Source organism: Felis catus, chromosome B2, assembly GCF_018350175.1.
Source record: "Felis catus isolate Fca126 chromosome B2, F.catus_Fca126_mat1.0, whole genome shotgun sequence".
Classification (NCBI taxonomy): Eukaryota; Metazoa; Chordata; class Mammalia; order Carnivora; family Felidae; genus Felis; species Felis catus.
The window spans coordinates 3,077,554-3,138,501 of record NC_058372.1 but is presented as its reverse complement, the minus strand read 5'-3'; the positions used below and the strand labels follow the sequence as shown (position 1 = coordinate 3,138,501).

Here is a 60,948-nt window from a genome sequence, read left to right as displayed (position 1 = left end):
GGGCGACCAGAGCCCCCGGACCCACCCTGTCTGACGCCAGGCGCTCCTCAATCCAGGACACCTCTAAAAAGTCGTCGCAACTAACATCTCTCCTAAAATCAGGATGATTGAACAGCCTCACATTGTACTTGAAGCAAAGCCAAGTTCCTCAGATCTCCTCCAAGGTCCTGCGCATTCTAACCCTGCATTTCTCTCCATCTCATCGCCGTTCTTCTCCTTCTTGCTTGTGCTCTGGCCGCATCGTGCTCTCCACCTGACCCCCCCTCTTCCCGTCGGGTGTCCCTGCAGTCTCACTAAGCCCCCACGGACCCCTGAGTTTAGAGCTGCACCCTACTCCCCACGCCACAGTCCCCCACCCAGCCCCGATCTCTCCATCGCATTTAACAGCTCCTTGTACATTATGTAATTGTCACCACCCTCTTCAGCAACAAAAGGACTCTGATATAGACACGTAAACTACATGGGCTCTGCCCACCTGCTGTCTCCTCTTTTGTCTCGTCTCCCACTCTCCCCACCAGTCTTCATCCCCAGACACACTGGCGTGTCTCAGGCTTTCTCTCCTCGGGTGGTTTTGCCCACGAGGTTCTTTCCGGTGTGTGAAAAAAGGAAGCCACCGCCGGCCCCTTCTCCTGCCTCTCACTCAGCCCCTTCCTGTCTGCCTCTCCCACATTCTCTTTGTCAAACCACTGACTGCACCCCCAAAGTCTCGTCTACCTGAGATGAGATGACATTTCTGAATTAAACACGCCCCCACTGTGAATTCTTCCACCTCTTCACTGATGGTCTGGTTTTGCCCCAGTTGTGTAGCATGCAGCCGGAGACTCAGAAAGACAGAGCAGCATCGGGGCACCTGGGTGGCTCAGTGGGTTGAGTGTCCGACTCAGGTCATGATCTCATGGGTTCCTGAGTTTGAGCCCTGCCCCTTCCCCCCACCCCCACTCGCTCTCTCTCAAAATAAATAAATTTTTATTTTTTTTAAAAAGGAGTAAGAAATGTGGCCAGGATTCTATTTATGTGTCCTCAGTTCAGTTAAAGGAAACAAACACATTCTGGGGCAGCCCTCTGAAGCATAATGGGACAATGTCTATCAAAATTATCAGAGCACACACTCTTTGACATAGTTCCATATGTGCGCAGGACATCATGACGTGAGATATGGTGTATGTTCGTAGATAGGAGCAGTGTTTGCCACAGCAGTTTGTGGGGAAATTTTAATTGTCGGTTAAACTGTGGTACATCCCATATAACTGAAGACTGCGGCGGTTTAAAAGAGGAAGATAACCACTTTCCTGTTTTGACATGGAAAGATCACAAAATACCTTCTAAATAAAAAATAAAGCAACACACACATACACACACGCACACACAACCTGGATAAACTGCCATATCTATCAAGAGAAAAGAGAAAATATTTGTCCAGGCAGAGAGAGAGGGAGACAGAGAGAATCCCAAGCAGGCTCCGCACCGTCAGCACAAAACCCAACTCGGGGCCCAATCCCAGGAACGGTGAGATCATGACCTGAGCGGAAATCAAGTCAGACACTCAACCGACTAAGGCACCCTGGCGCCCCATTAGCCAATGATCTTTAAATGACCTTCCTTGTAAAGTCACCTTGAACTTGTACAGACACTGTTATTAGAAGGAGTCATTTGCGCACTATTTGGTTTTGGAAGTCTCGAGAGAATAAGGGCGTCCTAGGTGACTATTTGGTATAAATATTTAGCCACTAATTAAATTAGACCTTATTATATTTATTATACAAATTGATTATCTTGGTTGTCCTAAAATATCCAGATAAGAAACCGTATGTTCACTGTTTCAAGTAGTCGATTTTCTAATTTATTTAGAGAAAATCTGATTTACCATTTTTACGACCTGCTCGGAGAACTTCCTTCTCCTAAACGAGAATCACTTCACATACCTGATTTTGTAAATCAATTTCCTCGACCCATCTGTACAGGGCAAACATCTACTTAGGAACATCTGCCCTGCCCCTGACCACCCTGCAAATTGCTTTTCTTTCCTCTGAAGTCCCAGACCCCTGCCCCCTTGTTAGTTCCGGATGCCGGAGGCGACTCGGGCAGACTGTCTTCGAGATTTCTAGGTCTGTGTGGATTCCTCCTACTAAATTTGATTTTCGCCCGTTAATGTGTCACATGTCAGTCTGATTCTTAGTTCAGCAAGGACCTTGATGGGCCAGGAATTCACGCCCACCCGGACAACATCTGACTCGCATCCATTTTCCAGAGCCCGGAAGGGGCGTGTTGGAAGCCTGGAGTCCAGCTGGGTCCCTGTCAACTGCACGGTCCCGCGGGCGGCTCTCCCTCACTCCTCCACCTCACCTCCTACCTCTGTCAACTGAAGTTTTCACCCGCCTGTCCCCTGCCCGCCTGGAACACAATGGGGGAGCCTCCTCCTGACCCACCCCGGCCATTACATCCTGCTGAGAACTCTTCAGAGGACCCGGCTGGGTAGGCAGGGGGATGGAGGTGGGGGCCGTGGTGGAGACAAGGGGGGGGCAGGACCCCGGGAGAGGTGGAGCCGGAGGACCAGAGGGGCGAGTCCCCCCCTGCGCCAAGCAGGCGGGGGGACAGAGCGGGGACAGCACCTGCTTGAGACTCTGGGCAGGGACCCGTCAGGGGTCAAGTGCCACAGAGGGAAGGGACCCCCTGTCACAAACTGTCCGAGGTCGAGTTTACAGAATTAACTTTCCACGCGTCTCGTCAGTGACTGTCCGCGAGTGAATTTCTTGTCACGGCCCACGACCCGCGCGGTGCCCAAGAGGGACCGGGGCTGGGGCGGAGGCGCTCATTCCGTTCCGCAGGGCAAAGGCCAGACTTGATTTAGAAGGCAGAGAGCATGATTGCTTTGGGCCCGAGACGGAACCTCCCGGCCTGTCTTGCGTCTCCGCTCGCTCAGGCGTTGGGCGGGAGCCGCTCCCATCCCTCGGCGGCCGGTCCCACCGCCCGGCGGGGCCACAGCCTCTCCAGACTTCGGGACGCGGCCGCACGCAGTTCCCACCGCCCGGGGCTCAGGCCTTCCCAGCCTCCCACAGAGGAAACGCGGATGGGACCGGGGGTCGAAGGTTCCATGTGGAGGAAAACCCAGCAGCGGACGGTCAGTGTCAGAGATCCCGGGCGCGGGGCGGGGCGGGGAAGCGGCAGGTGCGCGCGTCGGGCCGGTCCTGGCCTAACCCGGAATCCGCCCGGTGGGCTCTCTGGGAAGGGAGTGGGGCCAGGAGAACCCCAGGAATAGCAGCCCTGTCTGTACTCTGACTCCACTAAGGAAACTGCCCCAAAGTCCTTCACAGAACGTGTGCTGGGAATCCCCGCGCTCGGAGCCGGCGAAAGGCCCCCAGGGGCGGCTCAGGTGCCGGGACGCGCCGTCCTCGCGTGTGGACCCGCACGGCGGGGGCTCGGGCCGCCCGGGGTCGTCCTCCAGGCCGTTTGCGGGTCCCTCCTGCTCACTTGTCCCGAGCGGAGCGCCCAGGAGGCCGGGGGCCGGGGGGGGGGGGGTGCGATGCGCCGGTCCTCCCTCCCCACCACAGGTGCCCCAGGGCCGCAGGGACCCTCCTCCCTCCCCGTCCCCAGTCCCTTCCCCCCCCACACACACAGGTGCCCCAGGGTCGCAGGGACCCTCCTCCCTCCCCGTCCCCAGTCCACCCCCAAAGAGGTGCCGCAGAGACCCTCCTCCCGTTCCGTCCCCGGTCCCCCGGCGCAAGTGCAGGGCCCGCAGAAGGAAATCAGCCTTGATAAGCAAGCGGAGTGAAGGACCGCAGGCCTCGGCCTCAGGCGTCCCCACCTCCCAGGGCGCGTGTGAGCCTCATGTGAGGTAACAATACAAACACCTGTCACAAAACCTGAACCTCGGTGACGGCTCGGCCCGGTCACGACCTCACCTGTGCTATTTAGGGGCCCGGGGCACCCCGTTCCGGAACCGCTTGGGGGGAATACGCAGGTAAAAGGGGGAGAGGGTTGGTGACGTTTGGAAGCCGGTGTTTTCCAGTAAGACCCTGGGGTAGGAGGTGTGCGACAGGTGACCGTCCACGACTCCATTCCGGAGGAGGAAAAGCAAGGTGTTCCCTCCTTCCCATCAGCTGGATTTAAGGAAGGAGAAGTAGGTCATCCAAGTCTTTAGGGAAGTGACTCAGGAGGTGGGTCCCATGGTGTAATGGTCAGCACTCTGGACTCTGAATCCAGCGATCCGAGTTCAAATCTCGGTGGGACCTTGCATGGCTCTTTTTCCAACTTCTGGCTCCTCCTTTCCCCAAGCCAAACCCTTTTGCAAAGGAACCCCTGTGCCCAAACTTACTCCTGGCATTCCTTCCTGTACTGAGCCCCTGTCTGCAGTCACCAGTATTGGGAACAAAAAGAATGCCCTCTGCCCTTCAAGGTTGTTTCGCTGAATTAAGGATTAAAGTCACATGAGACATATTACAAGGAGAAACTCAAACTTAATTTCAAACTTCAGGGAACCCAAACAGACATGAGATTCCAAAGACAGCGAAACAAGCTGTCTGTGTATGTTATTCAGAACTAAGGAGAGAGGGGTCCCTGGAAGGGACGGGCGATAAAAAAGAATGTTTGGTGGACAGTGTTTGTAGGGCCACTCAGAAGCAAGGGGACAAAGAGAGAACTTTGGTCAAACGGGCCTTCCCGGGGTCCTCCTCTCTGTCTACTGCCCCTGGTTCAAAGTATGATGTAATTCTATGCTGATAGCTTTCTTCCTGCTGCAGGATCTTTTAGGCAGTTGGGGGGGGGGGTGTCAGTTTCTTCCTGAGTTTTCTGGGCCTTGATTGTCTTCAGCTCAAAATAATCTGCAAGCCCAAGTGACACATTTTGGAGTGGCCTGCCCTTGGCCCCTGCACTTGCCAAAGGCTAGCTTAATGCCTGGGGTGCACAGCTGGTTGTGGGGAGGAGGGCAGGGGAAGGAGACATCTCTCCAGGAAATGCGCAAAGAAACCTCCCAAACCTTGCTGGAACTGGAAGTTTCCAGAGAAGATCTGCAAACGGAGACACGAGGAAAGATGGCCTGTGAGAGGAGCAAGAGAAAACCTGGTGATAGTCGTGGACCCAGAAAGTCAGGATGGAAATTGACAAAAGGATGTACCCCCAAGCTATGGGCACAGGTGGTCGAGCAAACTGTCCTCAGACAAGACCACGAGAATCGCAGCTCTAATTCAGAGGTCTGGGTCGGTAGATCCGATCCGATCCGCGATAGTCAACTCGGTAGACGTGATGCTTCGAGTCTGCACGAGCAAGCTTTACCCGTTCGGGGAAGGGGAGATGAGCTGATCCAGAGACTTCTTCCCCAGGATAGCGTGTTTACTCCGCGGGCCTCGACTGTTCTGGATGCGGGTTCCCTGAGGACTTGGCCTGGAGCCGCCCCCAGCCCTCTCTGCTGTTGCCGGTCCGGCCCTCAGATCTGGGAGCCCCTTGTGCACCAAGAGCAGGTGACCAAAGTCAGTCTTCTGTGACCATCCCCAGTGACCTCAAGGAGATCTCCAATGCAGAAAAAAGAGAACCAGTCAAGTGCAGGCACGCAAGCAATATTTTTGAACAACCAGATAGGACAGAAACATATGTATTAAGATTAACTATGGGCTTTTTAAGTAGTGATGTGGAAATCCGCACATCTTAATTGTTACAACCGAACAGACCATATCTTGCGAGTGCAAGGGATTGGAGCTCGGCGGCGATCAATCAAGTTTCCCTCCCCTTCCTGCCTACGACCCCCTGTGAGCTGACCAGCTTCGCAGCAGCTCTCAGAGCGGTCTGAACCAGTCTCCCTGGCTGTAGTCCTCGGGAAGATGACGAATAAAACACTGACTAACCTACTTTGAAGTTGGCTTTTCCCCCCAGGGGACAGATTGTTGTGCAGGTTGGAAAAGTGCGGCTGCTCTGGGAACTGCTGGGGCCCTTTCCGTTTGGAAGGAGGCTCTGACGGAAGAGGAGAGCAGGGCGAGAAGCCGGATGTGATCAGAAAAAAGCAGCTCCAGTGTCAGTGAAGATCGGAGAATTCATGCCACCGAGGCCAGAGGGCTGGAGATCGGGACACAGAAACACTTTCCTAAAATGTCCCTTCCCGACCACGCACCTGCTCCTGATGGATGTGAGCCGTCCCTGCTTCCACATCCCCTTGCAAATCAGGCCAGTCTATTTCCTTTTATGCGACAGACTTCTGCGACCTGTGACCTCGGGGGTAAAAATATCCCCACTGACAAGAAAGGACAATCGGAAATACTGGCGTCTCCGACATTCTGGAAGTATCGTCTGTAGGCAGGACAGGGGGCGGCGTCTCAGTTGCATATTTTATACGATTTCTTGGAGAAGGAGGTGACAAATTTCGCATCTACTTCAGAGTAACATCATACTAAACGAAAGGGAACAGACATGTATCACGGAAAGTTGGCGCTTTAATTCTTTTTACTTATTCAGACTCATAAGAAAATCCTCCTTGACTTTTGTCAAAGAAAAGAGAACCACATTTTGTAAAAGTTATTTGTACACGGTTGCAAGTCCCTTCTTTGCTAGCACTTTCATTCACTGCTACCATGTATTTATTAAATTCAGTGACAGGAAATGTATTAAAGAGTCTACTTTAAATAATGCACCTTAAGTAATCATAAAAGCACACTTTCATAAAAGCACACTTATTCAAAAGCACAAACTAGGGGTCTTTTTGCTGTTAACCTCCACCAAAGTCTTATTCCAGTCGTCAGTTTTCCTCTGTGGACACATGACCTGATGGGGAAAAATATTCCTGGCCCTTTCACTAAAGAATGCATTTCCAATGCAATGCTGTTTCACATATGTAATAAACTACCTGTCAAACTTATCTTTGTAGATCTTGTTGTGTGAAATGAAATGCAAAGCTAATTCAAGTCGGCAGAAGATAGATTAATTGTCCCTGGAAATAAGTAAAAATTAGACTTCAATTTATGCTCCCTGTTGCATAGCGGCAGGATAGGGTCTTCGAGCGCAAAATACATATCGGGATAAAATTCTGGAAGGCAAGTGTGAGTACTGAGGAAGGAAGACAATTGAGGCTGGAGGCCCCGGCGGGCTAAAATGGGATTAACAAAACGGGGAAGGCTACCTGGAGGAAGGTGGAAAGGACTAGAGGTAGGAAATCCCTGCCACGACTGTGATTTGAAAAACAATGCCACAGCTCGGGGTCACAGAGCAAAGCTTGGCCGAAAGTAAGACTTTAAAGAGGTACCTAAAAGGCTTATCGCTCGTGGGACGAGGTGGCCGAGTGGTTAAGGCGATGGACTGCTAATCCATTGTGCTCTGCACGCGTGGGTTCGAATCCCACCCTCGTCGGCCCTGGCTGTCGGGAGCGCGGGCGTGAGTTTTGCACTCTTCACCTTGGTGTGCGACGTTCCGCCTTCAGTGCGACGTTCCGCCTTCACACCCTCCATCCCCTTCCGACGGCGGTTTCCTTGCCATCTTGCACGGCGGGAGGAGGGCGAGTGCTCCCTTTTAGAGCGCCGCCTGCTGCTTCCGCCCCCTTCCGCGGTCGCGGAGCTGGGGACTCAGGCACAGCATCCCTGTGGCGCACAGTCCTTGGCCCCAGTCACGTCGGGGCTCAAATCGCAGAACCAAAGCAGCCGAGGCTTCGGTCCGACGCCGGCTTCCCCTCCTGGGAACAGTTTACAACTCTGTTCGCCGCCTCCTTCCTTCCTCAAGCCGCAGGAATCCTTACCTTTCCTTGTTTCCCGTCACAGCCCAGCGCTTGGGAACCTCCCGTCTCGAATTCGCTTCAAAATGCTGATGGGCGGTGGGCGGGTCAGAGCAGAAACGACCTCCACAAAACACTGCTAATGGTTTAAGGTGTTTGGTGGGAATTTGCGTGGATATTACACAGTTCCTGTTACTTTTTCAAACGGCCAGAACAAGGGTCTTAAACTTTTCACTTGGAAATAACTTCGATCTTAAAGAAAATTGGTAAGAATAAGAATAGAACAAAACCCACCTCTATACCTTTTATTGGGATTCACCTATTAACATTTTGTCCCATTTCCTCCCTCTCTCTCCCTCCCTGCCTCTCTGATTCAGTCTCCATGTTCGGTCTATCTCCATTTCTCCCTATTTTTTTTTTTTTTTCAGAACCACGGAAGAGTAAATTGTATGTTTCATGGCCTTTTGCTTTTAAATACTTAAGTAGATATTTCCTAAAACTAAGGATATTCTTTATGTATAACGACAGTATATGTATCCGTTCAGTGTATTTAACAATGATACTGTTTTTAAAATCTCTCACCTGTATTTCAATTTTGTCTACTGGCCCAGTAATGCCTCTTAGAGCATCCCCTCCCCCAGTACAGATTAGGTATTGTATCATTTGTCCAAAAACATGTTTTTTACTTCAATTCCAGTTAGTTAAGTTCAGTTGTCCATCTTTAATCTAAAACATCATCGCAGCCTCTCTTTGTATGTCATGATATTGACATTTTTAAAGAATACAGTAGCTGCTCACTTTGTTGTTTGTTTTGTTGTTCTTTAAGAAAATTTCTTACATTTTTTAAATTTTTAATTTTTAAAAATTTTTAAATTAAATTTTTTTCTTTTAATAAGTTTCTTAAATTTATTTTTATATAAATTCTCGGTGGCGGGTCAGGTCATGATCTCAGGGTTCGTGAAAGTGCGGAGACTGTTTAGGATTCTCTATCTCCCTCTCTCTCTGATCCTCCCCCACTCGCTCCATCTCTCAAATAAATAGGCTTCAAAAACAATTTTTTTTTAAAAGAGCTTTTCCTGAACCTACTGGGTTTTGATAGCTTTTTTTTGCATACATACATATAAATTTTTATTGATATGAAATTCACATTACAATTCACCATATAACCATTTCAAAATCTATAATTCAGTGACTTCTAGTTCATTCACAAGGTTGTGTAACCACCACCACTATCAGGTTCTAGAACATTCCTTTTTTATTTTTTTTTTTGATCTTCTGTGATTGTTTATTTAGTTTTGCCTTTTTTTTTTTTTTTTTTTAATTTACATCCAAGTAAGTTAGCATATAGTACAACAATGATTTCAGGGGTAGTTGATTGCTTTATAAGTCAAAATAATCTTCATGCCAAAGTGGCCCACCTTGGGGGAGCCTGCCTGCCCTTGGCCCACCAAAGTTACCCCTCAGATTTAGCATGCATTAATAATTCTTACCTGAACCCATCTTTACTAAGGCGGTTGCAAAATGATGCAACTTCAGCTCCAACACTGTCTGCACGTTCTGTGACAAGTCAGGGCGCACACCTTTAAATGCAAAGGATCAAAGCTGTGCCTCCTCCTCCCCCCTGCCCTGGTCCCGGCCCCCCTCACCTTGCTTCTATTTTTCCATAGGATTTCCTCTTCATTTTCATTATTTAAGGTCCTTGTTGTTACAGGAATTTCTATTTTCTTGTTATAATGTAGAGACTCACTAAAGAGTGCTTTACTTACAAAATTTTCCTCATAAACACATTTTTGCAAATACCTTAATGACTTCCATTTTTCCCCCTGAATTTGTCCATGGGATCCTGATGCACACACTTTTTTACTTTAATGCATTCCTTCCATTTTCTTCTACCATTTCACATGTAACTTCTTTGCATCTGTTCCATAAAATCTGATCCATAAAATCCTACAAATGGCGTCTTTGTGATTATTACAACATGCATTGCTTTAGCGAAGGACTCCCAAAACATTCCCATTAACTTGACCTAAATGTGATAAACCGTGCACAGGGCTGCATAAAGAAGTGAGGAGCAGGACACTGATGCCCAAGTAAAATGCAATATAGTCATTGGGCAGAAGTCAATGAAAATGTTTTTCCGTCAAGTGTAAAAAAAATAGAAAACTATAACCGGAGACAAGCATGTATTCTGAAAGATATAATGCTGATCCACCGGAAATGAAAGGTAAATTTGTCACCTCTTCCCAAGTAAGAAGGGTGAGGTTTGCATCTCTTTTGAAATGAGAAGGGCAGCTTTTGCAAAAAGAAAAAATAAAGAAAAATACCCAGTTGTAGAAATTAGGTAAAGGGTGAAAAAACATTGCAGGAGTTGTAAAGAACAAACAACAACAACAAAAAAAAGATGCCTTTAATTCTACCTTTCCCCCCTGAAGGTGGGAAAGGAGGAACCCTAGCAGAGGATGGTTTCGATCCATCGACCTCTGGGTTATGGGCCCAGCACGCTCCCGCTGCGCCACTCTGCTAGTCGTGACATTTGCTCACCTATTTCCTCCCTATGAACATGATCAGGTATCACATTTCCTTGTATAGGTAAATTGTGATTTGTTTGTAAGATACAATCCTACTCGGGAATAAAAACAATATTTTTTTGTGAATTTTATCATACATGTAACGACACAATTCAATCTCAGAAACATCACGCTGGGCAAAAAATGCCACACAAGATGATGTACTATAGGATTCTACTTATGTGAAGTTCAAGAGCAAACGAAACTATCTGGTGACAGAAATCAGAAGAGGGATTAGCTTGTAGGATGCAGCACCGACGGGCAAGGTGGCAAGAGACAACCGTCTGGAGTAAGGGGAATGTTCTCAGCCTTGATGCGAATGGTGGTCACACGGGATGCACTCAAGATCTATGCATTTTACTGCATGTAAAATATACTTCAATAAACTGCTGAAAACACGGAGGGGACCACAGAGATGTAATAACCAAAAAGGAAGAGAGGGAGGGAGAGCAAGAGAAGAGAAAGGAAAAGAAAGAAGGAAAGAAGGAAGCAGGGAGGAAGGGAAAGTGGGAGAGAGAGACCAAAGAAAAAGTACTTTCTATGTATACTTCAGGGAGCTAAGGCAACAGTGGCCCCCAAAGCTTCCCAAAATAAGGTGTGGAGCCACGAAGAGCTCCCTGGGAGCAGGAGAAGATCCCCAACACTCTTTGGGGAAGCGCCTGAGCCAGGCCTCCAGCAGCCAGTGCGCGGTCAGCGCAGAAGGTCGCTTTGGCGAACCCTGGCGGCCGCCTCACGCCCTCAAGCGCGCGGGCAAGATGGCGGCCGTCGCACACACTCGCGCGCGGGCAAGATGGCGGCCGCCGCACACCCTCCCCTGCCCCCCAAGCGCGGGCAAGAACGGCCGCTTGAGGAAAAGCTGCTCCTATAGATTTGAGCGCATTCTCCTCAAGGACGGAAAGAAAATTGACTTCTGAAGTGTTCCTTCCAGGGCTGCATTTCCTTCATATCAGTTCTAAGAGTGTATCAAGAAAGATCAAAACTAAAACGTGGATATTAGTTTTCTGGAAGCACATTCTCAGACAGGTAGAAATCACGTCCTTTCACCCAGTTACAGAATTTTTCAAGACTTCTGTGTACACACAACAGGCTTAGGTTTTCTCCACGTTGTCCGCAAGGTCACAGTTCCACCGGCACTAGGCAATCTAGAAGATTCTCGGTGGTTGCTCGCTGGGGAGGTGGTCTTGTGTCCCTGTGAGGAAGAACGGTGTCCACAAACACGCGCTCAGAGGCTCTGGAAAGCTGCTCCTGAAGGCGGGGGCCTCTCTAAGACCTGGCCGACTGGTTCTGTGAGGAAGGCCAAACAAACACAATCTGTGTGGCGCTTTATGCTGGAGGCCGGAGAAAGTACTGAGGAGAGAAGGGGCCCCTCACACGGCCACCCTCCTCCTCATGCTCTCCTCTGTGACCCAGCCCAGTGTGATGTGACTAGAAAGCGTCCATCTGCCACAGGAGAATGCTCAGCAAAACTGAGCGGTCTGCCCCGTCTCCGGCCACACCCGGAACGACAACATTAACGTGGGTCAAATGCCCTTCTCTCTCCTTAATAGGAAACGTATTTGTATTTTTTTTTTGGAACAGTCTAGAAGGCTTTAAAATGAGAACCCGAAAATACAATATATATATATATATATATATATATATATACACATATATCTTGTCTTCTACACTCGGTGGACACACGTCTCACCCCAACCAGGGTAGTCTGCTTGAGCAGAAATCTCATTTAGATGGCAAAAGAAAAACAAAAAAGGAGAAACTACAACCACAGTGAAAATGTAGATTTCTCGAGAATAGGGCACAGGCTTGCGCATAGTGTGAGGAAAACATGGAGCCTCTGAAATGCCAGAGGCTACCCTCCTGCATTTGCTGTAGCATGAAACATGCAGAAATATATTAAAAAGATGTTAAAACGTGTATATACAATAAATATGTAAAATAAACTAATCTTTACTTCAACACATCCTTTTCGAGTGCCTTCTGTTGAACGGACCATGCCCACCCACCCCCGGCCTCGTGGGGCTTTGTTTTGTCTTTCATTTTCCATGACCTTGACCTGTAGGATACGACACACTGGTGTCGTGGGTGGAAAGGAAGTGGCCAGCGAAACCGGTGTGGCGAAACAGCTCTTCACGTGATGCCCACGATCCCTCCCTCCTGATGCCCACGCCCTTGTGCGATCTCTTCTATGGCAAAGGCGACAGGAGGTACGTGGTTACATGTATGCGAGACGGGATAAGTCACAGGACATAGTATCACCCATTCACTTGCTGGGACCTAATCCTGCCGCCGCCTCCTCTCCTCACACACCCTACCTCCTGGTTGGCGCTCACAGCCAGCTACCGAGTTCGAACTCACATCCTTAACGGTGGTAGCAGGTGCCTTCGCAACCTCCCACATCTGGGGAGGGGGGCCCAGTCCGTCCCCCGTTTGATTCCTCCCTCACGTGACAGCCACAGCAGTCAAACCCAAACTTGTCTCTTTCTTGCTTAAAATCTCTCCCCTGTTCTCTGCCGTGTTTAGGACCCGGTCCACACCGCGTGCCCATCTACCTGCCTGCTTCTCCCCGGCCACGCCCGGAGGCCTCCCAGGTGATCCTCCCTGCAGGTGATCCCAACACACATCCACTGTGTCTCCCAGACCGGCCTGTGCCCGTGCTCGGTCTTTGGCCCCGCGACGCCCTTTTCTACTTGGTGCTCGGAACACCCGAAGGCAGAATGCGAGTCGAAGTGTTCAGCTACCGTGTCAAGGGCAGCAGACAAAATCCTATACGTTCCTCTTGCGCCCACCCCCCACCCCCCACGTATGATGGCAATCTTGGGTCAGGCGATGCCTTTAAAAGTCGCGACAGCATGGATATTTAGAGTCAGACATCCCTGCAGCGGGGTTCTGGCTCTGATGATCTGCTGAGAGAGAGGAGTGAGCACGGACTTTGAAGCCGTGAGGCTTTAAATCCCAAATCTAGCCCTTTACTAACTGGGTGCGCTCGGGCCCCATCTCTACTGCCGGGGGTTTAACAGTCATTCCTGTGTCAGAAGCTTATTTCAAAATTTTATTTGCGTGTCATCAACCGGTTTAAGATTCTTTTTCCCCCTGGGCCTCTTCCAAGGGATCCATAAGGCAGGAGATAGACGGAGCGCGGGCGTCATTGTCGCCTCCTTTCGTGGGTTCACTAGTGCTGAGGACTGTGTACCTTCTTACTCCCCTTGGTTAGGGAACAGAGGTCTGCCGGGTATCTGCTGTTCTCCCTTGCTTCTCAGGTGCTAGAGGCTTCCTGCCCCTGTCTGTCCCCTCCGGGAGAGATGTGTGTGTGGAGCGGTGATTTCGCCAGGTAGAAATTAAAAGAAAAAAAAAAAATGAAGTGTAGACTTCGGTTCCCTAACTTGGGCAGTTCTGGCTCCCGCCGCAAGGATCGTGACCTTTAATGGGGAGAGAGAAGTCATCCCTTCACGTCAAAACACTGCGGTGAATTCAGGAACCAACACGCGCAGCCCTTAAGTGGGGCTGCGTGCCCCCCACCGTCGGCCAGGTTCTGGAGACCTTTTCACGCGTGCTCTGGCTCTACCCACGTGGCACCGTCCCTACAGGCCATCCCACCTCCAAACCCAGCTCAAAGCTGGAAATGTGCTGAGCGATGAGCGCGCGTCTCCGCACGGACGCGCCAGAGAGCGCCCGGCCTGGAAGGAGGCTGGCCCGGGGCTTTCCTTTTGTGGAATGAGGAGTGGCCGCTGGGATCCGAGGGACTGAGACTTGACTTGCCAAGCTCTTAGGGGCTAAATGGGCAGAGAAAGGGACGGGGAAGAGCCTGGGACACCGCTCCTGGGAAGAGACCGGAACAGCTTGGGGTGGGGGGGAAAGGGGTACAGGGAAGAGAAGCCCATCTCGGTGCCCTTGAGGGTTGGTCAGTCAAGGAAAATTACGGCAGATTTCATCAAGTTCGATTCAAGGTCACATTATATCAAAAGCTCCTCCGGGACTCATCGAAGCACAAAGCGATGCCAAGTCAGGGTAGGCATTCCTAGGGCACCAGAGAAAGGGCACTGCTTCTTAGGGCCAAGTAGAAGCTGGCTAAGACTTAGACAGCATCTGCCCCTCCCCCTAAGGATGCCGGGAGTGTGGGCTGTGCTCCCAGCCTTCCCCACCCCCACCCCCACCCCCACCCCCTGGCCTGTCTGTTCCCAAGGAGAGAGCCCGAGGCAGGGTCCTGACTGCGCTCCCACCTGACGCGGAGAGGAGTGGGCAAGAAGGGGAGTTTCTTCAACTCCAGAGGTTTGGTTCCACCCGGTTTCATCCCGCTGTTACCACGAGGTACTTGGTCCTCTGATTTCTTCTAGATGATGGATCAGGGTGAGTATGTGGAAGCTCCAGCCTTAGATCTGGGGTATGTTTGCGTTAGAGAATTGGAGGGCACCGAGCTCGTCACAATACGGAGGCCCAGACCAGGGGATGGGGGGCACCGGCTACTTCTTGTGGGCGTGATGCCTTCGGGAATGCGCCTGTTCCCGACTCTTTGGGGTTTTTGATTTTGCTCCGATGGAAAATGAAGAGGCCGATGGTCTGAAAGGTCCTCTCCCAACGGAACTGCGGGCAGGTGGAGAGGCCATCCCAAAGCCAAGGCCGCTGCTCCTGGTAAGGGGCCCGGGGACAGGGGTGCTCTGAGCAAAGGGGGCCATGCCGGGGCCCCCAAACATAGTCTTTCTTGCCGAGGTGTTGGTCCTCCCCAAGACCAAAGGCTTGCTCTGGCTGGCCAGGCCCCGGGTGTTCTGGCTCCGGCCTTTCCCAAAGGGCGTGAGGGCGGCACCCGTGGTCCCACTTCGCAGTGCTGCGGTGCTGAACGCTCCAGAGTCCGAGCTCCTGTCCGGGGCGGTCACACTGACCCCGGACTCCCCGCAGTCCATAGGGGTCACCAATCCCCCGAAGGCAAAAGGCCGGGGGGCCGTGCTGCCGAACACGGAGCCGGCCGCCCCTCCCCGGCGGGTCTGGGCCGCAGCTCCAAAGCCGGCTGCGCCGGTTTGGCCAAAGGGAGACCCCGCCGGAGCGCTGCCCAAGTTTGGCGGGACGCCGCTGGAGGGGGCGGAGGGGACGCGACAGGTGGAGGCGGAGGGCGTCAGACCCCCAGAGGCCGACCGCGCGGTCTTACCGAAGGCTGGCCCAGCCGGGGTCGGGGCAGGGGCTGCCGTTGCCCACGTCCCCGGACCGAAAGGACTAGTGACACTCGGGCCCGGCGGGGCCGCGGGTGCCCCCTGCTCCTGCCCATCTGGAGCCCCAAGTGCCGGCTGGAGAGGGGCTCCTTGGGAGGGTGGGAAGGGGGGCCTTGAGCCCGCCCCCGAGGGCGCGGCGAGTGCGGAGCCGACGCCGGAGGCTCGGGCCGTTAATGCCGACCGGCTCCCGGCCGCGGGCGCGGAGACTGGCAGAGGCGGGCCCCGCAGATCGGCAGAGCTCTTACGAGGGGGCATCTGCACAGCGCCGGAAAGAACCTGGCTGAAGATGGTGACCGTGTGCACGGCAGGGACGGGGGCACGCGGGTGTGGGGGGAAGATGAAGCTTGTGGCTTGGGAGAAGCAGGCCCTGAAGGCACAGGAGGCACCGAGAAGGAACGCGCGGCAGGCAGGGGCGCGGTCAGCCTGGTCCACGGCGCCGCTGAGACTCACCGCGCCGATGTCCACGGGGGGCGGGAAAGGAGAGTCTTGGCAAGCGCGGGCCGGGGTGGCGGACACGACCACGGCGGTAGCCTTGAGCAGGCTGCGGAGGAGATGGGGGGGAGCAGGGGGAGCGGGGGGCGAGGTGTGCTCGGAAGAGGAAGGAGCTACCCCGGGCCCGGTTTGACGGGGTCCTCCGCGGCCAAAGACGGGCCTGAAGGTAGGGGCCAAGAGACCCGGGGCTGAAGGTGCCGAGGCGGTGGCCGAAATGCTGGGACGTAAGGAGTCTCCGATCTCGCCGTTGGGCGGGAGCCCCAAAGTGGGGTGTGGCGTGGGGTGGGCCGAAGCTGCCGCAGGAGGCGCAGATGCAGGGGGGAGGGGAGCCCGGCCGCCCAGAAAGGCCACCCTTTGCCCGGCGGGCGGTGCGGGGGTGAGGGCCGGCCGCTCCGGGGGCGCGGCGGTCCCGCCGGCCTGAGCCGCGGGGGGTGGCCTGGTGGCGTCCGAGGCTGGCGGCGGGGCGGAAGCAGGGGTCAGACGGAGCCAGGTGGCTGCGGACTCGGAGTCAGAAGAGGGGCGCGGAAGGGGCTCTGGCTGCGAGCAGCCGCGTGAGGGCAGCGGGCTGACTTCCTTCAGGGGCGAGAGCGCCGCGGGGACCGCCCGGCCGGGGGACGGTGGCGAGGCCGCCGGAGGCTCCCGCGTCTCTGCGAAGCTTCCCGACCGCGGATCCGCGTCCTGGGTTCGAGCTGTGCCTGCACCGGGCGGACCGGGAGACGCGGCAGGCCGAGCGGCGGAGCCCGGCTCGGGGACACAGCGTGTGGGGACCTCGGTCCCGTCCTCTCGGGCTGTACTGCTCCACCGGAGCCCGACTTCGTGCCGCGAGGCCTGGTCCTCGTCAGGGTCCGCATCGCGGAGCCCGGGAGGTGGACCCGGGGTCCCAGGGCTGCGCCTCGGCCGCGGAGGCCCCTGACCCTGCGGCTCAGAGCCGCCGGAACACGCCGGGGACCTGGCCGGTGGCGGTGGCCCTGGAGACGGAGACCGGCGACCCTTTCCTTTCTTTCTCACCGGCCATTCTGGGGGCTGCAGGGCCGCACCGGGCGCCCTTCGCTTCCCGGGCGCGCCGAGCGGTCTGGACGAGCTGTAAGAGCTGCTGATGGCGTTTCTCGGGGAGCGCGGGGGGCCCCCCGAGTGCGCGCGGGCCTCGGGGCTCCGGGAGGGGCAGCCGGGCCCCCCGCTCGCGCTGCGGTCCGGGCCCAGGGAGTCCGGGCTTCTCCTCAGCGGCCCCGGCCGGGGCTCGAAAGACGCGAGGACCCCGTTTCTCAGCAGGGGCCGAAATGCGGACGGCCTGAGGTCCGGGCTCCGCCTGGCGGCCTGCAGGCCCCCGGGACGGGGCGGGTCTTTCCAGCCCGCCCTCCCCTTCGTGCACCCCCGGAGCGCCCGCAGCACCGTCTCCTTTGCGCAGGGGTCCGGGGGCTTCTCGGAGGCCGGGGGCCCAGCGGAACGGATCGCGCGCGCGGGCCAGGGCTTGGGGGGTGCGATCCTCACGATGACCGGGCTCCACCGCGCTCGCGGGTGCCGGAGGGACCAGACGCTGCGCCTGAAGTAGCTGTCCCACCAGTCCGACGGCAGCGGCCCCACGATGGCGTTGCGGGGCCTCTTCATGGGGAAGCGCCTCCAGGCCTCGTCGACGCGGCCCGTGGGGTCCCGGCCGGGCGGCCTCCGGGGGGGCCGGTGCCGCGGCGCGGGGTGGGCGCGGTGGACGCGCTGCACCTGCTCGGTGGCGTGCGCGCGCGCCCGGGCCGGGGACGACGGCGGGGACCCCGGCCTGCCCAGGTAGCCGCCCATGCGGAGCGACGCGGCAGCCGGGCCACCGGGCGGGTTTCGGTTCCCGAGGTCGGAGTCGGCGTTCGCCGCGTTCCCCCGACGGTTGGGACCCTGGCGCGAGGAATGGGCGAGGCTCTCGGGGCGCTCGCCCGCCCCCCACCCCCCCGCCCGCAGGCCCGGCGCCCGGAGGGAAGGGAGGAGGGGACCCCGGGCCGCGCGCCCCGCCGGGGACGGTGCGGCCCGAGCGCACCGAGGCTCGAGCAGCCTGAGTCCAGGGGCGCGGGATCGGGGTGCACGGTGACCGCCCTGGAGGCCGCGCTGGCGATCCGCGAGCCGGTTCCCACCTTCCCCTTTCCCGCCGCCCTCACCTTCTCGCCGCCAGTGACCAGCCACCTCCCGGGCCCGTCCGACGTCTCCCCGCCGCCGAATCCGAATCCCGGTCGCCCTCTAGGCGTCGGGGGAAGGCAGAAGGGGATGGAGAGGGACCCAGAGCCTGGAGGGCGCCCAGAGTCCTGGAGGGTTCCAGATCAGCACTTTCATAAGGGTTTATGTGCTGCCGAGCTCTCTAGGCTCCATCCGGAACCAGATGCCAGAGGTGCCTTTTCACAGACGGAGGGACCAGAGTCAGCCCCAGGCTCCCGACCCCAGAGTTCAAGTGAGCTGAGGTTACTTCTCGAAGTTCCCGGCTGAAGGCCCCAGGAGGCAGAGGGGACCGTGGGGAGAGCCCCCAGCAGGAGGTCAGCCTCGGAGGAGTGGAGCCGGGGAGGGACCGGACTGAGAGGACCTTGAGACTGGGCTCTGGGTCTGGGTTCAGGGGGCAGGCCGGGCAAGTGATGGGACTCTGCAGGGCTGACAACAGAGCGCAGATCCCTGGGCCTAGGACAGGGTGGGTCCGTGCGAGGACTCTTTACGAGAAAGTAAACATAGGAATAACCTGAATGTCCAAAAACGGGACTTAGTTAAATAAATTATGGTACAGCTATAAAATAGAACAACAACGTTAAGTCAGACCTTTATGTATCCACGTGTAACTATGTCCATGATACATAAGGTTCTTTTAATCTCATATAACTTTAAATACTAGGCTTTCTGGGTGTGAAAGTGTGGCTATAGATTTTTAATGTTTATTTATTTTGAGAGACAGAGACAGAGACAGAGAGCTTGAGTGGAGGAGGGACAGAGAGAGGGAGACCCGGAACCCGAAGCAGGCTCCAGGCTCTGAGCTGTCAGCAGAGAGCCCCACCAGGGCTCAAACCCACCAACTGGTGAGATCACGACCTGAGCCGAACGCTAAGGGACTGAGCCACCCGGTAGATTTTTAGATAAAGATGTGCTCAGAGAGGAAGGGAGGATATTGACCAAACTATTAACATAATGGTTATCTCTGGGGTGGTGATAGAGTGGCTTTGGAAGGAATCCTTTTTGGCTTTCCTGCCCTGTTTCAAACTTTCAACAAGATTACATCTCCTAAAAAAATCAAACGATTTCCATTTTCAAAGAGAAAGACTAAAAAGGAAAAAAAACCGGTTGCAAAGAAGATGTATTTGAACTCAGTGTCTGGGGCCAGGAGAAGAGCAGGGGGGCACTGAAGAGTCAGGAATCCAGTCAAAGGGAGGTGGACTATGATCCTTGACAGCAGCCTGGCTGAGGCGCAGGGAGAGTGAGAGGGGAGAATAGAAGACTGCTTGGAACATTGCTGTGTGCACGATGGCGTGACAGTATAACTGAGTTAGAGGTCCCTGCCAGGTAAGGAGACAGAAAGCGTCACAACTCTTGGTGCTGAAAGAAAAAATGGATCAGCTGGATTTCATTAAAATTAAAAAACAAAAACAAAAACAAAAACAAACAGGGGCGCCTGGGTGGCGCAGTCAGTTAAGCGCCCGACTTCAGCCAGGTCACGATCTCGCGGTCCGTGAGTTCGAGCCCCGCGTCGGGCTCTGGGCTGATGGCTCAGAGCCTGGAGCCTGTTTCCGATTCTGTGTCTCCCTCTCTCTCTGCCCCTCCCCCGTTCATGCTCTGTCTCTCTGTGTCCCAAAAATAAATAAACGTTGAAAAAAAATTAAAAAAAAAACACCTTCTGCTCTGCACAATACTGTTAAGGGAATGAAAAGACAAGCCACAGACTGAGAGAAAATATTTGCAAAACATATCTGCCGGAAGACTCGTCTCTAAAATATACCTAGAACTGTTAGAACTCACAATGAGTGTTTCAAAACCCAGTTTCAAAAGGGACAAAGGACCTGAACAGAGAACTCCCCGTGGAAGGTATACAGATGGCCGACAGACGTAGCAAGAAGTGCTTGGCATTGGACGTCATTAGGGAATCACAAATTCAAGCATCAGTGAGATACCAAGGCGCACGTATCGGAATGGCTAAAATCCAGGGCACTGGCAACACCAAAAGTTGGTGGGGATGTGGGTCGACGGGAACTCTCACTTATTGCTGGTGGAAATGCAAACCGGGCAATAGCCACTTTGCAAGACACGTGGGAAGTTTCTTACAAGAGAAAACATAGTCTTACCGTGCCATCCAGCAACCACACTGCTAGGTATTTACCCAAAGGAGCTGAAAAGTTTTGCCCATGCAAAAACCTGCACATGAATGTTGGTGGAAGTTTTATCTCTAGTTGTCAGGAATTGGAAGCAGCCAAGGAGTACTTCGCTAGAGGAATAAACCGTGGCACATTCCTACAGTGGAATAGTATTCAGCACCAGATGGAAATGAACTATCAAGTCACGAAAAAGACACGGAGGAACCTTAAGACTGTATTGCTACGCAAACAAAACCAGTCTGAGAAGGCCACGTGCCGTTTGATTCCCGCTCTATTACATTCTGGAAAACACAAACCTATAGAGAGTAAAAACATCGGTGGTTTCGGGAAGTGGGGAAATCGGTGGGGCACAGGGGACTTAATTCTGCGTGAAACCACACCGGTGGTCACAAGATGTTGTGTATTTGGCAAAACCCGTAGAATGTAGGACAAAAGAGTGAACCCGAATGTAAACTCTGTACTTTAGTTAATAATAATGTACCAATATTGATTCACCAGTAGTAACCAATGTACCACACCAAGAAGATGTGGATGGGAGGGGAATCAGGAGTGGAAGTAGGGGGAGGAGACAGTGTAAGGAAACTTTCTCTTCTATTTTTCTGCAAACCTAAAACTGTTCTTAAAGATATAAAGTCTGCTAATTTTAAAAATTAAAATGGGGGCGCCTGGGGGGCTCAGTCGGTTTAGCCTCCGACACTTGACTTCAGCTCAGGTCTGATCTCGCGGTTCATGGGTTCGTGAGTTTGAGCCCTGTGTGGGGCTCTTCGCTGGCTGACGGTGTGGAGCCTGCTTGGGTCTCTCTCTCTCTCTCTCTCTCTCTCTCTCTCTCTCTCTCTCTCTCTCTCTCTCCCCCCTCCCTGCTTGTGCTCTCTTTCTGTCAAAAATAAATAAATCATTTATTAAAAAAATGAAATTTGCAATGTCTTGGCGCTTGGACTCCATGCCTCAGTCCTCTTAAAACGGCCCTATGATTTACTTAACACAATAGGTAAATCACAGGTGCGTCGCTGTTTTGTTGTTTAAGCAAGTAACGCAGGCATTCAGCACATCGTCAGTTACGCGGGAAATTAAGGCAATTGTTGACAGTTCGCGTCGGCGAAATTGACAAGCCAAGGTTTAGCGCGGCTCGCTTTACCTGTCTGCCCTTGTGCCGGATCCCCTTCCCCGGGATCTGGGGCCAGGGCCTTGGGGTGAACTGAAATTCGTTCCGGGAGAGAGAGACGGGAGGGGTGCGGCCTAGGAGGATGGGGGTGGTGGGTCAGGGCCGCTTCCAGAGTTTGGGTGATAGAGACCAAGGCAGACCTGGGGAGAGGGAGGGTGCAGGGGGCCGGGACGGGTGTGGGGGTGGGGAGGGGCAGGCCCTGCGGGCAAGAGTTGCTGGAGAGTAAGGCAGGTTGGGGCAGAAAGCGCCGGAGCGGCGGCGGCTCAGGCTCTGACCTCTGACGGAAAGATTCTTCTAAAAGGAGTGCCAGTTTCTGTATAGAGAATGATGCTACTTATATTTAAAAAAAAAAAAAAAAGTTTATATGTGTTTCTGGGGGGCGGGGGGGTGCCCATTCGTGGACGCAGGCCGTGAGAACGTGGTAGCTTCAGTTCCTGTCTCCCGGGACGGTATTGCCAGGAAGCCAGGGTGCCGGACCGAAAAGGAAGCCTCGTGACGCAGGCTGCAGCCAGAGGGGGACGCGCGTGCGACAGGTGTGGGAGATGGGGGGAGGACAGGCCGGAGGAGGGGGCCCAGGTCCCTCAGGAGAGGTTGGGGGCCCGCGGGGCCGTGCTCCCTGAGGCTCTAGGATGGGGCTGGTTTTGGGGGTGCGGGAAACACCCCCAGGGGCTGGAAGAGGCAGGTGCTCCCGGAACCTACTGCGGGAGCGAGTGTGCGCTGCACGGCAGCGGGGAACCCTTGGACCGAGAAGTCCCCGTTCCCGCCCCCAGGCTTCCAGCCCCTCGGGGTCCCACTGGCGCCGCCGAAGGAGTCGAGGACGGTTTGCTGCCCCGGCTCCGCCTGACGAGCAGGCGAGGACGCGCTGACACCACTTGCGTAAAGGTCGGAAGCGGGCACACCACGTGTCTGGCCACGCCTAGATTTGTGGCGCGTCTATAAACAACCGCACAAGAATGGTGAACACACACTAGCAACGCCTCTGGGTGGAAAGGTGGCATCGAGGAGGAGCGATCTGAGGCTTTAAAGCTCCAGGCAGGCTCTGATTTCTCAAGCTGTGTTGTGCAAATCGGCGAATTCGTTTTGCTTTACATATTGCATCTGGGGGCTTTGTTTTGTAAGTTTAAATCCAGGTTAGTTAACACATCATGTAATAATGATTTCAGAAATAGAATTTAGTGATTCGTCACTTACATACAACAGCCAGTGCCCACCCCAGCAAGTGCCCCCCTCGATGCCCATCACCCATCTAGCGCCTCCCCCCCCCCCACACCTCCCAGCAACCCTCAGTTTGTTCTCTGTATTTATGAGTCTCTTACGGTCTGCCTCCCTCTCTGCTTTTATCGTATTTTTCCTTCCCTTCCCCCATGTTCATCCGTTGTGTTGCTCAAATTCCACACATGAGTGAAATCGTATGCTAATTGTCTTTCTCTGGCTGACTTATTTCTATATATTGCATTTTTGTTTTTTTTTTAATTTTTTTTAACATTCATTTATTTTTGAGACAGAGAGCATGAACAGGGGATGGTCAGAGAAAGAGGGAGACACAGAATCTGAAACAGGCTCCAGGCTCTGAGCTGTCAGCACAGAGCCCGACGCGGGGCTTGAACCCCACGGACCGCGAGATCATGACCTGAGTCGAAGTCGGACGCTTAACCGACTGAGCCACCCAGGCGCCCCTATATATTGCATTTTTGAATGGGTATGTGGTTTTATGCAGTCTACTTTCCACACTGGAATATAATGTATCCGGGTCAATCTTATGCGGTTGAAAGCAATTAAGTTACAGTAAAAAAAAATTTTTTTTTTTAATCTTAAGTATCTTGTATGTACCCACTAACAGAGGGACAAGGGATTCTATTAAAGTTTGGGGGTTTGGCTCCTTGGACAGAACACGGCGTTTCAGATCGCTTTCTAAGAAAACTTCAGAGATATGAACCCTCGCTGAACGTTTTGCTCTCACGGCAGCGTCCGAAGGGGGAAAAACTGCTCTGGGACGCTGCAAGAAGGCCCGCGTGAAAGCCGCGGGGCGGTTCCCTCTGTCAGCCGGCTGAAGTTCAGGAGTGACTCCCCTCCCCGGCGGAGCCCCGCAGCCCCGGGGAACCCAACAGAAGGTTCCACGCACCGTGGGCGTTGACGACAGCACGTGGGCCCAGGTGTTGGCGGTGCCACTGTAAGTAACGAGTCCCCGCGACGTGCCAGGGGGGCGCGGCCTCCGGGACAGCGAGCCGAGCAGGGCACGCCCGGCAGAGGGCGCTCGCGGAGGGCGGCGGGGGCAGAGGGGCGGGGCCTTCGCTTGCAGCGGCGCCGCGGTCCCGGCCTCCCGGCGCAGCGTGGGGAGCCTCGGCCTGCGATCGCGGGCCCCGGAAGCTTCCTTCGGCGAGGATTCCGCGAAGCCTCCCGCTCTGAGAACGTGAGGGAGGTTTGCAGAGTCCTGCAGGCGTTTCTTGTTCTCACTTAGCGCCCGCTTCGCGGGGACAGAAGGGCCCTGCGTTGCTTCAGCGCCTTTCCGGTCGTCTTCTCGAAACCCCGCCTGTTTTCCCACCGGAAGGCCCAGCGCTGTCTCTTTGGTCACCAAACACGACTCTTTGTCTTTTTGTTTTCTCTTCACCCCCCGCTCCCTTCCCTTATGCCTCTTTTCCTCGTCTGCTCCTTCTGTCCCCGAGCAGCGTTCGGCAGGACGGATCCGGGAGGCGGACTGCCTGGCATCGGTTCAGTCCCCGCGGCATCTTCGCCGGGTGGCCCTGGCCGAGACTCTCTGCCTGTCCTCGTCTGTAAAGTAGGAGCGGTCCCCGTTCGGCCCTCGGAGGAGTTTGTGAGAATAAACTAAAGTGAGTCTCTGTGAAGCATTAGAACGCGGCTCTATACGTCGTAAGCGCTGGACAAGTGTTTATCGAATACGTAAGTCGTCTTCTCTTACCTTTATGGTAAACTTCCTGCATTCAAGGCCATCTCAGCGTCTTTTTCCACGTTCACGTTGCTTTTAACATTCCTCTCACATTTTAAATACATTTTGGCATTGATTATTTTGCTTCTGCTTTAGTTAATTCCGTTCGTGACTTCCCTCTACTGTTTTTTGTTTTTTTTATTCCTCCCCTCTTCCTTCTCTGTATTTCATACATGAAGCGACTTTCTTAAAAGGTCCAATTCCCAGGAGGCGGTTAAGCATCTGACTCTGGATCTCAGCTCTTGGTCTCGCTGTGTGGGTTGGGGCTCCGCGCTGCGCTGGGCGTGGAGACTGCTTAAAATAAAAACAAAAGACAAAATATCCGAGTCTCAATCCCCTTTGCTGGGTAACCTCTTGTCTTCTGTTATAACTTCTCTTGCTTTTTTTTTTTCCTGCCTTATGTTTTATTCATCGTTATTACCGTCCCTTTCTTTCGCATTTAAGATGCTTTGCAGACGTTCCAGACGTTCTACACATTTTCTTTATGCTTTTTGCAGCCACTTATGTACCAAGCTCTTCTCCTTTTTCCTGGGACTCACTCTCTATCGTTCTGCAAGTGGCTTTTGATTTTCTCTGATTTCACCAGTGGACGTGTATAGCTTTTATTCCTGTTTCTCCCGGGAGCCGTTCAAAATTTCTTTGCATACAGCTCTTCAAAGTCTAGCATTCTCCTTTCATCTCATGTTGTAGCCCCGTGGAGCATCAGTACTCTTGTTACCATAGCAACTGTCTCTTGTCTTCCACTTTGCTGCCACTGGTTTACACATTTCATTTTTATTTTCTTTCTTCATTCTTAGTCCTCTTTCCATGGATCCCCTTAATTTCCTCTTTCCCTTCTTTATTTTTGCTCATCCTCTTATTAAATGTGTTCTCTTGGGGTTTTTTTTTGTTTTGTTTTCCATTATTTTTTAATCCTTGTATGTCAATCAAGATTTCCAGTATTGTTTTAATAATGCCTTTAATTATTCTTTTAGCTTTTAATATCTGTACGTATATAGTTGTCTAGAAACCCAGGCAACCCAGGCATTCTTTTTTTTTTATCCATTATCTTTGCGCCTTGCCTGTTTGCTTAATCTTTTCTTTGTTTCTGGGGCTTCTCTTTAATATTTTAGGCCTTCTTGATGCAAACCTCGTGCTGGTTTACACACCTCCACTTTCGCGTTGTTGTGATCACTGTATTTTCTCCTTCCTCAGCTTGTCTTTGTAGGATTGGTCAGGGTTCACCAGAGAAACGGAACAAAGGGCATCTGGAGAGGGTGAGACAGAGAGAGAAATTTTAGGGAACTGGCTCACCCCGCGGTGGGGACTGACAAGTCCCAGTTCTGCAGGGGGAGCCGCTGGACTGGAGCCGCAGGGAAGAGTTGTCACAGTTCCAGCCCAAAGGCAGTCTGGGGCAGAATTTTGTTACTGATTGGATGACACCCACCACATTCTGTAGGGAGGGTATCCCGATTTGCCCCAAGTCTGATTTAAATATTAGTCTCATCTAAAAAATACCTTCAAGTAATATCCAGACTGGTGCTTGACCAAATTAATACCTGGACACAGGTCGCTTAGACAAGTGAACACCTCAAATTAACCGCCCCCCCCCTTCCAAGCTCTCTCCCTGTGAACGTTCCTCTTCAGTCTCCTCCTTCTCGGGGCTCAGGACCCGTCCTCTGCTTGTCCCCTCTGCCCTCGCTTTCTCCAGAGCAGCTTTGCATAGTGTGCCTTTCTAAAGGCTTTCAACAGACGCCACCCAGAATGGCACCCCAACCGGAGGGGGGGCGCTTGCAAAACCAAGGTGGCTGAGCCATTCCCTCCCAGAGCCACCAAGCAGGTCGCGACACAAAACGACAAACTCTCAAAGCACGCTGTCTGCATTGCACACACCCCCTCCCCTTCCCTCCGACAAGCCACACCACGACCACAGCCTGCCGTCTCCACAGTCATGGAACTGGACGGTGGGCGGACAGACGCCCGTTCCTGTGAGTTTTCTCGTTCGTCTCAGAGTTCCAGAACAGTTGCTTCTGTTCCTTGTGGCCGGCTTATTGGTTGCTCCGGTGGAGGGAGGGATTCTGGGAGCCCCTACTCTGGCACTTTCTTGACGTCCTGTGTGTTCACCGGTCAAGGACGTTTCTTGCAGGCACGTTATAATTGGCTCTTGCTTTTTTTTTTTTTTTATCCTGCCTGACAACATGCAGCTTTTAATTGTTATACTTAGTCTATTTACGATCGGCTTCTGTAATTTGTGAGTTCCGTCTATTTAAGTCTACCATCTTGCAATGTTCCTATTTGTCCCCATTGTTATTTGTTTCTCTCCCCCGACACGCCCCTTTTTGACCATATCCCGATTGAGTTTTTTAATGTTTATTTATGTTGAGAGAGAGAGAGAGGCAGCACGAGTGGGGGAGGGGCAGAGAGACAGGAGATTCCAGGCAGGCTCCCCGCTGTGAGCCCAGTGCCCAGCGTGGGGCTCAAACTCACTAAACCATGAGATCATGACCTGAGTGGAGATCAAGATCGGATGCTTAACCGACTGAGCCACCCAAGCGGCCCAATAGCCTGATTAATTTTAAGCAAGAATGTGATGCCATCAGACAGAATGTAATTATTTTCCACATAATAAATATGTTGAGGGGCGCCTGGGTGGCTCAGTCGGTTAAGCGTCCGACTTCGGCTCAGGTCATGATCTCACGGTTTGTGAGTTCAAGTCCCGCGTCGGGCTCTGTGCTGACAGCTCAGAGCCTGGAGCCTGTTTCAGATTCTGTGTCTCCCTCTCTCTCTGACCCTCCCCCGTTCATGCTCTGTCTCTCCCTGTCTCAAAAATAAATAAAAACGTTAAAAAAATTTAAGATAAATATGTTGAATGGCAAAGTCAAGCAAGAAAATTGAACTAATTGTAAATGCACCACAGAACACCAGAAAAGAGATTTTCAAGTCATGAGTTAAAAAGTAAGTTTGGGGGGTGCCTGGGTGGCTCAGTCCGTTAAGCCTTCGGCTCGGGTCATGATCTCGAGATTTACCGGTTCGAGCCCCGAGTCAGGCTGTGTGCTGACAGCTCGGAGCCTGGAGCCTGCTTCGGATTCTGTGTCTCCCTCTCTCTCTGCCCCTACCCCCTCACGCTCTGTCTCTCTCTCCTTCAAAAATAAATAAACATAAAAAAACTTAAAAAAAAGTTTGGAAGAACGAGCCAGGAAAGGAGGGATAGAGTGCTTATTTGTAGGAAATAGAATTAGTATGACATTTCTTCCCCCTATGAAGGGGGAGTTGTAAAAAAAAATATTTAAATGATGCCACTTTCAGCTCTAAACTCAATTAATGCTCCTGCCTGAGAGAGGAGAAACAAATATGGAGTGTAAAATCGTGAGTAGCGTTTGGCAAATGTATATGCGGTCAGTAGTTCTGGAATTCGGGAGGAAGGTCTTGGCCAGAAACCATCACTCGGATAACAATGAGTCGTTGCAAGTTCCTACATGTTACAGGATCGTCCAAACTCCTTAAGACTCTCCGCGTGTAGTTTCTTTTGCTTTAGATGTTGAAGATGCATATTTTTGAAGATTTCATTTTTGAGGAATCTCTACATCCTGCGTGGGGCTTGAACCCACAACCCCAAGATCGAGTCGTCCGCTCCACCGACTGAGCCCACGTGCTGGGCATCGAGGATGGTTAAGTGGAGGTTGAAATCGTGGGAGTGAATGGGATTGCTAGGAAAGAGCATGGAGTGAGGGCAGAACCCACGAGAAACGCGGAGGTGCAGGGATCGGAAAACAGGGCTGCGGGGGGGAAAGGTCAGAAGAGGAAGCTGAATGAGAAATGGGACAGCAGAAGACGAGGAGTAGCAAGGATGTGGGAGCGGTCGGTGGTGACCAGCCGTCCAGTCTTCTGCCAAGAGTTTTATATATACCTCGTGAAGAAAAGGAGAGGTCTACAATTTCTAGGTCAGTGTCAGGAGAAGGGCTGCTTGTTAATTAAACGACTGAGACTTTGTCGTTTCTGTTGGCTGGCTGGAAAGTGAATTTGTCTGGTACCTTAATGAATACAGCCGATCCCTTTACCCACCTCCGTGGGACCCTCACGGCATCTGTAAACGGGAGAGAGAGAGAGAGAGAGAGAGCGGGGGAGGGGCAGAGAGAGAGGGAGACACAGAATCCGAAGCAGGCTCCAGGCTCCGAGCCGTCAGCCCAGAGCCCGACGTGGGCCTCGAACCCACCAACCGTGAGATCACGACCTGAGCTGAGATCCAGAGTCAGACGTCCAACCGACTGAGCCACCCAGATGCCCCACCTGTACTACTGTTGTCCATAAAAGGGACAAAATATTTAAAATTAAAGCTTAGAATTAAAAAAAAAACAATATTGGAATTTGAAGAAAAATTGCCTTTTGTTATATTCTACATTGTCCTTATTTTTTCTTTCTTTCTTTCTTTTTTGCTTTTTGCAGAATTGTCTTTAAAGTAGAACAGACCCCTCCTGGAAAATGGCCTAGAACGAGGATCAAAGTGTGCACGCGAAGCTGAACTGGTCCATACAGGGAAACGCTCCTCCAGGAGTGTGAACGGGGCATGACACCGAGCCTCTGGAGACGGCACAGATGTGCTATGGATCCCTGAACATTCGTTCTAGGGCCCCCGCGACTGCTGTCATAGTGGAAATAGATTTATGTGACCCTTTAAGTGACGCTGCCTCCGTCAAACAATCATGCAAGTTTTCTTTTCAACTGACGTAATTTGGGGGGTTTTAATTACCTTTCAAACTGGCATTGGGCGCCTGGGGGACTTCCTGGTCTTCGTTGTATATCTGCACGTCGCATTCATTCGACCTCATCAGAAAAAGCCCTTAGATGCGATTCTCGTTCATCTGACTTGGGCTGATGTGACGACAGCCACCTTCAGGGGCGTCCCGTATATAACGTCCCCCTTCGGAGTCAGGGATGTTTTGGAGGCTGTCCAAAACATTTGTAAAGCTGTGCTGTGCATTCACAGAGTGACGCGGGGTGTTTGTATATGTGCTGTTTCTCTCCTGAGCACGGGAATGTGGGAATGTGGGAAAAGATATTTCCAGCACATCTGACTGACACAAGTCTTTTATCCACAATACGTAAACAACACCCACAAATCAATAATAAGCGTACAGACAACCCGGTAGAAAAAGCAAAAAATTTGAAAAGGCTTTTTAGCAAAATAAAAGTACGCAGAAAGCCCCTAAGCGTATTAAAATATGCTTGGCTTCATTATTAATCAAGGCAATGCAAATTAAGATGTTTGAGTTGCAGCCATACGCCTAGCAGAATGGCAAAATCAAAGAGTGTAAATTGTTACAACTTCGGAAGTCTGTGGGGCCACATTTTATAGTGTTGGACCTGTCAACGAATCTCATTGATCCAACATTCCGCCTCTGTATGTAGACTCAGACCCCGACATGTCCAAAAATGTTCCTTCTTTTGGGTTTTTACTTGCAGTCGTCCCAAATAGATAAGTTGTGTAACATACGTACGATGGAATACTTTCCTGCCATGAAATGAAGACGCTATTGCTACTTTCAATAGCATAGATTACTTCACAGGCGTAATTGAATTAAAAAAGCCAGACACAAAGGAGCATAGACAAGAGGACTCGACTGACATATATTTTAAGGACAGTGGAAACTAAACTTGGGTGTTAGAAGTGAGAGCGGTGGTTACTTTTTGGAGGAAAGTGCCTGACAGGTGGCCTCGCGGTCGTCTCTGAGGTGCTGGTAATATTGTATTTCTCGATCCAGAGGTACCTGGCTGACTCCGCTGGTGGAGTGTGTGACGCTTGACCTCAGGGTCGTGGGTTTGAGCCCCACGTTGGACGTGGAACCTGCTTTAAAAGAAATGTTGTTTCTTGATCTAGATGGCAGTTCCTCGCGGGTTTTCCGCGTGAAAATTTATTCACCGCCATCCATATGCATTGTGTGATTTAAAATATTATAAGCCAATTCTTTAAAAGCTTAAGGGCGCCTGGGTGGCGCAGTCGGTTAAGCGTCCGGCTTCAGCCAGATCACGATCTCGCGGTCCGTGAGTTCGAGCCCCGCGTCAGGCTCTGGGCTGATGGCTCAGAGCCTGGAGCCTGTTTCCGATTCTGTGTCTCCCTCTCTCTCTGCCCCTCCCTTGTTCATGCTTTGTCTCTCTCTGTCCCAAAAATAAATAAACGTTGAAAAAAAAATTAAAAAAAAAAAAGGACTGTTATGAATCAATACATATGTTACAAATCCGTTCTTTGAGAGTTCATTTTAGAAAATGAAAATAATAAAACATTGCAGAGACCTAAGGGACATGTGAAAATGGAATCTAAAAGGAGAAACACAGAGCAGGAGAGCACTTAGGGCACCACATTGCCTTTGCTTTTAAGGCTCTTACTCCTGGAGGCAAAATTGCACTTCTATTTCGGCAGCTTCTAAATTGAGGCAAGGCGACGTCATTGGGATCTGTTGCAAATAGAGGATCACTCTGTGTTATCGCACGTCCCTCCTGGTACACGTCCCTCTAACGATGACCTAGAAACAAAACTCAGCCCCCACTCCCAGTGAACTGCAGGAACAACGGTCTTGTCGCTCTGGGAGCTGTGGAGTGGAAGAGGTGGAAAACATCCTCACTACTAAGAAGTCAAAGCCCCAAAGCGGGCCTCTGAGCGGCCAGGCCTCCTAGATGCAGTTCCCGAGTAGTTCAGGGAGCCGCAAGTCACAAACAGAGTTTGAGGTTTGTATTACTGATCTATTACTGGAACAATTCCACAGTTAGTAGTTGAAACAATCAACAAGCACTTATCTCACGAGGTCTGTAGGTCGGAAGTTCAGGAGTGTCCTTTCTGGGTGGTTGCAGCTCACGGTCCCTCCTAAGGTTGCCGACAAGATGCCAGCTAGAGCTCCAGCCATCTTACGGCGTGACTCTGGCAGGAGGGTCCCGTGCCAAACTCTCCCAAAGGTACTGGTCGGGGGACTCGCTTCCTCCCCACATGGACCTCTTCCTGGGGCTGCTCAGGACATGGCACCTGGCTTCCCCGAGAGCCACAACCACCTCTATGTTTGGCCACAAAAGACCATCCTCTGCTACGATGGTGTAGGAGCTGTACAAGGGCAAGAATATTAAGAGGTAAAGATCACTGGGGTCATCTTAGAGGCTGCCTCCAGAGTCTGGCCTCTGGCCAGTGATCTACGACACTCCCTTATGCAAAACACACTCACCAGGTCCCGAGAGGCCCCAGAGGTCCCAGAATTTAGCCTTTAAATCAAATCCATGGGTATGAAGTCCCTTGGGTACGGTACCTTGAACATATTCCTTCAGGTACAAAGAAAGGAACCTTGCACCTCAAAGGAGAAAATACTCTCTTACTTGGAGGAGGCTTTGGACCTTTGACTCTAGAATTAAAAGTCCCTGGCTCTACCAACCAAGCCCCATAGGCCCCCAGGAAGTAGCTTTTATTCATACACAGAAATGGTTTCAGCAAATATCGCTGCTATTGATGAGTATTGTAAATACGTTCTTGGACTCAGGGAAGACTGTTGAAGAAACGGGTTCAAGTCCACGGGACCAATTCATGGAGCAGAAGTGTATTCAGGTATCCTGAGTCTACGTCGTAGTCACTGGTGAGCTGTTCTACGTTGTTTGTACCGTGTCTGAGAAGCCATTCCGGTTTACGTAGAAGGAAGTAGATAGCATCGACACAACAACCCTTGCTTATTGACATAGAGTTTGTAAGGGTGAGTCTCAAAAGTGGCACCAATTGATTGTCTTTGGAATATATTTAGTAACACTTATCATGGTCACTGGTCTTCTCTGGATGACCAAGAGAAAACAAAACTAATGACAAATTAGGAGAAGGGGAAAGCAATCAGTAGAGAGCAATGGTTGGAATTATTACTACATTTTGCCAAATATTTATTGATGTAAAAAAAAAAAAATGAAGCATCCAGGGAAGGGAATGTCCTGGCAAATGTGACCCTGCTTTGTGCCCTGAACTTCACTAGTTAGGGGATGATTTTACCTTCTAAACTATTTTTTGCCCTCATGTACTTTTTAAACAAATACCTAACGTTTTTCATCAGATATGCGTGAAGACTGTAATGACTGGCATATCGTAAACTTTTCACTGTTTTTTGAAGTCTGGCATCACACTCCTTTATCACATTAAATGGAGTCTGAAAACCATAGTGATTGACTACCGGCCAAAATCCCTTTAAAAAATAGAAAAACATGCCCTTCTATGAAGGGAAATTTTATATTCGATTCTCTTTCTCCTTGAATGAGTTTATGCAGATTTTATGTATATTTATGTATATTTTATGTATATAAAAGATTTTTGTCTATAATGTATACATTATGCAGATTTTATGTATATAATGTATATTTCCTTAAAGTCCTCCATTGTTCATGCTGTTACACTAGCCTGCACTAAATGTAAGAATAAATATCACAACCTGCAACTTTGCTGTTTGATAGGACCACACATCTGTATCATAATTAATTCTTTTGGTTTGAGTTATATTTGCATTTATGCAACGCAATCAAAACATCACCGGTAGATATTAGCACATTTGGAAATCCCTTTGCTGGGAGATATGGCAGAAGTAAATATGGAGTTTGTCACCTTCTCCATGAAATCTCGGAGCATATATAAGACCACCTTAACTGAAGGAGTATTTCCCATTGTTCTTTTGCTGGACACCCTGGATGGAAGGAATTTCACCCTTCCGGGAACTTGAGCTGGGTGGAAGTTTGAGAATTGCCTACTTGGAGACAGCATGTTTTGAAAGGAAGTTGGGAACGAAGAATCCAGATTCGAGGAGGGTATGGAAGATCTGGAAACTGGTTTAGGTGTTTGAGCTCATTGCCTAATTTATTAAAACTCTGCTGCACGAGGAGGCAAGTGTAAAAGGCTTATAGCAGAGGATGGTTTCGATCCATCGACCTCTGGGTTATGGGCCCAGCACGCTTCCGCTGCGCCACTCTGCTTCGCCTGTTGGTTCCTCTGTTTTTTTTTTATTAATGACAAACATCACCTTGTCGGAGCTGAGCGCGTTCTCTCGCTCGCGCTCTCTCTCTCTATTTTTTCTATCTCCTTCCCTTCGAAAGGATTGTCACCCTCCTCTCCGCATGTGGGAGATCCGCTCTCCCCCGACCAGGCGGCCAAGGGCCCCGACCTCCGGGACCGCGCTTGTCCAACCAGCCCAAGAGTGTGCAAGCTCGGAATTCCCCCCCCCCCCCCCTTAACTTGATTTACTTTCCAGGAGCCGCTCTTCGCTCAGAGAGCCGCGGGGGGAAAGTGCGCTGAGCAACTCCGTGCGGCCTTTTCGGCGCGATCCGAGTCGTCGCCGAGCGGACCCGCCGCTGTCAGAGGAGTCGTGCCACCGCCGCGCGGGCTTCCCCTCCAAAAGGCTCGCAGACCGTCGCGAGGAGGAAAAGGAGGTTTTCTGTTTGTGCTGCAAGGAAGCAGACCGTCCCGGGGACGGCGCCCCGGGAACAGAGGGGACCCACCCAGCGCGGTGCTCCCGGGCTTGCACGGGGGCCACAGACTCCGCTGGATCCCGTCGGGAGCCGTTTTCACACGCACGCGCGCACTCAGACTCACACACGTGCACGCACTCACGCGCGCACTCACGCACGTACGCACGCACGCACACACACGCGCACAGTCACACTCACACACGCCGTCGGAAATAAAAAACGAGACACCGATAGAGACAGGAGCTGCATTCCCTTGGTTCCGATCAGAACAGAACTTTGGGCACGTCCCGGAACAACCGCCCTGGCTCGTTGCTGCCCCCGCGAGGCCGTCAGGCCCGAGGGCGCGTCCCGATCGCTGAGAACCTCGGATCCTCGCTGATGGAAACTTCGGGACGACGGGCGTGAAAGAACTCGCGGGACCGCCGCTCGCTTGCTGCAGGTATTCGTCTCCCCTTCGCCCCACGCCCGACCGCAGGGACACTGGAGGGGCGACCTCTGCACGCTTGCTCCTGTGCCAGAGCCGGGGCGCGCGCGGCCGGTCCCGGGGCCGACAGGGGGCGCGCACGGCCCTTCCGGGGACGGAGCGGGGGCGCGCGCGGCCCGTCCCGGGGCAGAGCGGGGGCGCGCACGGCCCTCCCCGGAGCAGAGCGCGGGCGCACAGCCTTCAAACTTTCGGACTGCATCCCCCCGAGTCAGAAATACATGTTAAATCACAACTCAATAATACAGTATGCAAACAATCTGTCTACTGGTTTATCTATCTTTCAATCGAGAGAGAAAGAGAGAGAGAAAGGAAGAGAAACCAAATTCCATCACACAATATTTTACTACATGGGGTTTATTCTGATAGTTCCCACTCCCATGATAGTCTATTTCATTTATTAAGATACCGGTCTTGGCCTTTTCTTCGCTGTTGATTTTACACTTCTGAGACACATGGTAGGTTGAAAAACACTGGCACCTGTATAATGGTAATAAAAAATGGCTTTGTCCCCCTGGAGTCAAACAGTGGAGTGGAAGACAGTGCCCTTTTCATTTGGAGGGGACCAGTAGTCAAAGAGTTAGGGAAAAGGTTCTGGTTCCAGCAGCCTTTCCGTTTGGTATTACACAGTAAACAAGTGAACTTTGTCAGGGTCTATACTCCAGATGCCTCCCTGTACGTGTGTCCCTGTGGCAGGTGAAGGGATAGTACACGGGCCACACTGTCCTCTCTGAGTCAGCTTTCCCACCTCTGTCCTACATTTGAGAGGCGGTTTCTGTCCCCTCATCTGTGGAAGCATTCTTGCCTCTTAGGGCATATTCCGCTGGGGTTTTTCGCTGTTTTACCGACCGTATCCAACATATTGTTCTGATGGTCCCCTCTACCTGGAGAATTCTTACTTCTGACCTCTATAGGATTTGCTCCCGGCCTTTGTTCACATGGCAGGACCCATGAATCCAAAGGCTTTGGAGAGATTCAGCCTGCCCTCTGTTTTCTGTGAATACCTCGAAGAGCTGTTTGTTTGTTTTTACTGCTGAGTTGTATTCCATAGAATAGATGGACCACAGTGTGTTTACCCAACCACCTACTGGGAAACGTTTGGGTTGTTTCCCAGTTTGGGCTATTACAAACAAAGCTGCTCTGAGTAAGAATGTAGGGGTTTTGTGTGGACATAAGTTCTCGTTGTCCTGGGATAACTGCCCAGGAGTGGAATTGCTGGATTGCATGGTGTTGTGTGTAGCTTTTTGAAAGAGACGGCCAAACTGCTTTCCAGAGCGGCTGCACCACTTTCCCTTCCCATCAGCCATGGGTGACAGACCCGGTTTCTGTGCCCCCTGGCCAGTCCTAAGCAGGGTCACACAACTAAACTGTGTTATTGTAACTCTTCTGAGGGGTGCGCGGTGACACCTCATCATGGTCTGAACTCACATTTCCTAAATGACTGTGATATTGAACATCTTTTCCCGGGCCATTTGTATATCCTCTTTGGTAAAATGTCTCTTCGTGTCTTGTGCCCACCTTCATTTATTTATTTATTTCTTAAGTAGGCTCCACACCCAGCGTGGGGCTTGAACTCAAGCCCCTGGGATCAAGTGTCAGATGCTCTAGCCACTGAGCCAGCCAGGCATCCAGGTTGATTGTTGTTTTAATGTTGGGTTTTGAGAATTCTTCACATAGTCTAGATAGGAGTCTTTTGCCAGATATGTGGTTTGCAAATATTTTCTCCCAACTGTAACTTGCCTGTTTATCCTCTTAAGAGGGTCCTTTCCAGAGCAAAAGCTTTTAATTTGATGAAATTCAATGAGTCACATTTGTCTTTTATGGATGTGTTTTTGGTGTCATGTCTAAAACTCTGCAAGCCCGAGGTCCTCCAGATTTTTTTTTTCTAAAAGTTTTATACTTTTATGTTTTTTTTTTTTTTTTTTTTTTTTTTTTAATTTTTGAGACAGAGAGAAACAGAGTGTGGGGGTGGGGGAGGGGCAGAGAGAGGGAGACAGAATCCGAAGCAGGCTCCAGGCTCCAAGCTGTTAGCACAGAGCCCATTGCAGGGCTCCAACCCACAAACCACGAGATCATGACCTGAGCCCAGGTCAGACACTCAACCGACTGAGCCACCCAGGCACCCCTTGTATTTTACTTATCATTTCCAATTACTTTTTTTTTTTAAGTTTTTTTTTTTCAACGTTTTTTATTTATTTTTGGGACAGAGAGAGACAGAGCATGAACGGGGGAGGGGCAGAGAGAGAGGGAGACACAGAATCAGAAACAGGCTCCAGGCTCCGAGCCATCAGCCCAGAGCTCGATGCGGGGCTCGAACTCACAGACCGCGAGATCGTGACCTGGCTGAAGTCGGACGCTCAACCGACTGCGCCACCCAGGCGCCCCTCCGATTACTTTTTTAATAAGGTGTGAGGTTTAGGTTGAGGTTTGTGCTTTTTTGCCTATGGATATCAAATTCGTTCACCACCATTTTTTTTGAGAAGACCAAGACTTTCCTTCCTCTTCTAAATTGCTTTTGCACTTTTGTCGAAAATCACTTAGCTGTACTTGTATGTGGCGATCTATGGGTTCTCTACTGTTTCTTTGACTTACACGTCTGTCTGCCAATGACGCACGGTCTCTTGCTGTGGCTGTAAAATAAGTCTGGAAATAAGAAGATTGATTTCTTCCACTTTATTTCTCTTTTTCTCGGAATTGTTTTAGTTACTTTAACTCATTTGCCTTGCCATATACATTGTAGAATAGTCGTGTTCGTGTCTGCAAAAAACTCACCCGGATTTTGGTAGGAATTCTGTTAAACCTGTATCTAACTTTGACAAGACTTAACGTCTTTGGGTCTTCCAATCAAATGAACACAGAATATTTCTCCATTTATTTAGGTCTTTGATTTGTTTCAACAGCATTTTGTAGTTTCGTGTTTTTCCACATGTACATATCCAGGTAGATTTGAAGCTAAGTTATTTTTTTAAGTACCATTTAAATGGTACTGTATTTTAGTTCTGGTGCCCACATGCTTATTGCTAATGTATAGAAATACGATGGATGTTTGTATTCTGATCTTGTATTCTGTGACTTTGCTGAACATACTTATTAGTTCTAGGACGTTTGTGTTTGTTTTGAGTTTCCTTAGGATTTCCTGTGGAATCATCATAACATCTTCAAGTGGGATGGGAAGTACAATCTGTAGGCAGAGAGGGAGGGGGAAGTGTGTATTTCTGGAGAAAAATGTAATCCACTGAGCAATCAACAGCACCATCAACCCGCACTTTGCCAAAATTGTAGAAATGAACAAAATGCACTTTTGCAAAATGCAGAGTGTCCTGGTGTTTCTGGGTCGGATAAGTATGTCACCTAAGACCATACTGCGGTATCGGACGAGTAACTCCACACCGTTTTTGTTTATCATTAGAATGTGACATGGGTGCCTGGGTGACTCAGTCAGTCTTGACTCAGTCAGGCTCTTGAGCTCAGCTCAGGTCTTGATCTCGGGGTCATGAGTCCCAAGCCCGTGTTGGGCTCCGTGCTGAGCGTGAAGCCTACTTAAAAAAAAAGAAAAACAAAGTGACGTCCGGGGGGTTTGGCAGAGACTCTCCTCACCTGCCAAGGGGCTCAGTTGTGAGCACAAAGGTCAGAAAATCTGAAGGTCCTGGATTTTGACACGGTGAACACCTTACTCCGTAAATATGGTTTCCAGTTCCTTTTCTAAAACACCCAAGTCTAGAGGGATAGTTTTCTTACACTCCATGGACTTTTGAACATGTTGTACTGTGTTCCTGGGAAATCTATTAAAAAGTGCTAAAGTTGTCTTCTGCTTGGAATAGAATAAATAGCAAACCTTGGCTACTGGGTAAAGTTTTACTTGGGACAGGTAAAAGTCGTCCAACTTGAACCCAAACTTAACCTTCTCTGAAGGACAAAAACCTGGGGAACCTTCAGACCCCTAGGGAAAGCAAGGGCCATGCTGCCTGGACAGGGACTTGAACCCTGGACCCTCAGATTAAAAGTCTGATGCTCTGCCAACTGAGCTACCCAGGCTCTTGGAGTACAGCTCTGTCCAGATGCATAAATAAGATCAAAACTACTTCAGCTCAACAGTGTGGTCGATTCATTCTTGCATTCAGGAAAGGCAGCTGAACAGGCGTTTCATCTCTATAGTCAGTCAGTTCACTCAGCACTTGTTGATGTTTTCTGTAGGTAGAGAAGGAATGTACATCTAGAAAACACCAGAGAAGGAATATACATCCAGAAAACAATCCTTATTTGAGTACAGTTGTAGAAGGGGAAGATAAACAAAAGCAACCGATTGTTTCCAGTAAATATTTATGGAATGCTTAGTGAAATCTTTAACCCCTTATTTACGGGGCACCGAGAAATAACCAAAAAGGATACCAAGAGGAACAAAGAAACAATAAAAATATAAATAACTAAGAAAGAACAAGAGAAGAAATGTAAAAAGCAACCAGGGGAGAACGATGGTAAGAATCTGAGAAATTTGGGAACATCTACCAATTTTTTTTTTCTTGCTGTAAGAAAAAAATGAGTCATTAAAAAGGAAGAGAAATGTCGTGGTGACTGTGAGAGGCCCTACTTTGTACCCCGGGCTGGTGTTCTTAACCCCTGAAAGAATGTTGGCAATTTAGTATTCCCTGTTACATTTTTTTCAGTGGACATGTAACATTTTTCTTCACATGTTTAAATTCTTCCAAAGGGTGTTGTGACTCGTATCAAAGAAATCTAAAAGGTAACTTAATACTTAGCCACATGCCTCCGGCCACCTGAGAGGCTCGGTTGGTTAAGTGGCAGAGTTGAGGTCAGGTCCTGATCTCACAGGATGTATGTTCAAGCCCCGCAAGGGGTTCCGTGCTGGCAGCGGGGCCTGCTTTGGATTCTCTCTCTTGCTCTCTGCCACTCCTTGCTTGCGCTGTCTCTCTCACAGATAATTAAACATTAAAAACATACTTAGCGATATCCCTTGTGACAGAGAGACCCCTTCTTTAATCTTCCGTGGAAGAGTTTACTTGGATCCTTTATCCCCTTGAATTCGTTATTTCCACTTCATGTCTCCCATGGAACTTTATCCCAATACTGTCATTTTGTATTTGGTCTTTCTTGATCTTCCTACCATACGCTTCTAGGAACCAAAGACAGGTATAAGCATTGAAATCTGATGTTATTTCCTGCGACCCCAAATCTGTGTTAAAAACACTTCCTGTGGGTTGTGTTCTATTTGCATCTGCCTTAGTGGGAGACGTAATGGACGTGCATGTGGAATTCGTTACCTCCCTCCCCCTCATCGCCCCCAAAGAAATCGTGGAAGAGACCCAGTCCACCAGCAGGAGAGTGTGACAGCGAGGCTGGAGCGCACGGGGACAGTGACCTTCCTGTTGTCTCATGTCCTCCCTTGCTTCTCCGCTTTGCAGGCGCGGTCACCCTGGAACTCCGTCCCCTTTCCCCATTTGCCAGCCCCTGCTTGTGCTTTGGGTCTCAGTTCAGACACCACCCATCACCTCCTTCTGGAAGCTTTTGCGGACGCCTCAAGACTGGCTTTGCAGCTCCCGGAATGCACCCAGGATTCCTGGGGTTATTTATGAATTAACAGCACTTGTTACATGATGTGGTATCACTCCCTGGTTTGTCCCTTCCCGGGGCATGGCCATGTTCGGGGCCCAGTCCTCAAATGCCGCGTATGTGCAAATGCCTCTTTTCATCTCAGACTATGCCTTCTAACTCCAGCTTCATAGATGCAACCGCTTCCTGCACAGGTATTTTATACTTGCCGCTGTCGGAAACTGGGCTCCTGCCCCCCTCCCCAGTCTGGCTCCTTACTCGTCTTCCCCAACTATAACCCGTCTGTGCGGTGCTGTCTCACTGAAACGCCCATCTTCCCTTGCCTGCCGCCGAGATTTGTGCAACAGACTCGTCACTGGTCTCCTGTTTCAATGTTCCTTGCCTTCTTCCTGTCTACACAGAATGAGGGCAGAACTCTCCAGGGGCTCCCCTCTCATTCAGATAAAAGCCCAGCTGCTTCTAGTGACCTCCCTCCCCTCCCCGTCTTCTCCAGCCACAGCGCCTCCTGCTGGTGCTCAGACAGGCACGAACCACACCTGCTCCGGGCTCAGGCCTTCGCCCTTGCTGTGTGCTCTGCCCCGAAAGCTCTTTCTTCCCAAAGATGCGCCTAACTCGTTTCCTCCTGTCCTTCAGGCCTTTGCTCAAATAGCACTTGCTCAGTGAAATCTTACCTGCTCAACATACGTAAAATTTCAAACCACTTTTTTTTTTAATTTTTTTTAACGTTTATTCATTTTTTGAGAGACAGAGAGGGACAGAGCATGAGCAGGAAAGGAGCAGAGAGAGGGAGACACAGAATCCGAAGCAGGCTCCAGGCTCTGAGCTGTCAGCACGGAGCCCGACACGGGGCTCGAACTCACAAACTGTGGGATCATGACCTGAGCCCAAGTGGGATGCTCCACTGACTGAGCCACCCAGGCGCCCCTCAAACCACTTTTTAAAAGTTGTCCCCATCATCTTCCTGCTTTATTTCTTAAAAGTGCATATACTACATACTTTTTCACTCATTTGTCTGAATTTCCCATTAGCATGCGAATTCCACGGGACAGAGACTTTTGCCCATTTTGTTGACAGCCATCGTCCCGGGGTCCAGAGGAACGCATGTCCTCTGCGGCTACACCTTAATAATCCGTTAAGTGCGTGTTGAACGAATGGCCTACCAGCCACGCAGTAAACAAGTTTCCAGCAGGAGGATGTGTGAACACATTTCAAGAGTTTAAGACCGAAAGAGGACACAGATGGTCTTTTCCTAGGTAGAGTGTTCTAGGCTCTGCTTACATGGCTCATGGTCGTGTGTCTCAACCTGAGTTGCCGACCGTGGGTCTTGTAATCATGTGGCCTGACCGCGCTGGTCAGTGCTGGTGCAGGAGCCACAGCTTGTGGTGGGACTTCACACCTGAGACTTCCTGTCTGCACACATCGTCTCCGTGGTCATTAGTTCTCCCCCTTTCCAAACCTTTAGGTCGCCAAGGAATAAACCCTGACTCCTGAGCCGCTTATTTTTTTATTTTTGAAACAGAGAGAGAGAGAGAGCGCGCGCGAGTGGAGGAGGGGCGGGGGAGGGCGGGACAGAGGATCCAAAAGGGGGCTCCACGATGACAGCTGTGAACCCGACGCGGGGCTCAAACTCATGAACCACGAGATCATGACCTGAGTCGAAGTTGGACACTCAACCCACTGAGCCACCCAGGCGCCCCATGGGCCTTGCTTTTGATACTTCAAACTACATTTTGGAAACCGTGGGCATTACAGTAACTGCGTAGTTACATTCTTAATACATTTCACCACGTGCACATGTTAATTTTGTCTCCTTTTGAAACTTACATAAGTATAATCGTACTAAATGTTTCCTTTGTGTCTTCCTTTCACAGTATTATGTTTGTAAGGTTCATCCGTATCCTTCTCTGTAGCTCTGATCTGTTGTCAGCTGCTGAATAGTGTTTGACACTGTTTATTGGCGTTGGTGCAAATGTCCACTCGGGTTGTTTCCAATTGTGGCTCTACAAACAACACTACTGTGAAAATTCGGATACTCGTCTCCTGCTCTATGTGTGCACGTGTTTCTCCTGGGGAAACGTCTAGGATAACGCAGTGTGTGTATCTTCAACTGACGAAAGTCCAGCTGTCTCCCACGGTATTTGTGTCAGTTTAGACTCTGAATAGTAGTGATCGAAGCTATTACTTCACATCCTTGCCAATAATTAGTATTTCTTGTCTTTTTAATTTTAGCAATTCTGGTGGAAGATCAGTAGCATCTAATTGCAGGATTAATTTGCCTTTTCTTAATTTTCTAATAAGGTTGATTGCTGTAGTTGTTTTAAAGTATGTGCACAAATTCTTTGGCAGTCTGTCCGGTCCGCAGAAGGTGGTCCAAATTCCCTCTCCTTGACCGGGGGCCCTGGTGACTCGTCTCTAACTGAGTGAGGCAGAAGGGACACTGGTGACATCTCAGGCTAAACATCTGCCTGGCTCCCTCTCTCTCTGGGAGTCACAGACTTCATAGTCCTAGAGGCTCTTTCTGAATTCTGAGTTTTCACGCTAGTCCTCTGTAGGTTACTTACATCACAAACATCCCCTCCCATTTTGTGAGTTAGGTTCATTCTTTCTTAGTGCTTTTTGATGAACAAATTCTTCATTTCACTCATTCTTAAAATAATTTGTAAATTTAATCTCGTTAAGTCAATCCACTTTTCCTATGTTTATTTTTTTTTAATTTTTTAATGTTTATTATTATTCTTTTTAATTTTTTTTAACGTTTATTTATTTTTGAGACAGAGAGAGACAGAGCATGAACAGGGAGGGTCAGAGAGAGGGAGACACAGAATCTGAAACAGTTTCCAGGCTCTGAGCTGTCAGCACAGAGCCCGACGCGAGGCTCGAACCCATGGACCGCGAGATCATGACCTGAGCTGAAGTCGGCCGCTTAACCAACTGAGCCACCCAGGCGCCCCTAATGTTTATTATTTTTGAGGGAGAGATGAAGTGCGAGCGGGGGAGGGGCAGAGAGAGGGAGACACAGAACCTGAAGCAGTCTCCAGGCTCTGAGCTGTCAGCACAGAGCCCGACGAGGGGCTCCAACCCACGAACTATGAAATCATGATCTGAGCTGAAATCCGACGCTTAACTGACTGAGCCACCCAGGCGCTCCCACTTTTCCTATGTTTAGTGCTGTTGTGTCTTATTCCTTATTCCTGTCCAGAAGTCCCCAGTGTATATTTTTTATCTTCTCTTCTAAATGCGTTATAGTTTTGTCTTTTACATTGCAGGATTAATGCACCTGGAATTAGCTCTTAGGTATGGTGTATATTTTTCTCATACAGATATGTAATTATGCCAGCACAATTTCCTCTCTGTACTCCTCTGCATCCCATTTGTTAAGTACAGAATGTGCCCCTCTTTTGTTCCATTGATCCACTTGTCAGTCCTTGCACGGACACCACGCTGTGTGCCTTCATGAGGTTTTAGAGGGAGGGTTTTTTTTTTTTCATTGAAGAAAAATTGGCATATAACATTAGTAGCAGGTGCACTACATAACAGCTTGGTATTTGTATACAATAGGAAGTTATCACCATACAAGTGATGCCCTCCACCCATCCTCCAGCCCCCTTCCCCTCGACAACTACCAGTCTGCTTTCTGTATCTGTGAGTTTTGTTTTGTGTGTTCATTTGCTTTGTGTTTTAGAAAGCACATGAGGTGAGATCAGACAGCACTTCTCTGACTTGGTTCCCTCCACCCGCGTGGAGCGTGGCCCAGGGCTGAGCGAGGGGCTCCCGGGAGCCCAGGTGATGCAGGCCAGGGGCGCTGGGGACCCGCACTGAGGGCGGCAGTGTTCCCCTGTGCCCCTGAAGTAGCGAGATGGTGCTCACCAGCACCTCCATCATCTGGAGATAGTCCCAACTGCTCCCTGCCCCTCCGGCAGCCACCGTGAGATTAGCAGTGATCTCCTTTACAAGGAATCCAGGCAGCTCTGGAGGAGAGAGTCAGCCCGGGGACCTTGAAAACGAGGGTATCTCAGGCCCCAGAGCCCCTGGGGCCCCCGGACAGAAGCGCCTCTTGCTCCCCAAGCCAGATGTTCTAGGGGTGTCCCCGCCCCAGCACCAGTCCCCAGGTTCAGGGGTGCCTCTGGTGGGACACACACCCCTCCCTGCTCAGGGAGAAACCCCCGCCCTCGAGGTCCCTCCTGTCGTGTGTCTGCTCCCCAGAGGTGGGGGTCTTGGGTGAAACCGCATCTCCCCTCCCCTGCCCACCCGCCTTGGCCTTTTCCTCCCTTGCTGTGGAGGGCTCTGCTCAGCTGGATTTCGGGTCTCTTTCGGCCTTATCGCTTTGGTTTCCAGATAGGCTGGAGGAAAACCAGTGCTCCAGTTTCTCGGACAGACTTGTGCAAAGAGCGCACGAGCACACGCCAACACAGACCTTCACCCGGCTTGAAACCCGTTTGAGATATCCTTGGTCACGTGCCTGCTTTGGGGGTGCCTTTACTTGGCTTGGTGCCCAGCTCTGGGCGCATCGTGTGGCGAGAAAGGCCTTATAGTAAATGTTAATGCATTTAGAAATCAGCTGAATTTCCCCTTGCGGATGGGGAGCACGGCCTGCCCCTCCTGAGAGCACCTGGCCTGTGCAGACCGGTCTCCCTACTTCCCCTGTTCCCCAGCGGCCCTAGGGGACCACCTGCCAGCCTGCCCTCCAGACTGAACTCCTGGGCCCTGCGTTATGAAGCCAGGGCGTTTCTACTGCAATGTCAGCGACAAGGAGCACAATCGCTCTGAGATCACAGCTGGCTGTTTATTACCATTCTCCCCTTTAGAACGACACATGACTTTGCTCCTTCTCCTTCTGCAGGACATGAGGTCACAGCGGTGGGGTTTGGGAGTGGTGCTGGGGTCCAGAGCCCACGGCCAAGAGAGAATTCTTGAGGTGTCCTCAGGGCAAAAAGGTGGTTTTATTAAAGCTCGGGGACAGGACATGTGGGCAGGAAGAGCTGTCCCAGGACCATGAGCAGAGACGATTATGTACTATGGGGTTGGGGGAGGTAAAGTCACGGGGAGGTTTCCAGCGGGACTTTCATACCTACGGAAGACTCACAGGATGCAGGAGAGCCAGCTATCCTCAGGCCAAGGTTGTCTTCCCCTCGAGCAAAGCATTAGCATTGACAGTAGGAGCTCCTGGAGGAATGTTGTGCTCTGTCTTTCCCTGAGTATTTGCCAAAGGGCTGCAGGTTCTGAGGAAAGTTGATTTTACCTGCCATTTCCTCCTGCCTTTGTTCCCATATCACTATGGCCCGTTTACGGTCAATGGGATATGAGTAATATAATGCACAAAACTTCCAGATTAGGTCACACTCCTAGTGGGAGAGAGATGTCCTTTCACTTCTGCCGTCTTGAAGAGGGAGAAGATGCCTGGATGTCAAGGCCAAGGCACACAGCGAGGATGGTGGGGCAACGAGACTGAAAGCCTGTGTTCCTGCCATCTTGGAGTTCCCATGCCCAGGGAGCCCCCGTGCTCATGTGCATAATCTGTGTGCCACCACTGGTCTGGGTCTGTTATGAGAGACACCCCTAATCCTAACAAATGCAAACACTCTGAATACCGAGCCAAACCTGCTTGCTAAGGGGTTGACAAAGGAAATCATCTAGGTATAACACATATAACGCATGCTTCCTCAGTCAACGGTAAACAGCACCTTCCTTTCCTGAGTCACGGCACCTGCTTCCCTCCTGCGGTGCTCCCGAGCACTGCCCTCCTTCAGTCAGCGCCCCTACAGCACCCTCCCTCCCTCCGTCAGTGCTCCCACAGCATCCGCCCTCCCTCCATTAGGGCTCGCACGGTGGCTGCCCTCCCTCTGTCAGTGCTCCCAGGGTGACCACCCTCCCTCTCTCAATCGTCCCACAGTACCTGCCTTCCCTCTGACAATGCTCCCATGGTGCCCTTCATCCTTCCTTCAGTGAGTGCTCCCACAGCACCACCCTCCCTCTGTCAGTGCTCCCATGGCATCCATTCTCCCTCAGTCAGTGCTCCCACAGGGCCCGCCCTCTCTCCGTCAGTGCTCCCACAGCATCGACCTTTCCTCGGTGAGTGCTCCCACAGGGCCCGCCATCCCTCCCATCAGTGCTCCCATGGTACCTGCCCTTCTTTAGTCAGTGGTAAACAGCACCTTCCCTTCCTCAGTCAATGAAGATTATTGAACATCTACTGTATTTCTACTTTGACTTAGTTTCTGTGAAGGTTTAAAACTAAGGTATAGAACCTACTTTCCATATTCCTACTGAGCATCAAGGAACCACTAGATACTAAAAAGTCCATGTGAATAAATGTTACAGAAATGCAAAGAAAAAAGAGATGAGTGCTGATCACCATCATCACCATCATCATCACCAGCATCACTGTCATCACCATCATCATCACTATCACCACCACCATCACCAGCATCATCACCATCATCACTGTCATCACCACTGTCATCACCACCATCATCACACCATCATCATCACCATCATCATCACCACCACCATCATCATCACCATCACCACCACCACCATCGTCATCACCATCATCATCACCATTATCACCACCACCACCCAACAGTGTGTGTGTGCCAGGCCATAAGACGAAGCTTGAAAGAGACAGGGCTGAGGAAGGTAAACAAGAAGGGTATACTAAGTGCAGTTAGCACATGGTCAGAGTGTTGGGAAGCAGGAGAGAAAGTGAGAACCGCCTGGCTGAAATGTGTCTCCGTGGGAAAGCGATGTTTGCTGCAGGGGGAAACAGGCTGAGACAGCAACAACAAAAATGCCACAAAACAGCTTTATGACAGTCTTAAACTTGTGCTCAGAGTTTCTAAATCCATTGCATAATTTGCTAAAGTAGTCTCCTATTCCAAAACCATTAAATTTGCTTAGTTATCAAATTCCTTTTAAAAATTGTTTCTTTGATTATAAAACAATGCACAGGCATCACAGAAAATCTGGAAAAAAATTAACTGGTCAACTTAGTATCACAGGCTTCTGAAATAAATCTTCATATTTTCAGGCTATTGTCTCTGTAATCATAGGAAAAAGAGACCAACAGACTCTCCTAGATCAACATTCAGTTTCATTCACGTGGCCTTTACATATTTAGGTGGAAATGGCAAATACACTTTCCAATTTCATCTGTTCTTAGAAATCTGCTCGAGACTTTAGAACTGCTTTCCAGTTCTTTTTCACTTGGGACATGATAGCAACCAATTGAACTTAATAGAGAAAATTTATATTGCACCATTAAGTTTGGGTGGATTCTAGGTAACCCAGCCTTTACCAATAATTTGATTCATTCTTTTTGAGGTTTTATCCAACAGCATATTCTTAATCAAGAAAAGATCCCAACCTTCCTACTGCAATAATTAACAGAATTCATATTACTTTATCTCTTAATTTCCTTGAATAGTCATAGTATGTTTAATTTTGGAGGACCCATGGTAATAAATAGTGTGTAGGCCATATCTTTACTGAATCCATAATGATGGCCACATCCTCACAATGTAAATCAGAACTGTTGTAGAATAAATAGGTCACAACTTAAGAATCACCTCTGTAAAAGCCTACATTGGTAATAAATAAAATAAATGTGGATCTTAAAGATCAATTAGGCAGACCTTCAAATTTTTCAGGTGAGTAAATTAAGGTTTAAAGAGGTAAAGTGACTTACCCTAAAGTAAGTAATGCACTCAGTTAGTAATAGAGCTGAGATTAGAACCCAGGAACTCTAAAACCCATAAATGCGCTCTTCCCACTAAGCCATGTGGCCACTCTAGTTGACAGTTTTCATGATCCTTCTGTTTCCCTGGTCTCCACAGCAGCCAGACTCTCAGGGCATTCAGAGGATTTCTCTCCAGTGTGAGATTTTTCACGTTGAACAGAAGAGTTTTTCTTAACGGTTTTCCTACAGGCAGTATGTATATTTGCTTTCTCGGCACTGTGAATTTTCTGGTGTTTTGTAAGATACGTGCTCTGGCTAAAGGCTTTTCCACATTCATTACATTTGTAGAGTTTCTCTTCAGTATGAGTCTTCTGATGTTTTTTAAGGTCTGTCCTCCGGCTGAAGGCTCTGCCACATTCACTGCACGCATAAGGCTTCTCTCCAGTATGAATGATTTGATGTTGAATGAGGCCTGAGCAGTAACTAAAGGCTTTTCCACATTCACTACATGTATAGGATTTTTCACTAGAATGAGTTTTCTGGTGATTTCTGAGGTTTGTACTCTGACTGAAGGCTTTTCCACATACGTTACACTTATAGGGTTTCTCTCCAGTGTGAGTTCTCTGATGTTGAATAAGTGCTGACCTATCGCTAAAGGCTTTTCCGCAGTCATTGCATTTATAGGGCTTCTCTCCAGTATGAATTCTCTTATGTTGAATAAGGGCTGAGCAGAAACTGAAAGCTTTCCCACAATCATTACATTCGTAGGGCTTCTCACCAGTGTGAGTTCTCTGATGCTGGATATGCCCTGAGCGGTCACTGAAAGCTTTCCCACACTCATTACACCTGTAGGGTTTTTCTCCAGTGTGAACCCTCATGTGTTGCGTAAGGAATGAACTCTGGGCAAAAGTTTTCTCGCACTCATGACATTTATATGGTTTATCTCCTGTGTGACTTCCCTGATGTTGAGTGAGGTATGTGCTTCTGCTAAAGGTTTTTCCACATTCCTTACATTCATAGGGTTTCTCCCCAGTATGAGTTCTTTGATGGCGAGTGAGAGCTGAGTAGTTACCAAAGGCTTTCCCGCATTCACGACACTCATAGGGCTTCTCCCCGGTGTGAATTCTTTGATGCTGGATAAGGGCTGAACAGTCACTAAAGGCATTCCCACATTCACTGCACCTGTATGGTTTCTCTCCAGTATGTGTTCTCTGGTGTTGAATCAGGTCGGAGCAGTAGCTGAAAGCTTTTCCACAGTCATTACATTCATGAGGTTTCTCCCCAGTGTGGATGATATGATGTCGAATAAGAGCGGAGTGATCACTGAAGGCTTTTCCACAGGCATTACATTCATAGGGCTTTTCTCCTGTATGAATTCTTTGATGTTGGGTAAGATGTGCACTCTGACTGAAGGTTTTACCACATTCACTGCATTCGTAAGGTTTCTCTCCAGTATGAATTCTCTGATGTAGAGTAAGATGCGTGCTCTGGCTAAAAGCCTTTCCACATTCAAGACATTTATAGGGTTTCTCACCAGTGTGAATTCTTTGATGCTGAGTAAGGTATGTGCTACGGCTAAACGTCTTACCGCATTCAGTGCACTCATAAGGTCTCTCCCCACTATGAATTCTCTGATGTTGAATAAGGACTGAACAATAACTGAAGGCCTTCCCACATTCATTGCATTTGTAGGGCTTTTCCCCTGTGTGAGTCTTCTGATGGTTTGTCAGGTGGGAACTCTGGTTAAATCCCTTTCCGCATTCGTTACATCTGTAGGGTCGCTCTCCAGTATGCGTTCTTTCACGTTGAATAAGAGTGGTGTGGTCTCTTAAGGCTTTCCCGCATCCACTACATTCACAAGGTCTCTTTCCATCACACTCCCTTTGTATAATTAAGTCTGAGTTTTGTTGGAAGATTTTCCCACGTGTAGCATGTTCACGAACACACCGTTCTACAGGCTCATACTGCTCCGAAACTATTGATTGTACAGTGACAGCTTTTCCAAATTCATTAGCTTCTATACCTCTTTCTTGGGCAGGAATTTCCATGCAGGTGACTTTATCTCGTCCCAGATGTGCCGATTCTTAAACTGTTCTCTGGGTCTCCAGGTACCTCCCAACACAGACTTTATCTTTGTAAGTTCTTCCGTGTCTATTCCTCGGGATGGAATTTCTTTGAAAATGTCCTGCTGCTGTAGTGTTGACTTCTCGGGCTTCAGGTCCAGACTCGCCATCTGCAAGACATGAAAGTCCAAAGCTGGAATATAAGAAGCTGCTCTGTGAGGAATGGGGTAATGAAGCTGTAAACACTGAGATCATACAACAGGGGGATGTAAATATTACCTGCTCTCCGGAGAGGAAATGCTAGTGGTGTGAAGGGGGTGGAGCTAAGTGAAAGTGACCGAAGGGAATGGAGCAAACACGGTCAGGTGAAGAGGTGGTTCAGGAAAAGTCTAAACTGAAGAGATTACAAAAAAGAAGAACATGAAGATGAGGAGGTATTAGGAAAGGAGAACTGTGATCAAAGAGAAATGGCTTCTAGGGAGTCTTCTGTGAGAAAAGTACTTAATCAGCATTGAAACTATTATCCTAAAGCCCATTAAGAGCTCTTTAAATGTCTCTTTAAAAAACCTTTTCTGGGGCGCCTGGGTGGCACAGTCGGTTAAGCGCCCGACTTCAGCCAGGTCACGATCTCGCGGTCCAGGAGTTCGAGCCCCGCGTCAGGCTCTGGGCTGATGGCTCAGAGCCTGGAGCCTGTTTCCAATTCTGTGTCTCCCTCTCTCTCTGCCCCTCTCCCGTTCATGCTCTGTCTCTCTCTGTCCCAAAAATAAATAAACGTTGGAAAAAAAAAAAGAACTTTAAAAAAAAAAACCTTTTCTTTCGGGGTGCCTGGGTGGCTCCGTCAGTGAAGTGTCCGGCTTCAGCTCAGGTCATGATCTCACGATTCGTGGGTTTGAGCCCCGTGTCGGGCTCTGTGCTGACGGCTGGGAGCCTGGAGCCTGCTTCCGATTCTGTGTCTCCCTCTGTCTCTGCCCCTCCCCCACTCGCACTCTATCTCTCTCTCTCAAAAATGAATAGACGTTAAAAGAGAGAAAACTTTTCTTTTTGGGCCTGATGTTGGGTGCAGAGATGACATAAAAAGAAAAGCTTAAAAACAACAACAACAAAAACATTTCTTTTAAATTTGTTTTTTTGACTTACACAAAACAATACTTTTACCTAATTCCCCTTTGGTGAATAACTGCTACTGACATTACTGTTTTACATTTAATGTAAGAAGAGGGAAAGAAAAGGAAAGCTGAATAGGGAGAAATCTACTCTTTTGCAATGAAAAATAATTCTCATGGCTTTCCAAGGACAACGTATTTCTTTTTTACTCTCAGTCATGGACAGAAAGACAAGAAACACTATGAATAGAAGGCAAACAAGAGAGATGACCCTTCATCTTCTATGTTAGCGTGCCTAGAAGTAGTTTTTAATTATGGGTTCATGCTTAAGACCGAGTTACCGATGTGCTGGTTGAAAGTTAAGTGCTTGTGTGTAAGGACATGATAAATGATGGGTTTCATCGCAGGATGCTGGGCACGGACTTGGCTGTTTCATTAGACGACCCCCAAGTGTTAGCACCTATGCAGTCTTTTACTTTGGGCTGGTAAGGTTCCCCAGAAGGGATAGTAAGCAGTAGATTTGTTCACTTAAACATCCGTTTTCAGTGATCACGGCATATCACAGGCAAGCATTAAACACAAGGAATTAGTGGTCTTATTAACTGTATTCCCAACATTCAACGTTCATTCCTCATGTAACTCATCGTTCCTTCTCCTGCCCCCAAAGTCTTTCTTTCCTTCCTGATTTTGCCCACCTAAATCCTGACCATATTTTAGAGCCCCACTCAAATTACATAAGCCCCATGACAGTCTTAACTCCCATTTTCCGGATCTCCCACAATATTTCCTGTACTGTTTCAACTTCCAATTTCAATACCTAAAAGCCATGCCTTTTGTTGTTTACCCCTTATCTGATGTGCACGTATTTGTGTCTCCAGAGTTACTGTTTCTTGTCTTGGGGGGAAAGAAACTTGGAAGACTCTCTTGGCTGTGGAGCTAACAGTTCTTGAATTTATTCCGAGCTGACCCACAATACTGACATAGTTAATTCTCCTAAAAACCCTGTGAGGTGGAAGACAGGATCTTACTTTAAGGGAGGTTCAGGGTGCTGAAGTCACTTGCCTCAAGTTACACACAAGCCAGCATTCCAGAGTTGAATCTTACTCTCTGCTGCCCTGGGGAGCTGCCTGATGGAGCAGAGGATAATGGGTAAAGACACAGAAAATCCAGAGCTTTAATCCCACTTTTCTACGACTATCTGTGTGACATCAGGGGAAGCCCTCCCATCTGGCCTCTTTCCAGTCCTCAGTACCACTTACGGTGTGAATTTGTTCCAAATACTTAAATTCTTCTCATACTTTCGAGATGGAGGTCCTTCGTGAGCTGACCCATCACCAGTCAGCCTCGCCATTTGTCACTCTCGCACACACCCTACGCTCCAGCCACCCTGTGTCCACTTCCTAGCACTTATCAAGTCTCTCATGTCTCCCTGCACTTGATCTTTTGTCCAGAACTGCCCTTGAACCACCTACTGTTTGCTATGCCGATTCCTGCTCATTCTTCAGGATTCAGTTCTAACGTCACCTGTTCTAGGCTCCTTATCTATGTTCTCTGAGCCTCTGTCATCATAAAACAATTGTTCCTACAAATAATAACAGCTAATATTTAACAAGTGCTTATGCTTTGAACAATCACTGTTCTAAGTACTTTACATGTATTTAATCACTTATCCTTTACTGGAACTCCATGGGTAGAAGCTATTTTTGTCTCCATTTTACGAGTGAGGGAAGGGGCATAAACCCATAAAGCCCTGTGCACCGACCTCTAGCCACGTGTGGCTGCTGGACACCAGAAACATGGCCACTCCAACTGAGCTGTACTCTGTGTAAAATACACACCAGATTTTGAAGATTAAAAAAAAAAAAGGAAAATGTCCCATTAATAACTTTTTATATTGATTACGTGTTAAGTTTTACACACACGGGATTCAAAAAAAGATATCCTTAAAGTTAATTCTACTTGTTTCTCATTACTTTTCTTAAACATGACTACTAGGAAATTTTTTAAATGACACATGTGGTTTGCATTATATTTCAACTGGTCATGTTGGCTTAGAGAGTTTAGGGCATTTGTGCAAAGCCTTCACAGCTAGTAAGTGGCAGAGCCAGGATTAAAGACAGCCCCAGAGCCCCTTCCTCACCACTGCTCCCATGCTGTGTCCACACTACTCCATCACAGCACCCACCAGTGTTTTCACTGGACGTTGAGCTTCTGGAGGTCACGGACTAAAGTCTTTAACCTCCGAGCCCTCAACTCCTGGTATGGTTTTTGGCACACAGACTATGCCTGACGAATGCTTGGTGAGTGGACAAATGCTGGTGGTTTTCTTATGAGAATGCCCCAATGACAGCCGTTTTTAAAGATGAGTCCGGCCAGGTGTGTGTGTGGGCGTGTTTGTTTGTTGTTGTCCTTTTTTGGCAACCAAGCCCTAGAAATTACTTAAAGCTAAAGGTGAGTTAAAGCCATTACCCTAATATTTGGAGCAGTACATGTTTGAGAGCATCTACTGCATAAACGCTAAGAGGGATTTTCAGCCCATAAACCAAAACAACCACTGCAGAACAACTTTTCGCAGATACCCGTTAAGAGGCACAAATAGAACCACTGAAGGAACCCACGGAGGAGTCAGAAAATCAGGTGAAGTGGAGCTCTGCGCTGTCACGCACAGCATGAGAAGGTGGGTTCGTGAAGGACAGCGGACTCAATAGATACAAGGAGGCCAAGGAAATCGGACTCTTCTGAAAGAAAAGGAGTAACGCTCTTTGTAAGTACATGGAGTACGGTGGGGAGAGACAGCCACCTCGTAGAATACACAGACACGGCGGGCACACTGGACTCCTGACACTGGGAATTTAAAACTACTGTAATTAATAAGCTAAATGGTCGAATGGAGAAGGTAGGCAGCAGGCAAGAGCAGATGGGCAGTGTAAGCACAACCAAAAAGACATGCTAGAGATTTAAAACACAACCAGTAGAAACGAAGAGTGCCTTCGAAGAACTCACTAGCAGACTGGACACCGCTGACAAGACCGTCTCCAAGAGAATGCAGCAACGGGACCCCCAAAACCTAAAAAGCAAAAAGCATAAAGTCTGAAAAAAAAAACAGAACAGACCCTTGGGAACCCTGTCCCAGGTATCCCTTCGTCTGGCTGTTCATCTGTAACCTTTATCGCGTCCTTGACAATCCACTAAATGGTCAACCTAAGCGTTTCCCTGGGTCCTGTGAGCTGTCCTGGCAAATGATCTAATCCAAGGAGGGAGGTCATGGGACCCTCTGACTTGTAGCCAAGTCAGGCAGGGGTCGTGGGCAATCCGGGGACCCGCTACTTGCCACCGGCATCTGAAGTGGGGGGGCCGTCCTGTGAGACTGAGCACGTACCCCCTGGGGTCCTCGCTAGCTCTGATTAGGGTCAGAACTGAACTGGACACCCAGCTGGTGTCACAGAGAATTGCACATTTTACCATTATAATAATGCCTCCTGATTATCTTTCTCCTTCCAAGTAGTTTTAGGATACCTCTGCTTTTGGTGCTCGCTTCGACGGCACATATACTCGGATACCTCTGTTTTGGAATAAATGACCGAATGAATACACCTTTATTCTTTCAACCAATATTTATTGAACCCGGTGCTCAGTACTGACAATACAGAGCTTAACAAAACATGGTACCTGATCGCACGGAGCTGAGTGTCCAGGAGATAAACAATAACCAAATAGTCACACAAACAAATAGGTAACTATAGTTGTGACGGGTGTCCTAGAGAAGAGTCGTGTGAGGCCATGAGCGTCTTTAATAAGGCGGTCTGACCTGGTCAGGGTTTCGGCGGGGTTTACTTGAAGAGACGATGCTGGACCAAATCCCGAGGGATCAGTAGGAGTCACCGGGGCGACAAGATAAAGAAAAGCGCCCCGAGCAGAGGAAGCAGCAGCTGGTGCGAAGGCAGCATCCCTCCAGGGGACACGCGAAGGTGAGACGCCGAAGGAGGCCGCGTGCACGGAGCAGACAAGGTGTATGAACGAATGGGGGGTGGGGGGTGGGTGGAGAATGCCACTGCAGGGGGAGAGGCCAGCTCTGGGAGGTCACAGCCCGGGCAAGAGCATACAGTCTTCAACCTGACACAGGAAGAAGCCATCTCAGAGGAGGGGACAGAAGATGACAAAAGCAGATCTGGGTGCTAGAGAGGCTCTCTCTCTGGCAGGGAGTAGGGAGGTGGAAAGGCCAGAACGGACACGAAACAGGACTGGTGTGGATGCTGCAGAAATCTAGGCGAGATGAGAACGCGGATTAGAGAGAAAGTGAGCAGAGACAGAAAGAAGGGACACATTGGCAATACGCGTAGGAGGCAACGTTGACAGGGCGTGGTGACAAGCTGGACACGCGGGCGAGACAGAAGGGGCTGTAACGGTGCACTTCTGGGTCTCTGGCTAACGTGACTGGGAGATGGGCCTCTTTACCACGACAAGGCACACTGACAGACGACCAAGCGTGTCTTTTGGGTTTTTTTTTTCCGATTGTTGCCGAAGCGATTAAGTTCTTCAGGATGAAGGAAAATGACACCAGATGGAAATTCTGATCCCCACAAAGAAATTTAAAGTATTAGAAATGGTAAATATCCGGGTAAATTAAAATGTAAGAGCTTGCTTTTATCTAATTTTTTATCATACATACGACTATGTAAAGGAAAAATTATAACACTGCCTAGTACAATTCGTAACATATGTACAGGTAATACATGAGCCAGCTAGAACAAAAGAATGGAGTGTGGTAATTGGACCTATGTGGTTGTAAGGTTTCCACATTTTTATGGGAAGTGAAATGTTAATGCTAAGAAGACTGAAGAATTAAGGATGTATATTGTAATCCCTAGAGGAACTGCTAAAAATAATAATGAAAAGGAGCACAGCTCCTTTTTAGCACAGCTAAAAAGCTAATAGGAAAACTTAAAACAAATATCTAAAAGTATTTAAATGGTCCACAAAACAGAAGAAAAGGAAAATCAGGGGAAAACAAAGGGATGAACAATGGTAAGACAAACCCAAACGTACCAGTAATTACAGTAAATTCAAATAGTCGAAACCAAGGGTTGACAAATTATGGCCTGAGGGCCAATCTGGCCGATACCGGTTTCTGAAAATAAAGTTTTACTGGATCATAGCTGCACCCATTCATTTACACACCGTCTACCATGGCTTTCTCTCTTTTTTTTTTTTAACGTTTATTTATTTTTGAGACAGAGAGACAGAGCATGAACAGGGGAGGGTCAGAGAGAGAGGGAGACACAGAATCTGAAATGGGCTCCAGGCTCTGAGCTGTCAGCACAGAGCCCGATGCGATGCGGGGCTGGAACTCACGGATCATGAGATCATGACCTGAGCCGAAGTCGGCTGCCCACCTGACTGAGCCACCCAGGCGCCCCACCGCGGCTTTCTCTTTATTGGCAGAGTTGAGTGAATGGCCCACCAAGGCTGGAGTATTTACCATTTGGCTCTTAAAGAAAAACGTCTGTCTAATCCTCCTCTAAGCTCTCTGATTAAAAGGCAGAGATCAAGATAGAGAAGACAAACTATATATTTTCTACAAGAGACATTACTTCCTATGTGAAGTCAGAGATCAAGGGTAAATGGATAGAGACAGATTTATTATGCAAACTGTAAGAAGGCTGGATGGCTATATTGTCAGATAATAACAGATTTCAAGATAGAATATTGTCAGAGCTGAAGAGGGACGTTTCTTCATGTTCAACAGCCATCTCTCAACAATTGACCAAATGCACTTTAAAAAACAGCAAGGACACAGAAGATCTGAATGACACTGCCAGACACCTTGACCTGTTTGCTATTTAGTACACAACATCGGACGACTGCTGAATCCACACTTTAAGTCCCCAGGGACATTCACTAGGACAGACCAGATGCCAGGCCAGAACAATTCTCAGTAGGTTTAAAAAGATGGGAATCAGCAGCCGAGCTGGGACTTGCCCTTCTAGCCACAATGAACTTCTAGCCACAGTGAAGTAACAAGAAGCAGGTTTATCCTCCTGCCTGGAACAACCAAGAAATATATGAACAATGACAAAACTGGAGGTGACAATATGGATTTCGACAGAGGACAAAATATATAAAACAATGGTAAGATACCAGACGTCCAGTAATAACGGTGACCCCTGCCCTGGTGTGGTACGCAGCCTGTGAGATGACCCTCAATGACCCGGGACCCATTACAAGTGTAATTCCCTTCTCTTGAGTAACATGTGTCAACCAATAAAATATTGCAACATTGAGGGAATGATGAGGTTGCTAAAGAATGTTATTTCCGTCCTAGTAGTGGACTCTTTCTCCTGCTGACTCTGAAGAGGCTGAAACACTGGAGGTCTGTGTGGCACGGAACCGAAGGTGACCTCCATCCACGAGCCGACAAGAAGCTAAGTTCCTCGGTCCAAGAACTCAACAAACCGAATCCTGCCAACAACCACTTAAGTAAGTTAGGAAGTGAATCTTTCCCCGCTTGAGCCTTCGGATAAGGTCTCAGACCTCACTGATGCCTTGATTGCAGCCCTTGCAAAAGACCGTGAAGTAGAGGATCCAGTTAAGCCATGTTCCATTCCTGACCCTGGGATAACAATGCATGTTGTTTTAAGCCTGCAAAGTGTAGGGGGTGACTTGTTATATAGCAAGAGATAACTAATCTCTCCAACTGCCTGCCTGCAGAGTTTCCAGGCTGTAGCATAGGGTTAGGGAATCCATATGTAAGAACTGAACAGGGGGAGTGTGGAGTCTGGGGAGGCCCATGTGGCCGGAGTTTGTTGAACAGAGTAGTGAGAAAAGAGACTTGTAGAGAGAACTCTGGAGATCTTCAGAGGGCCCCCCTTGAGTATATAGCAAGGTGTACATCACCATACGCATGTGAGGAAACTACTCAAGGCTAGGAAAAGAACTATTTAAAAGTATTAGAGGTAACGGTGCACGGAGCTCACACAGGGCCCATTTTGACAGCCAAACTAGGAAACTGCACGATACACGAAATACTGCATTGAATCCACAGAACGGTCGCCTTAGCATGAGGAAAAAATTAGCCCTAGGCTGAGAACTGCTTCGATCCCACTTAACAAATCTTAAAAGCAAGACCTGGAAGGATCAAATTGTTTCCAAGTATCCCAGATAAAAGCTCAGAAATGCCTTTAGGAACACAAAACTACCTAGCACTCAAAAAGAAAAATTGATAATGCCTGGCATCCAAACAAAGATCACTAGAGGAAAAAACAGAATAAAATGACAACCCACAATGAAAAAGAATCAGTCAAATGAAACTAATCTGAATGAACAGAGGTGAGAATTACAATTAATACAGCTACAGTCCACATGTCCAAATAAGTAGAGAGCAGTGGAGGAAATTTAAAAAAAGGTTCAAACAGAATTTCTAGAAATAAAAAACTAATGATCAAGATGAAAAATGCACTGATGGGTCAATGGCAAAGTAGACACTGCAAACGTGAAGGTTAGTGAACTTCAGATAGCAACAGAAACATTCCAAAAATAAATAGATAATTTTTTTAAAAAGAATGAACAGCGTATCAGTGAGGTGGGGGGCAAATTTAAACAGACTAATATTTGTGCACTTGAAATCTACAGACTGGGGGAGTGGGGCAGAAAAAGTATGTCAGGAAATAGTGGCTGAAAACTGTACAAATCTGATGAAAACTACAGACCCACAGACCCAAGAAGTTCAACAAATTCTAAGCTCAGAAACACGGCGAAAACGAAACCAATGCATATAATAATCAATTTAGTCAAAACTAGTGATAAAATCTTAAACATCAGCCAGAGAGAAAAAAGACACACTGCATACAGAAGAACACAGACAACATGTCAGAAACCATGCGATCAAGAGGACGATGGAGGAACTTCTGGAAAGTACTTACAAAGAGAAAACACCTGTCACCTTAGAACTGTATATACAGAGGAAATGCCTTTCAAAAATGAAAGTGAAATAAAGGCATTTTTCAGATGTAAGAAGACTGAGATCATTCACAATCTATTCTCTGAGAAAAATGGAATTAGCAACCAGTCACAATAAGATATCCAGAAAAATCCCCATAGAATTAGAAACTAAACAGTGCTAAATCAATTATTCAAGAAATTATTATTTTTTAAATTTTTTAAAAAGTGTATTTATTTGGCGAGAGAGAGAGCAAGTGCATGTGTAGGCACAAGCAGGGGAGGGACAGGGAGGAGGAGAGAGAATCCCAAGTAGGTTCCGCGCCATCAGCATAGGGCCCGATGTGGGGATCGAACTCGCAAACTGCGAGATCATGACCTGAGCGGAGATCACGAGTCAGGTGCTTAACAGACTGTGCCACCCAGGAGCCCCTTTATTTATCTTCTTATAAAGTTATAAGAAATGTAAGAAAATATTTTGAACATAATGATAACATACATAACAAATCAAAATTTGTGAGCTATAGCTATAGAAGCACTGAGTAGAACTGTCCAAAATAACTTTGGAAATGAAAACTTTCTGTCCCTGGGCTGTCAAATACAGCAGTGGCCATAAGGATTTGAAATATGGCTAGTACAAGTAAGGAGGTGAGCGCTTCATTTCATTTCATTTTAATTAATTTAACTTTTTTTTTTTAAGTTTTTTTTTCAACGTTTTTATTTATTTTGGGGAGAGAGAGAGACAGAGCATGAATGGGGGAGGGGCAGAGAGAGAGGGAGACACAGAATCGGAAACAGGCTCCAGGCTCCGAGCCATCAGCCCAGAGCCTGACACAGGGCTCGAACTCACGGACCGCGAGATCGTGACCTGGCTGAAGTCCGCTGCCCAACCGACTGCGCCACCCAGGCGCCCCTAATTAATTTAACTTTAAATAGCTACCTATGGCTAGGGCGTTCTTCAATCGGACAATACAGTTCTAGATCTTGATTTGGTAGATGTTTCACAACCGTAAACAATTGTTAAAACTCAAACCATTCAAATAAAATTGATGAAGACAATTGTATGTAAATACACCTCAAAGCTGGGCAAAAAATAGGAAGGGTACAGTTGCAAAGGTGTATAAACTATGAAGAGGGAGAAGGGAAAATTAAAGGTCTTGGACATGTAGGATGGATGGGATCCAAGGCGCAGACAGAAGGGCAGACAGCCCTCTACTAACATGGGAGGGATAAAGAATGTGATGACACAGATCTGGGCAGATTTATGTTGGTTTCAGGAGGGTGAAAGGGTTCTCAGCCGAGAGACTGTATTTTCCTTGCCATCTGTGAAGAAAATAGAGTGGTTCAAGGTTTGAGGAGGCCAGAACTGAAATCTTCCTTACACACAACCACAGAGTTTTGTTTCTGTTTTCAGTGATTATTTTGTTTTCAATGATTTTTCTATAAAGGCAACTACCATCGAAATCAAGGTACTTTGTTCTGAGTTTTTACTAAGATTCGGTCAGTTTTTTTGTTTTTTGGTTTTTTTGTTTTTTTTTGTTTTTGGTGGGGGGGGGGCCTGAGTTGCAGTGCGTTCCTTTTTCTTTCTCCTTTATTCTAAAGTTAGGGCATTATATAGCCTTAAGAATTATGTACGTTAGTTTTACCCATTTTATAAATTTCATTTCAGGATAGAAATGAGGGCATTCCACAATACTTGTAATAAAAAAGGGCCTGCTGAGTCTGAAAAAGTGGAGAACCACAGATACGCTGGGTCATTTAACCTCACAGCAACTCCCTGATAAAGTTACTCAAAAAAGTTAAGTAACTGGTCTCAGGCCACCACACAATCAATAAATCTCAAACCAGCATTCAAATTCAGACCGGTTTGCTTTTCAAAACCAGGCTGAATGAAAACTTATGTTCACAGAAAAACCTGTACCTGAACATTTAGAGCAGCATAATTCATAATGACCAGAACCGGGAAACAATCTAAATGTTCTTTAACAGGTAAGCAGATGAAAACCAAACAAACTACGGTCTATTTAGTGGAATATTACTGAGCGATACGCAACTCACACAAGACAAACGAGTCTCCAAGGCCTGGTGCTGAGTGACAGAGGCCAGCCCCAGGAGGTTATACAGAGTCAGATTCCATCTCTAGGACGTTCTGGAAAAGACAAAAGGAGAGAGATGGGGCACGGTCTGCGGCTACCGGCGGTTAGCAGTGGGGGGCAGAGGTGACTACGATAAAGGCAGCAGTGGGGGCAGGGGTGACCACGATAAAGGCAGGTGCGTGGAGTGCATCCTGCCGGTGCTGGTGGCTGCACCTGT

The 60,948-nt window shown here is 49.2% G+C and overlaps 2 protein-coding genes, 1 long non-coding RNA gene, 5 other non-coding genes and 1 pseudogene across 15 annotated transcripts in view; 4 read left to right on the top strand and 5 right to left on the bottom strand.

Annotated features, from left to right (window-relative positions):
* The first annotated feature begins 4,157 nt into the window (after window positions 1–4,157).
* Window positions 4,158–4,229, top strand: TRNAQ-CUG. Its single transcript has one exon. It is a non-coding gene; the product is annotated as a tRNA-Gln (tRNA).
* A 3,015-nt stretch (window positions 4,230–7,244) lies between these two features.
* Window positions 7,245–7,326, top strand: TRNAS-GCU. The gene has a single exon. It is a non-coding gene; the product is annotated as a tRNA-Ser (tRNA).
* A 2,808-nt stretch (window positions 7,327–10,134) lies between these two features.
* On the bottom strand, window positions 10,135–10,206 carry TRNAM-CAU. The gene has a single exon. It is a non-coding gene; the product is annotated as a tRNA-Met (tRNA).
* A 3,080-nt stretch (window positions 10,207–13,286) lies between these two features.
* Window positions 13,287–20,025, bottom strand: POM121L2 (POM121 transmembrane nucleoporin like 2). The gene is made up of 4 exons (XM_023253571.2): window positions 19,980–20,025; window positions 18,379–18,557; window positions 14,469–18,155; window positions 13,287–14,266 (listed from the first exon to the last, which is right to left on the bottom strand). The coding sequence occupies exons 1-3, from the start codon at window positions 20,023–20,025 to the stop codon at window positions 14,709–14,711; spliced, it is 3,672 nt and encodes a 1,223-aa protein (XP_023109339.2). The 3' UTR covers window positions 13,287–14,266; window positions 14,469–14,708.
* Window positions 20,026–23,712: 3,687 nt separating this feature from the next.
* Window positions 23,713–29,020, top strand: LOC109500266. Its single transcript, XR_002157942.3, has 2 exons — window positions 23,713–24,320; window positions 28,789–29,020. It is a non-coding gene; the product is annotated as an uncharacterized LOC109500266 (long non-coding RNA).
* Window positions 29,046–29,395, top strand: FELCATV1R-PS60 (vomeronasal 1 receptor felCatV1R-ps60 pseudogene; annotated as a pseudogene).
* TRNAM-CAU lies at window positions 33,247–33,318 on the bottom strand. Its single transcript has one exon. It is a non-coding gene; the product is annotated as a tRNA-Met (tRNA).
* A 4,935-nt stretch (window positions 33,319–38,253) lies between these two features.
* TRNAK-UUU lies at window positions 38,254–38,326 on the bottom strand. Its single transcript has one exon. It is a non-coding gene; the product is annotated as a tRNA-Lys (tRNA).
* An 8,321-nt stretch (window positions 38,327–46,647) lies between these two features.
* The window catches only part of LOC101081890 (zinc finger protein 883-like), a 15,095-nt gene continuing 794 nt past the window's right edge, over window positions 46,648–60,948 (bottom strand). For 2 of the 8 annotated variants that reach the window (XM_023254654.2, XM_023254656.2), the window contains exons 2-4: window positions 60,694–60,784; window positions 53,704–53,767; window positions 46,648–49,767 (exon numbers count right to left, since the gene is read on the bottom strand). In XM_023254654.2, the coding sequence (XP_023110422.2) occupies window positions 47,660–49,582 (1,923 nt within the window). In that variant the 5' untranslated portion in view covers window positions 49,583–49,767; window positions 53,704–53,767; window positions 60,694–60,784 and the 3' untranslated portion in view covers window positions 46,648–47,659. Of the gene's footprint in view, window positions 49,768–49,876; window positions 50,172–50,638; window positions 52,522–53,703; window positions 53,768–59,447; window positions 59,959–60,693; window positions 60,785–60,948 lie in introns of those variants that run through there. The other 6 variants (XM_023254655.2, XM_045058431.1, XR_002742571.2 and 3 more) reach the window with 4 other exon arrangements.

Coding starts and splice junctions, on each gene's coding strand:
- POM121L2 (XM_023253571.2), bottom strand. CDS start 20,025: ATGACGTCCAATGCCAAGCACTTCTTGCTACGTCTGTCGGCCATCT. Junction 18,558..19,979: donor GCTACGTCTGTCGGCCATCT/GTATACCTTCCA, acceptor CTCTGTTGTCAG/CCCTGCAGAGTCCCATCACT. Junction 18,156..18,378: donor TCAGCCGGGAACTTCGAGAA/GTAACCTCAGCT, acceptor CCCGACGCCTAG/AGGGCGACCGGGATTCGGAT.